The sequence below is a fragment of the Quercus robur genome, chromosome 7 (genome assembly GCF_932294415.1).
Source record: "Quercus robur chromosome 7, dhQueRobu3.1, whole genome shotgun sequence".
In the NCBI taxonomy this organism is placed as follows: Eukaryota; Viridiplantae; Streptophyta; class Magnoliopsida; order Fagales; family Fagaceae; genus Quercus; species Quercus robur.
In genome coordinates, this window is record NC_065540.1 from 3,390,528 (window position 1) to 3,451,475 (window position 60,948).

The window sequence follows — 60,948 nt, forward strand, 5'->3', positions numbered from 1 at the left end:
TATAAGAACAAAATAATTGGAGCTCTACAACTTTCGTTAATTCACAAAACCAGCCATATCTGTTTCTCAAATTTTGCACTTTTTCTTTAAACAAATTTATTTAAAAAAGTGAAAATAATCACAAGAAGCTTGAAAATAAGAAAGACTTTCTGGGCTTTTCTAACTTGTTCAAATTTTTTTTTATTGTTTATTTTTGTGTATGAAGCGCTTAGATCTAATCACAATCTGGGTCTAAAAATCACTGATCTGAAGCACATAATGACGTGAACAACAAAAACAGAGGAAACAGAAACAGAGGCATGAGCTTAGCAAACAAACCAAAAATCACTCTTTTGAAATACCAAAATTACATAAAACTAAAAGTTTCAAACTTTCTTCGAAACCCATCAAAAACCAAAGCTCACAACATTCAAGACTTTCATCCCAACCACAAACATACATTATCATCCATAGCAGAAGTTCCACACAAAAAGAAAAACAGTTTTTTTTCTCCAAAATCACTCAGAAGGTTAAAGAAAAAGAAAACTCAGCTTCTAAACATAAAACCTTAAACACAAAAACTACTAACTTCGAAAATGAGAAGCAAAAACTAAACAAGTCTTTTTTTTTTCTTAATAAGGGACATTGTTGAACAACAAAACAGAGAAGAGAAATGGCGTTTGGTCTTACCAGAAGGTCTTTGAGTTTCTGAACTGTGAACCCTGAGAAGGAGGTAACTGAGCTATGTTTTTTTTTTGGTATAGTGGGGTAAACAGTAAAACAAGGACTGAGACTGTGAGAGTGAGTTTTAAAAGCCCTAAAAAAGAAGGAAGAGAAGGAGTTTGTTTTGTTTTGATTTGGGTTCGTTTGTGTCGTTTACTTGTATTGTATTGTATGGCGTGGTGTGGGATTGGTATATAGGACTATAGGGTGGTAATTACAATGGGCTATATAAGCTTTGTGTTTCAGCTCAGCTGTTTGTGTTTGTGAGAAGAGAGAGAGGGTAGCTCAGTTCCCGAGTCTCTTTCGCTATCTACCTCTCGTGTATTTGTCAGCGTTGCTGCGACAGGCAACTACTAAAGCAAGTGAAAGCTACTGTGCATTTCTGTATACAGAGCATAGGTTTATTTTCTTACTAACTCTACGCTCTTTCTCTGACTTGGGTTTTCAAAAAAAAATACTCTACGCTCTTTCTACACGCGCGTTTTCACTTTCCTCTCCTCAGACCTCGGTCAATCATATGGCTGAGAGATGCTGGGTTGAGTAAGACTATTCACATAAATGATTCTAAAAAATTTAGCATTTAACTTCTCAAAAAGTTATTTTATTTATTATATTATCCCACTTTAAAATATATTTAACATCAAAATTCTTTTTTTCATTTTGTTTAAAATAATATAAATTATTCATTAAAATAATAAAAAACAACAGCACAAATCACCTCTTCCATCACAAGTATTAAAATGATAATATTTTTTTTTAGATTGAGCTACAGTGAGCTTTCCAAGAATGACATGTCTGTTGTAGCTTGCTTTTTGGCGCTTTAGAGGCTAAAATAGGACTATAGCATTTATACACACTTTGATACAAATGCTCTAATAGGGATGGAGTACTACACTATTATGATCTACTCATCTACATCTACTGCTTTGGGAAAAGGCAAAACCCATTTGAGTTTGGGCATCCAATGTACTGTTTCCCTATATTCCCGCTTATTATTCTCATTTCTTATTATTTTTGTTGTGGAAAGTATTATTATTTAGTTTTTAGTATTTTAAAAATACGCGTTTAAATATTATAAAAATACATGTCAGAAATATTATTGTTATTTAAATATTGAAAACTGCTTAAACAACAATTGCAAACACCATGGATAAAAATTCTCTAGTTTTAACTATGGTAAGTGAAATAGTAGTCAGGTTGGTCAATGGCATTTCCTTGCTTTGGTAGAGGAATGTACCAGCCTATGACTTCTTCAAGAAGAGCAGATGCAAACTCAAGCTACCTTGAGGTTGAATTGTAATTCAGCAGTTGGAACTAAATTCTCAAGCACAGTATTGGTAGTTAGAATTGGAGAGGGAAATTAGTATTTGCTCGTTTGATATTGAATACCATCAACCTTATTCAATCCAAGACCAAGGTAATTTTATGGGCACTTACTAATCTTGTAACTTGTTATGATGCTTCGCATGTGGTTATAAAAAGTGATTATAAATATGTATAAATTTCATCTTAGCTACTTGGGATGGTATTTCTTGGAGGCTGGGGCCTGTTTGGTACATGTATTTAAAAACTGAAAATTGTTGTTTAAAAATTTTTGTGGAAATACGTGTGGGTGAAAAAGTGTGTGAAAATGTGTGAAATGTTGTTTAAAAACTGAAAATTGTTGTTTGGAAACACTCACCAAACACCCCCTAAATCATTTTGTACGAGTTGTCCAATTGGCATGTTTTTCCCTAGTTTCAGTTTCTTTTAGTTGGGTTTATCGTAAGGCTAATATAACTGCTCATGAATTAGCTACCTGATTTAGGAATTAAGGTTGGTTTGGTTCTTTTCGTCCAAGTTGTTACCCTCCCAATGTGTATAGTTATGTAGAAAGAGAGGTTGTCTCTATTGTTTCCTTGTAATTTGTTTTTTGTTGAATAAAATTTTCAGTTCATCAAAAAAAAATATATATGTAAGATGAAGGGATCCAGGAAAAAAAAAAGTGTAAGATGAAAGGTGAAGTAATTAAGGGGAGAAAAAAAAAAGATGAAAGCTGAAAGCTGAAAGGTGAAGTTGTGTTTCAATACTTAAATAATAATAATTATATAATAGTTAAAAAACCTGTAACTTAATTTATATGTCTTGAAGTTTTTAAGTGAGACGTGGAAGGTTCAAATCCCCCCTTCACCAACTACCACATCATTAGGAAAAAAAAAAAAAAAAAAGGGATTAAATACGTAATAATATAATTTATCAATAAAAATTTGAGATTTTTGAGGCATTTTTATCATTTTGGACGTTTTATTATATTTTTTTATTGAAGAAAGAGAATGGAGGGTTATGTTCACTTAACTAACTTCTTAAGGTTGATTCTCAAAAAAAAAAAAAAAACTTCTTAAGGTTTAAAACGTTTTATGCTCCTTGAGGGCATAAAACATTTTCAACTCAAAAATGGTGTTCTTCATAGTAAAAATAAATAAAATTGATTACAATTTGACCAAAATTTTCCACTGATTCAAATTACTAAAATGAGGGGGAAAAAGGAGTTTAACGCTGAAACTAATGGGGAATCATAAATCCTTATGTTGTTTGGATTCATGTGGAAGAAAAAGCATGTAGTGAATCTTTCTTTTATGAGATGTAAAATCCAATTTTGTCTCATATTGTTGGTTCTATTAGAAGATCCAACCTTTTTCGGAAATCATTATTTAATCTACTGTTTTTAAGTTAAAAGGTAGAGGTTTTCCAAACTATTCTCTATTGTAAACTTAAATATAGGGCTGGGAAAATTATTAACATTGTCTTGATTGAGTTTTCAAAAGGCCATATTTTAGGCCTTTGGGTGTGTGGCACGTTGGTAGGAGTCTTATATTTGGTCACACCTACGAGTTCAGGAGTTACCGAGTTTGAGTCGTGCGCTTTGCAAAAATGTTGTACCACGATGTGGATAGTCCTAACGTGCTCAGGGGTGCCTTACGCTACAATAGTGGATTTAAGTAGGTAGAGTCAAAGATCACATGCGTGAGACTATTTTTTGTTCATAAAAAAATGTCATATTTTAGGAATGACAATTTCACCCTAACCCATTTTGCCTTGCCCTGATATGCTTACCCAAAAGAAGTAAAGAGGCAAGGACAAGGTAAAATCCTTGCCCCAACCATTCGGGAGGGTTGGTAAGAATTTTCGTTGTCATGCTCTATTTATATTTACTATAATGCCATTATTTTTCTATGATTACAACATTTTCATTATAACCATTAGAAATTTCTTTTTTAAGGGAAAAAAAGGGAGCTCGCAAGTGTGATTATTACCCCCACCCCACTTAAATATGATTTATGCATGGCATGAGTCTGCTCACACAATAGTGGGGCTAACCATTACTCGAATCCACAACTTCAAACTTGTGGATGTAATGGGTCATAAGGGATGGGGTGGGGACAGAATGGGGTAATGCCATTACAAGGTAGGGGTGAAGCACTAATGATCTAACTTCATCTTGCCCAATTGTCATTTGTACTCAACATGGAATAGAGTACCAACAATTTGTCGATATCAAGTTGTTCAAATGTTAAAGATCAATTTAAGACTTGATCGAAACTTGATCAATCGAGATGCAGGATTCAACAATTGCTCGATTGACATTCAATCACTCAAGATATGGATTTCGATAGTTACTCAATCGATTGAGAATTGTAGGCATAATGACATGTTTTAATTTTGAAGTCGATGGATTTGTTTCTAAACCCTACTTAAGTATACGCATAAAAGGATTTGTATTCTTGACTTCTATGCGGCAGTGGGAGAGGTATAGACTGAGAGCAAATCAAAGAGAGCATTATAGGATCTCATAGTATGGATTATAGATATTCTTTAGGTGTATATCCATACTTGTGATCAAAGAGCTTTGAAACAACATCCTAACGAAGCTAAATGAGATATCAAATCTTTGAGGAGATGCCAATTCAATAGAACTTGGACAAGTCATTTATGATGGGGTCCATGTACAAGAAGTTTGAAAGTTTTGAAGCAATTATGGGTCACAATAGCAAGTTCATTTACTGGAATTGTAAAGTTTAGATAATAAAGATTTTGTTTTTTTTGTTTTTATTTATTTATTTATTTTTTTAGAGAGTTTCAGTCTATAACGTCCACTTCTGATGATAGTTTTTTATTATCAAACCAAGACACCAATTAGTTTTTGGTGTAAGCGGGGAAAGATTTTGTTCTTGATTGTATACTCATTCTTTTCAAAGTACATTACCTTATTTAACGTGTGTCACCTAGTTTCCATCGATTTTTCTTGTCACTGTATCGTTTTTGTTCGTTTATTGGTTTTACTGCTTACTTAATGGATTTGATGGCTTTAGTTTCATTGGTTACTTAAATCACTAAATTTGGTCACATAATAGGTTTAATAGGAAATAAGTTATTCATAGATCCTCTGCACAATGAATATTGGGGGTCAAATCGGTGTTCTCAAATAAGATTAAAGATATTGGAGAGCTAAAGCCAATACTAAATCATTGGTTAGGTACAATGATGCAGAGAGTGCTTACAGGATCTATTGGTGGAAGTTAGCGTTACAGCGTTAATTAGCATATGGAAACTCTTGCCTATAACGTTGCTCAATATGATGTTTTCCTGAAATTAAAAAAGAAAAAAAGAAAAAAAAAAGACGCTTTCCTTGTTATACTTACTGGGTCGTGTTAACAGGTATTTTTAAGACAATTGTTAATAAACTAAATTAAGAAAATTTTAACATTATTTTCATGAAAAATATAAAAAACTATCATAAAAATTAATTGCTTTTTTAATTTCCAATAAAATGTTTCTAAATGATTAACATTAGAAAATAATTGAAAACAGAAACACAATGAAACCCAAAAATCATAACTTGAGGTTTCCTTGTTCAAATTTGGTATAATAAATGGATGAATCAAGCATCTTTTGGGTTTAGCCACACATTAGCTGTTAAGGCACAAGTTTACATGCACAAAGGGGCAATCTTAATGGTTTTCCTTCTGGTTTCTTTAGGATTTTTGACTAATTTCAAGACTCTTAAATACCATCACAAATGTGTAGATCCCAATTTTGTAGGACCCCAAGTTTTATTTTATTTGGAAAATCTCTCCATTTGTAAATCTCAATTTTGTAGGACCCCAAGTTTTATTTGCAAGTAGTATATAGTCCTAGTGGGACATGGAGAATTGGAGATATAAGTATGATCATCTTCCAAGTCGATTGGGCATGTGCTAAGCCCTCCTATTTGGGGCATTGCCCCGTTAACAAATCATGCCTGACAGCGATGAGCTGAGTCATTGTTTGATAGGGTCACCGAAATTGAACAAATTGGACCATTTGAAAATAACACATTGTCTAAATGTTGCTCTCATACCAATAGTGATAGAAACCATTATATTAAATAGAGGACTTTAAAGCCACACATTCCCATTAGAGCAGGGAAAAAAGGTTGTTATACTTGTATTAATGATCTTTTGAAAATGACTAGGGAGTTGGGGGGTTTAAGAATGGAAAATGAAAATTATTATTGTTGGGACCCAATGTTGAGAAGTACCTTTGCCTAATAATGAAACCAATTTTACTACCTTTAGAGGATAATATACAAAAAACCAAATCAATAAAAGTGTATGAGAAAGAAAGCACTATGTTTTCATAGACATATATGTTTCAAGGCCTTTGCTTTGTTTACAATGAAAGCAAAGAGCAAGCAATTATTTTATACCTTGTGATTTTGATCATTTCCCTTGTACAACAAACCAACTATAGAACAACTATACAAAGCTAAGATGAGGAGCCTCTTTTAAGTTGGACAAAAGTTACTCATAAGAAAATTTTAACGAAGAAAAATGGATTTTTAAGTTTCAACTTTCAAAAACTGTTTGGCCCACAGATTTTAAGTATAGGGTACGTAGCCAATGAGACGTAGGAGTGCAATAATTTTCATCACTGGATGACCTTATTCTCAAATGGCCAATAAGCTTCAATATGCTTCATCATATAATATGACTATGTCCATTCTTTGATCTCCATGGGAATTGTTCGTTGTTTAAACAACTCAGATACCCATATAATATTATAGTATATTGTATTTTCTTCTCAATGTCACATTCACTAGATTATCCTGAAGATTCTATATTTAAAAGAAGATTATCCTTTCATTTTTATTTATTTATTTTAGGTTGCTTAGAGATGGAGCTAGTGATGTAAATAACTAAATATAAAGTATAAAGTATGACATAAAAAACTGCATGGATATATTTCCATAATATATTGCAGAAGAAACTTCCTTAAAGGTTGGAAATCATAATCATCTATATCAACTGATTAATTATCAAGTAAACTTTGTAGTTTGTACAGGTAAAACAAATTAATTAATAGTTAAGCTTTTGCATCATTAACAGGAAGCAAAAGCTTCAGCTTTTCTTTTTTCCGAAAAAGAATATTTAGGTTCTCAAATCAAATGGGAATTCTAAGTTATCCCAAGATATATCTTAGGATATTTCATAATCATGAACAAAATATTTCCCTTTTCTTGCACTAGTTGATGCCCCTTTGCCTTTGTATAAATTTTTTTTTTCATACATACTTCTACTTATAAAAAAAATGTACATAATATATAGCGGATGATTATCACTTATATATACTAAGGGTTGTGTTAACCGGCACCGTAAGGTGTCCATTAACAACTTTTTTGCAAATTTTTGTCCTTTTTGACAATTTTTTAGTAGTTTTTTTTTTTTAACAATCCCTTTAATAATTTTTTATCATTTTTATTAAGTAGGACCCATATAGGGAAATCTTAACAAGCAGCGCATAGTGCTTGTTAACATTTCCCATATACTAATTATGAAACATATATATGCAAGGAAAAAATCAAATGAATAGTGGAACTAAAAAGAGGTGCTAGAGAACATTGTTTATTAACAACTAACAGCATTAAATCACAGAAGGGAATCATTTCCATTATTTTATCAAATTGAAGAAAGATACCAATCCATATATACACAACCAATATATATAGGACTTAATTTGGTGTTTTTTGTTGTTGTTTTTTTGTTTGTTTTTGTTTGCTTGTTTTTTTTTTGTTGTTGTTGTTTTTCATTGGGTCAAACCTCTCGCTAAACGCATAAACTGCATGCAATTACAAAATAAGGAAGCATCTCAATGTAATTAATTGAGAAATCAAGAAGTATTCGTTGTAAAATACTGTAATAAACAAAAGATGGCCTACGACTAAGAGGAAGGTGCCGTTTAACGAAAGAAACGACTTCTTGTTTACAAGAACAATAAGGACATCTAAAAATAAATTTGAAATTTGATTTAACGAAAAAGAACGACCTCTAAAGCTCTGCCGTTTAATTAAAGAAAACAAAAAACGACCAGTAAATGGATGTCTTTTGGATGAAGAAAATGAGTTCTTAGTACGAAAACGACAATCACAGCTATAATGTTACGTTTTTTTTTTTTTTTTTTTTGAGAAATAATTACAACATGCTGCTAACCCCGCAGTTCGAACTCTTTCCCCTCTAGATCCCAAGCACTTTGTGCATGGAGAGGTGTCAATTCAGCTACAATGTTACGTTATAATTTCATAATTTGGGTTTTTAATTGACAAAATAAAAAACTAGTTTGTAATTCCATGCATTTGCATGAATATATTTAAAATATATACATTAAAATGTATAGTATAATTTTTACCTATATAATTTAAATATTATTGATAGTCATTCTTATATTTTTTTAATTCTTCAAAAAGTCTTGTAAGAATATTATTAGGTAGAAAATGTAAATTGTCCATATTTTTAATTTTTTTTTATGTTCATTTATTCTAAACTTTTTAGTTTTTGTATGGTACTTTACTTTTAAGAAATCAAGTACTGGGTAATTTTTTTTTTAACTTTTTTTTTCTTTTTTAAATTTTATATGATTAAGTGGATTATAAATATTTAAGATAATAATTAGTATTTAGATTGTGGATTGTGAAGTGATCCATCTTTATCTTTTTTTTTTTTTTTTCTTTTTATATGGTACTTTACTTTCAAGAAATCAAGTACTGGGTAATTTTTTTTTTCTTTTGTAAATTTTATATTATTAAGTAAATTATAAATATTTAAAATAGTAATTAGTATTTAGAGTGTGAACTATGGAGTGATTTATCTTTATCTTTATTTTTTCTTTTTCTTTTTGTACAGTACTTTACTTTCAAGAAATCAAGTACTGGTAAAATTTTCTTTTATTCATTTCTAGCAACTATATTTTTCAAATTCTCAACCACTATATATTTTAAATCTCCCAAAGTTATCATTTTTGGCAAAATTTTAATTTGAAATTTATCAAATCTATATAATTAGGAATGAAAACCATCATGAAATTATTCATTACTTTTCCCTACAAAATTCATTAATTTTTTTTGCCTAGTTTTATTTTTTAGGTTATGATTATTATTTATTAACCTATCATTATCCCTTTCTAATTTTTCTTTTAAAAAACCTATCAAATTTTAATTTAAGGGATTATTATTATTTTGATTCTTTTTTTTTTTCTTTCGTAAATTTTATATTATTAAGTAAATTATAAATATTTACAATAGTAATTAGTATTTAGAGTGTGAACTATGGAGTGATTTATCTTTTTTTTTTTTTTTTTTTTTTTTTTTGTACAGTACTTTATTTTCAAGAAATCAAGTACTGAGTAAAATTTTCTTTTATTCATTTCTAGCAACTATATTTTTCAAATTCTCAACCACTATATATTTTAAATCTCCCAAAGTTATCATTTTTGGCAGAATTTTAATTTGAAATTTATCAAATCTATATAATTAGGAATGAAAACCATCATGAAATTATTCATTACTTTTCCCTACAAAATTTATTAATTTTTTTGCCTAGTTTTATTTTTTAGGTTATGATTATTATTTATTAACCTATCATTATCCCTTTCTAATTTTTCTTTTAAAAAACCTATCAAATTTTAATTTAAGGGATTATTATTATTTTGATTGTTAAGTTTGGATTAAATAAAAATAATTTTGTTTTAAAAAAATGATAATGATGAGTTTGAGTTTATTAGACTTGTTAGAGAGATAGAGTTTCACTCCTTATTAATTTGGACTAAACAAAAATAATTTTATTTAAATATTGTGTTGACGTGAAAAATTGTAAGATTTTCAGAGGCTTCGGTTATATATATATATATATATATATATATATATATATATATATATAGACTATATATAAAATATAAATTCTAAACTTTTTATGTAATTTTCATCTCTTATTTTTCAAATGAATAAGTTGTATATTCAAACTAGGTATTTGTATCATATAAATAGTATTAGTAGTGTGTATAGATTGGGTTAAGTCAAATTTGAGATATTTTTCAACTCAACCTAACCTCATTGGGTTAAGAAATCCTCACCTAACTCATAGTAACTCTTTTTCTGGAAAAAAAAAAAAAAAAAATCCTCATAGTAACTCTATAAACTAAGGGCACGTTTGATACATTGTAATGATTATTACATGAGAATAAGAATAAATATTACAAGGAATACATTAAGTTGGAATGTAATAAGTATTACTATTCATTAGTTTGGTGACCATTTAGGAATAGAATTCTGAATATGCATCTATAATTTTGTAGAGTATAAAAAGAAGGTGTAATTAAATCATTTTTAAGTCAAATTTCCTAAAATACACTTGTAAGGACTCAATTTGTAACGACCCCAAACTGGTATTGGGTTCGCACGTATAAGGCCCAAACAATAAAATTTGTAGAGCGTGGGCTGAAAGGCTAGACCTTGGTCACCGGACAGTGGTTGGCCATGGTGTTCATGGTAATCGCACAAAGGTGAACTTAGCGTATCTAATAAGGCTTTTCCCTTGGCACGGCCTGAGCGGCTCCGATCCTTAGACCTCGTCCGAGGAGTTTCATGGTCTCATTATTCTCTCTTTTTTAGGATTCAATGGCTTGGGAGACGATGTGTCCCCCCCCCCCCCCCCGAATTGCTTCTCTTTCCTTTTTATACTAGCCTTTACCCTTTCTCGAACGTCCACATGTAGGTTCAGCTTTCCAAGGCTGATACTTGTCCCATTAGCCCATACCCAAAGTGATTGGGGGTGGTTGTAAAAGCTGAAAAGTATTGCTCCGTCAGGCGCAGAGTATTTAATTGCAGTAATGGCAGTATTTCCTTTGTCTTTTATCGCCATATTGTCCAGGGGTCTTTTCTCCATTAATGTGGAGGTGTTCAGCTCTTCATTAAACTGTTCCTATATCGTACTTGCCATTTCTTTCAGGAGCGCTTTGGGGTGCCAAGGACAGAATCATTCTCGGCTATATCTCTAAGCCATTTGGACTTTCACTGTATGTCCTCGGCAATGTCCCTCCTCGGCCCGGGTCTTGGGCCCTAACGCAAAGTGGGCCGGGGTCACGAGTTTTCTAGCCCCACAACACTTATTTTAGGGTGTTCAAAATAGAGTTAATAATTAACAAGAAGGAAAAATTATTTTCTTTTCTTTTGAAAATATGGCAACTAATGGCTTTTTAGGAAATTTTTTTTTAAAGTTATTACATAAGGTTTTTTTTATTATTATTTTTTTTTATACTAAGTTATTATATAAGGTGAAGGAATAAATATTCAGTACTTTTGATAAGAAATAACTATTCATTATAATAAAAACATAACCAAACAACCAAATAGTTATACCATAGGAATATCTATTACATTACAGTGTCTATTACAGTTTACCAAATGTGTCCTAACCTGTAGGTTTGAATTGGGTTATATTGGGTCATCGGGTTTGGGCAATTTTGTACCTAATAAAAAATTGACTTTCATTCATTATTTAGACCTATAATTCAATTAATAATTACAATTTACACAATTAAGTCCAGTTAACCAATGCAAATCAAAGTAACAAATTTAAACTAAGACTTAAAAAATTAACTAATAATTTTGTTATTGATAAACTACAAAAAACATAATATATTTTTAATCCACAACCTCACCTTCCAACCTATTATATTATAAAAATGAACTGTAGTTTGCTATGTAGTGAATTTAAAATCCATATAAATTTAACTATTGATATAATATGAATTGGGTTGAATTACTACTTAGCTTGAAGCCCGACCAAAACTTAAAAAAAGAAAAAGAAAAGAAGCCCAATGAAAAATTCCAAGACGGCTCATTAGGTAGATTAAGGTGGCGTTTGGATTCAGCGTTTATGAGCTGTATTTGCATTTTTTGCGTTTTTTTTTTTTTTTTTTAACCATGATTGTTGACTTTTTTGGAGTCAGATTCATTGGGGTTGGTGGGTTGAAATGCATGCATCACCCTAAATGGTACAAATAATAAGGTATAAGGATGATATTGATATCCATCAATGTTGATAATACACTTGAACAATATATAGAATTGTTGTAGCTAAACTTTTTTTTTTTTTTTTAATTTTTAATTTCCTTCTCTCTTTTTGCTCCTAGTTAAAAGGCTCCCGGTGGCAATAAAATAATAATAATAATAATGATGTCAATCTCTACCGTCTATAAATAAAATTAAATAGTTTTGGATTTAATTATAAATAATCCCACCAATGTAATCCAATATAAATGAAAAATGGAAGAGACATTATACTATGCCATGCCATAAAAGTAACAAAAGAATTTAAAAAACAAAAAACAAAGGGTTAAAAACTCCAATGGTAAGAAAGAAAGAAAGAAAGAGCATCGCATGAACAGATTAAGTTGTAGGCTGATCTGATTCAAAAGGGACATGATCATCGAACTATCACGTAAACTGCATATATAATTCCTGGTATGTAACCCAACAGCGTGAGCACTAAATCGATCCAAAACTCCACCTGCATTTTTAAACTCAATATCATAGTTTTAAAAAACGAACCGGTCACATACAAAACACAAATTGGCAGGCGATAAAGAATTACATACCCCACAGCCATAGCGAAGAAAAACACCCACTGGTGGAAGAAGAATGGCCAGCAACACTTCTATGAAGGTCTGTGAGCCCATGTTTTTTGTCTGCTTAATTAACTTCACAGCAAAAGAGAAAAAAAAATAAATGCTAGTGTTAATTTGTGGTAGAGGGGTGTTTTAACTTTTAATATTCTTGTGTGTGTGAGATGAGAAAATGAAGCGATTAGTTACACAGCGAATTGCTTAGTCTTAAGCAGCCAAGAAGGCCACGTAGTAGAGAGAGCAATACACGTGACATGCAACAATTATACGTATCCTTTAATTATGCAGTCTTCCACTTTTGCATTTTGCGAAAATTGTGTGCATAAAGTTTTGCTATTATATTTGCTTTTGATAATTGTCTTTTTATCATTACATCAAAATACTAATTAATTTTTTGGTGTAGGTGGAGAATGAATCTCATATCTCTTATTTGATTATAAGAAACTTTACAAGTTGAGCCAATTAGAATCCACGTGTAGAAAATTTTAACATCATTTTGAATTAGTTTTTTTCTAAAATATTTATTATATATTAATTAAAAGAGGTCCCTTCCCATGAGAAAAGAAAAAAGAAAAAAAAAAGAGGGATCCTTATTCTAACCTTTAAATAACCTATGATCTCTATCAAATGGTTATGTGAAGTGTAAGCCATCGATTATAACAACCCCTTCATATAGTATTTGCACTAAGATTTTCTCTTTAAAAAAGCACTTGAACAACGATATATTTATTTTCTCCTCCTTACCAAAAAGAACACGGTTTAAAATTTTTTTAAAGTGAAATAATAATAATAATAATTTTTACAATAAGTTAACCCGCCCACCCCCCCCCCCCCCCCCAAAAAAAAACAGTGTCCATCTCTAGCTAGCCCAGATAAAGCCCATTTGACTAAAATCAAATTTATGACTACATTAATTAAATCCCAACATTTACTCTACAAGATTTGGCAGTTGGCACCCAGACAAATATGTAAATTTCCCCATAATTTAAGCTCTTTCAAATATGTAAATTTTCAAATTTAGATGCCCTGCATTAAAGATTAGGTAAATATGGGACCAAAACCTCGGAAACTTTATTTTTTTTAATGGAGTTCTGTAAGAAAAATCACTCTCACAAAACCACCCATGGTAGAAAGATGCCTAATAGCAGCTTCTTTGGCAGCTCTAGTATGCCATCCCAGCGCAACCATAAGGTGTTTCAAGCCTAAGCCATGCACAACCTCCCCACAGAAAGAAAAACCAAAGCCAAATGTTTCCCATCCACGCTTTGAGAAAGTGCATTCAAAATCAAAGAAAAAACTAGACCCCCATGAAAATTCAAATTCTTCATCATCTTCAACTCAGTCTAACACGAACACACCATCACCTCCAGCCTCTCCTCTTTCTCGTTCCACATCAAGAGCTGGCAAACTTGTCAAAGGAGTCACACAACTCATAGAAGGAGATTCCTCAATAGGTATTGTGGAAACCATATTCCGATCGGGATGGCCTAAGGAGATAGGCCTCACAGTCCAGAAGGTGTTGAAGGTTAATCACAGTGAAAGTGTTCTAAACAAGTTTGAAGAGTTTAGAAACAAAGTGAAACTCAATGCTGCAAATTCATGTGATAGTCAGCTAATGGAGAGACTGATTGTTGATGGGAATGAACTCCTAAGGTTCCAAGGTGCCCTTATAACTTGTTCTCTAGGAACTAATGGAGATTCAAGCATTTGTGACAAGAAATGTTGTGGGGTTTGCAGAATGATCCGTTTCAGCTTTACGGTTGAAGATGCACCAGAATTAGTCCATGAGAACAGTTGGAAGGCACATGAAAAGGTGACAAATGATTATGTTGCCAAGAGGATATGTGCAAGGAGGGCTATCATTTTATGCAGAGTAATTGCAGGGCGTGTTGGTGGTTACCATAGACATGAGCTCATGGATATTGGGGAAGATGGTCGGTTTGATTCTGTGGTGGCATCAAATGTAGATGACTCAAATGGCTCGGAGAAGCTTATGGTTTTAAATCCAAGGGCTGTGCTTCCATGCTTTGTGGTCATATATGAAGTCAATTGTCTTCCATGATTGTTTAACAGTTGACAAATGACTCTTTTTTTTTTTCTTTTGTTGGGAAAGGGAAGTCGTAGGAAATCTTGTTTTCTTTGCAGCAAAATGTCAGAGATGGCAACAATCTATTTCAATTTACTCTTATACCATTCTCAGATCTGAGTTTTACTGAAGAATAGTGCATGTTTTCTTTTTTTTGGGATAAATGTGCAATTTATATTGAGAACCAAGACTGAACAGTGACATGCAGCACAATGGCAGCATAAAAACAAGATTTAAGCCTGCAAAACATCTTCCAAATCATGGACATCCTAATCCACAACATCATCCCAGCTGAAGAACTAACTAATATTTTCAGTGGCACAAATTTGAACACTTAACCACACTCTAATAGTTAAGGGAAATTCAAAGAAAATGTGGTTATTGCATTCAAGCTAAACCAAGTCACAAATGCATGCCTAGAAGTAACATCAGAAAAACCAAATTAGTTGCCACCTTTCCACTTTCTGCCATTCAACTCGAATTGCATCTTCCCGGGCTGATTTACAGTTGAATTGATTTGATGATGGAATCTAATATACTGCATCCTTATAAATAATATTAACCTGAAACTGACTTGTTTGACTTGTGACAATATCTTCAGACCTTGTTAGACCCCGAAACTAATGCTTCTTGAAAAATGCTTGATACCTTGGCATTGCCATTACAAACAGAGTAATGGTATCGTAAACCTCTTTATGAGAAAGTCTAGAGGCACAAATAGTTTGACACATATTGATGTGGTAGACTGTTAGTGATAGGTAATAAGTGATGTCAGTGGTGGACCCATATGAGAACCAGAAAAAACTTAGCAACTCAATTGGAGTAAAAAATTGATGTCAATTTTTGTTTGGGTGTATGTAGCATTACTCCCACTTTATAGTCAAACCTCTCGTACAAAATTCCCGTGGAGGCTGTATTGGTAGAATTTACTAGCAGCATCATAAATCTTTATTGCATCGTCAACTTGCATTACTGGCACTAAATAAAAGAAAACCTGTAGGTATGCTCAAAGCATCTCCAACACACTTAGATTCTTTTTCTCCAAAATTTAGTGGGTGAAACTGCTAGATCTCTCTCCAACAGCCTCTCTACTTGGGTGCTTTTTGGAAAATTAAAAAGAAGGGGGGAGGGGGGGAGAGATCTATAGTGACTCTACACACCTGGAGAGCACGGTAGCTCTCTAACCCATTATTTTATTAATCCAAATCAAATAATTTCTCTCTAATTGGGTGTTTGTGTCCATTGGGAAAGAATGCAGAAATGATGATGAATTAATATTTCAATGGAATAGAGAAAGATGGTCTGTTGGAGTTTATCTGAAAAGAGGCAAGTATAATTTTTTTTTTTTTTAATAAAGACTTTTTTTCCCTCCAAATTTAAGTGGAAAATGAAAGAGAGAAAAAAAAGATGCTTAAGTGCAAAACACAACAATTAGTAAAAGTCTCTGTACCCTTTTGTCTATTGGCATTTGACAATTGGAAAAAAGTTTGGCTCTAGCTAACGTGGTAATTGAAAAGATCATTTATGTATATTTTTAGTTACATGACTTTTCTAATGAGTTATGTGACTTTTTAAAATAATACACATGGATAGTCTTACAAATTACTACATAAAATATTGGAAAATATAGCTCCAATTTGGTTTGGAGCCAAACTTTGTCCTTGACAATCAATTTTTCAATGCACTATTGGTCACTCACTAACTATGCAACAGAAAATCTATTATAACCATGACTGGGGCCTTTGCCACCACCCTCCATGAGGGACCAGACTTGGGGTTTCTAGCATCTGCATAGCAGAGCTTGTTGGCATTTGACAATCATTTTTTCAGTGCACTATATGCCACTCACTAACTATGCAACAGAAAATCTAACAAAACCATGACTGGGGCCTTTGCCACCACCCAACCCACCTTGAGGGACCAGCACAAAGTGATGGCCTTTTTCTACTGTGGGGGCCCTATAGCATCTGCAGCTCTCAATAACAACATCCAGATATGCATCCTAGTATAAATCCAGGACTAGGGAGCTATGCATTACCATAGACTTCTTCAGATGTAAAAAGCAGCATTCTATAAATCAAAAACTAGAGGAAGAGAGTTGCTATTTTTAACCGAAACTAAGGATTAATACTTGATCAGAAACACATCCTTTAAAATCACTTAAATATAAAGAGAAATAAATATTACAAGTTACGTAAGTTTTTCCAGACCGATCATAAACAGCATTTCTCATGCCTATTTTGTACTGTCAAGCACAACAAAGAAATGAAAGAACAGGATAGACCACCTGGCAGTGCAATCACCTTGAAGATAGGTTTGTCCTTCCTGTCATAGTTTTCTGTCTAAAAAGTAAAACCAAAACTGTCTCAGCTGCCTGCCAACCAAAAATTGTCACATCAATCATCCATGTTAAGACCCATCTCCGCATAGAATAGGATTAATATATTTATATAATAGTGGATGTGAACAATACTAAAAGCTAATCATTTTTCCAAATCTTTAAAAAGTTTTACTTTTGTACCCCAAAAAAGAATTTTATTTACAAAAAAAAACTTTTTGTGGAGGCCAGTTAATCAGGAAGTATTATTAAAAGCGGTACTAATTGGGCCTATGGCCCTATCCGAGGACTTTAGATCATCCAAGGAGACCCAAATAAGGCTACGAGTAGAATAAAGTTAAGAGAGGAGTAGAGGCAATGTGAGATGGGTCCAATAAGTGTCCGTGGACAAAAGTATTCTCGGCAACATGTGTCCGAGGTGAATCTAAATGCCTTATCATCATGGACTTACTACGGGGTTACGTCACAGCTGAGGGTAGGACATTGGACCAGGGATAAGAGTAAAAAGGCAGACAAATATCTTCAAATGCTGTGATCTCCGCATTAATTGCCTCTTAACCAACTCTCTGACCGCATTAATGTGGAAGTAATGCCTAAACAGTAATCATACAGCCTTATAACTACTAGTTGATGGTTCCAGGAAGTGTTAAATGGGATAGGAAGGAGTCCCCTTAATCTAACATATACGTGTATGGTAAGGATGACATAAAGATTGCAGTATATAACCTGGAAGAATGCACTGAAAAAAGGATTGGAACTCTGATACAATTTACTTCTTGAAGAAAACCATATGAACCAAAATAACATAGTTGGTTCCGAGAATAAATTCGATAATCTTGTTTATGTCATATCATCTTGAATCGTTGAGTTTAATCGTTTTTCTTTTGAGATAAATCTAGTTCTTCTACCCACGCTCTACAAATTTATTGTTTGAGCCTTTAACGTTTGAGCCCAATCCGGTTTTGGGATCAATACAATTTCAGTCCCTACACTTTTGTACTCTTCATGAAAGATCCCCCGTTAGTTATTCTCACAATTTATTCAAACTACCCCAAAAAAAAAATCATACTATCCATATTACATTACAAGTCAACCATCCTAAAATCCATCAAGATTTTTCCAAAAATGCATAACATTTATAGTTTAGCCTCAGAAATGGGAGCTTTGGGAGCTTCCTAGTTAGAAACTTGGTACTCTTCCTAGTATTTGCGGATTTCTTTGCACCACATATTACAATCAATTAGCATGAAACATTAAATTGTTTCACACTATAATTTGAAAGAAGACGCATGAGTAGAAACTTGAAAGTTTAAATTACACTTATAGTACTCAACCTTGCTCCATATTTCAGAATGGTATGTTACTTTTACAAATGTTTCATTTTAGTCCTTAACATTTATTCATGGCCCAAAAGGTCCCTGCAGTCTTAAGTGGCAAAGGAAAACATTAAACTAATGCACTAATACTGACATCGAGCGACCACACCCCTAACCAAACGGTCAAGTACACTTTGCATGAGTCACATTAAAATATGGCACAACCAAGACCTTCATCCTCTAGTGACTAAAGAACTTTAATCTGAACAAATAATTATTGACTTGGCCGAGTGGGGTGGCATCTAACTCACATAAGATTTAGACCAAAAACATGTAACTTCAAGAGGCGGTAATGAACAATAGTTCATTAGAAGATAAACAGGCAATGAGACAGCCCATACACACAAAAACACACCCATTCCAGTCCTCTTCAAACTTTTAGGCATCCTTTTATTCGGGTATGTCAAGTGGTGAGGTTATTTCTGGCAGCAGAAACAAGCCACTGGAAATAGATGCATGGTACAATTCTTAAATAGTCCATGAGATGAATGAATTCATCCTCAAAAACTAGTTTCACAATAGGTCTTAAAGAGAAAGAAATTTTTACTCAAAAGAGAAGCAAGGTAGGGACAACTGAGTGTAACTTGCTTGAATGCATTTCTTGCAAGTTAAAGAAAATAAGGAAAGCTGTTATAACAAAGAATGCCTGCACTATGAAGAAACCTAAACTAATCTCTATAACTTGCCAAAAGTAATTCAAGTGAGATGCATTAACATCAGCCGCCCTTGATGTTGACAATCCATACAAGAAAGCCTCGCACTTCTTGTTCTTCGTCCTCATTACCCCCAGCAAGTCTAAACCAAAAATAAAAACCAAAGATCAGGTATTGAAATTGTCAAGCATTATTTTACCAGTATAGTAGTTCAGTAACATTGCATTGATAATAAATGTTTAACATTGTTGCCTTGGAACATTAGGCTGTTTATGTGATACATCTAAACATATCGTCCAGGTTTAAAATAACTGACATGTATTTTCTGCCGGTTGCCATGTGAGAAGCAGTCTATTTCATACTAGATGGAGCATGCATATCATTAGTGCATCTCAACAATTTAAGTGCAAGTTAATGACGTTGTAATTGCCCAATTTCCACCGACTGTCTAGTACCCCCCTGCCCATTACATGTTTAGGGAACCATCATCTAAATCAATTTAAAAGTTAACATCCTTCTTCTCATTTCTCTATGGCTTTCTCTACTTAATTCCAACATTTTCACGCTTAAAACCCTAATCTGCAGAAGAAAAAGAAGGCCAGAAGAGTTGCTTCACTGTTTTTGGCCATATGAATACGGAAAACAAAATTTTCTTCGAATAGGAAGAGAAGATGATCACTACCAATCAAGACTCACTTACATCCCTGTCTGTCCTCTGTTGCCATAAACATCATTATCCATTGCACCTCAGTAATGAAAATTCCATTCTTGATTAGACAGGTATTCCAAGACAATTCTTTGGCTATAATGCCAGCACAGAAGGAAGAAGCAGCGTCTAGTTCAATTTCTGTGTTGATAAAAGAATTAGCAGAATCAAAACCCGGCTGGCCATTACTTCGTCGTTCTATTCTGCCAGATAAAAAAGAATCTGAGAGGTCTTTGGTGCGGCAGATCTCTGTGGTTCAATGGGGATTGCGGTTGCCTAGTAGAAAGTATTTGTATATTACTAATTCAGATCACAAACAAAATAGTGGTGACCAGTGTGAAGATCAGTCCTCAACTTTAGATACTGAGAGTGGCATTGGTTCTATGTTTGGCAAATTAGATGAACAAGGCATTCTCAATGGGCTCGGCAAATTCCAGTATCTCACGACATGGTTAAAAGTGGCATTGCTTCCTAAACGGATAAGTATGGTCATGAAAAAAAATGATTCAGTGTGTGAAATTCTGCATTTTATTGAGAAATTATTGTCATTTGTTTTGGTTTGCTTCCTTTTCTGAATGGTAAATGGGCAAACACTTGAATTTAAATTACATAGTAGGACCCTATATTTTGAGTTAATTAATAGAGTCGCTCTCCCTAACTTTTTTTTTGGTCTCAATTCTTCTTGGAATCCTCAAAATATTAAATTCATGTAAGCAAAATAAAAAATTTAAAAAAAATGTTTAAAAAAAAAATAAATAAATAAAAGAAACCCTCAAAATTTAATATTTTGTTGATTTTTTCTGAAACCAAACATTTCTTTTCTTATTTTAATTATTATGAATTAAGGATGGTTTTTTTTAGTATAATAACAAAAAAGGAGAAAAAATATTAAAAGTCTGGAAACCGTACTACTACACACTATCCATAATCTCTAAGAACTCTTTCATTCAAACGTTAATATCTTAGCAGCACAGTGCTCCAAACAACATATCAAGCATAAGTTAACACCTACATTTTTTACGAAACCAATTCAATCACATTTCACATACCAACCTACAAAAACTCAGAAATTCACAGAAATGGCAAGACTACATTACATTACAACATTACCTCATTCCATTGAAACTTTAGCGCCAACCTCCTTCATCTTAGCAATAATCGACTCAGCCTCCTCCTTAGTCACGCCTTTCTTCAAAAGCGTAGGCGACTTCTCCACCAAATCCTTAGCTTCCTTCAACCCCAAATCAGTAGAAGTCCTCACTTCCTTGATCACCTTGATCTTGGCCGCGGCATCGAACCCTTCGAGCCTCACATCGAGTACAGTCTTCTCCGCCTTCTCCTCCACCTTCTTCGCCGCACCACCGCCCTTCCCCTTCAGTCCTCCAGGGACCATCCCTGGCATCATCACCATCATCGTCGGCGGCATCTCAGTGATCCCCAATCTATCGTGAAGAACTTCGACGAGGTCCGAGACCTCGAGGAGAGTGAGACCCGAGAGATCATCGACGATCGCCGAGACTTGCTCTGATGGAGCTGGTGGCTGAGCAGAAGAGGATTTGAAAGATGGGAGCTTGGATTGGATTGGGGCTAAGAGGTTAGGATTAGGGTTTTGAGTTGTGTGGAAGAAATTGGGGCTAGGGTTTTGGGGGAGAGATTTGTGAATGTGTGAAATGAATCGTAAATACCTCATTTTGTGGAGTCGATGAGGTTGATAGTGATAAAGCTTTCATGGCTTTTGAAGTTGAAGCTGAGAACTGAGAAGAAATGACTGACGCTGATCTAATGCTTTAATCCTAGCCATTCAATTGATCTAATGCTCAAGAATTGGACAGCTCAATTAGACACGTCAGCGATTTAGTGCTCAATTAGACACGTCAACTGACACGGTTCCTTGTGTTATGTCATGAGTTTCAAGGGGGAAAAAATTAGTGTTTACTGTGCAATCTTGTTCATAGCCAGGGATTTAGTTGTTACAGATCAATTCTCAAACATCAGTTGAACCTTGGTGTCTCTGAATTTTATGACACTGTTACTTTTGTATATAACAAATTGTGAAAATTCAGAAATAAAAAAAGCATCAGGTTGCTGGATTTACAAAAGAAAAAAGGGTGATGGCATTTACAGACATTTTGTATGCATGCTATTCTTGTAAAACTCCCATTGAAGTAGAAAATATTTGAAATATATACATCATCTGAATTCAAATTAATATATTGGGGCCAGCTGACAATAGTGCCAATTGTAGTAGGGATGTCCATATGGTTCTCATTTCTCAGTAGATTGATAATGTTATAAATAAAAAATGATCGTAATGATATCTATGCTTGGTTATTTTTCAACTACAGGATTAAACTTTTGCTATAAAATCTTGAATGAACTATATCTAAGTGTGTTAATACCCATTGAGATCTCTATCTGCATGGTTTCTTTGTCTGGAAATTTATGAGCTAAAACATGAAATCCCTCTTGAGCTTCCTTTTTATTGAATGTAAACATCAATGTCTGTTGTGGCACACACCAATGCTAGCATTTGTATATGCATATAACAAATTTCTATTTTGTTACTTGTGTGTGTGTGTGTTCTATTTTACCTGAAAAAAATGATGAGAAAATTTATATTTGTGTATCAGCTTTGATCTTAAGCATGTATAATATTGTAAATTTCAACTGCTGCAGGGCATGCCAAAGAACATTGTTATTGGCTCTCACGTTTGGGTTGGAGATCCAGAATTAGTTTGGATTGATGGATAAATAATAAATGTAAATGGAGAGGAAGCTGAGATTCAAACTAGTAACGGGAAGACGGTAAGTTGAGTTCATAAGATGTTAAATAATCTTCCCAATCTAACAGGCATTCAATCTTATGATCATCTAGTTCAGTTTTCTATGATTACAATGTTCTTCCAATCTGTTATTCGCCGCGTTCAAGAATTTTTGAGATTTGAACTCCCTTTGCATTTTTAATTTTAGAGTGGTCATTTTCTGTTTTCAAATATTTCCTAAAAAAAAGGGAATATAGAGTAAAGGAGGAATTAAAAATATTAGAAAAGCCTTGTCACACTCCCAGTGAATAGGCTGTTCGGGAAACATTTTCTTGCAAATATGTTCCTGCAATATGTTTATTTAATATGTCAAGAGGATAGGCTATAGTATATGAGAAGGACCAGGCATGTCCTTATCTTCCTGGAATTGTGTGCTTTAAATTGTTTGCAAATATCATGAACTTATGTGAAGGATCTTTCCTTGAAATGGCTTTTAAGTTTTTATTACCTTTTACAATTCCTTGGTGTCACTATTGGTGTTATTACTTGTTAGTTTACTTAAATTGTTGGCTTGGATATCTTAATTTTTTCTTAACCTTTTTTTTTTTCATGTAGATATTGTTCATTGGATCACATTCCGTACTTGGGAGGGCAGTTGTTGTGAATACTAATCCTGATATGATTTGGAAGCATGAAAGGCCATTGTTTTAAAGCTACGTGTATCTCTATTGGATCTAGCCGACTTCTGTTTTTTGCTTGGAGAGGTGTGCGTGCAAAAGAAGACTCAAAAAAATTTGGAAACCAACTTTGGCATATTAACTATTGTTGAAATGAAGATACAAGTCCAGAGTACAAAACGCAAAAGAAGACTAAGTGATACTGAAGAATAAACGAGGTCATTTTGTGTAAATGAGGACCTGATGACACTTAGTGACACAACTATGTTTTGCAATCTCTTTAGTAATTGTTTTAGTGAAACGCTTAGACAAATTAGTTCTAATTTCTGTTATGAATTAAGTCCACATGTTAGCTTGTAATTAGTGGTTAGATTAAAATAGTTTTCCTGCTTAATCAAGGAAGTTAGTTAGTTTTGCTTATTTCTTTTCCAGATTTTGTATATAAGGGATTAGATTTTTTTCTATCAATTCTTAGTTGCTTGTAATCACTTTTACTCATCAATAAGAAAACTAAGTTCTATTTAGTTTTCTTCATCTTTAAAAGCTTTGAGTTTTTACAACTCTGAATAAGCAGTGTTATAGCAAATTCACTTTGTAAAAGAGGCTCTACCTCTAAATGTGGAATATTTAGAGGAGGCTAAACCCTAGACTAATCATACATTTCACCATGGTTACAAGACTTGCTTTACAAGTATAATACTTTGCTTGCACATCAAGTAGAAGTAGGATTGGGGCCTTGACTTGGATTGGGCTTGTTATCTTTAACAACATAAATTTTATGTAAAAAAAAAAGGTTTTTAACCCCTTTTTGTTTGTTTAGGAATCCATATGTCACTGGTACATCTATAGTTGCTATCAAATACAAGGATGGAATTCTTATGGCTGCTGACATGGGAGGTTAGATACTAAATCAGTTCATAATTAATTGCAATTTCATATATTCATTTTTTTTTCTTCTATTTATGACTTGATTGATATCGTTCCTGGACCCCTTTGGCTGCTGAGAAATTTAAGAAAAAGAAGAAGAAAAAAAAGAACAAGAATATAATTTTGGTTTTAGTTTTATATTCACAAAGGCAAATTTGCTATTTATCTTCTATTTTTGACATGGTTAATGCATATTCTACTAGTGTTTTTCTCTATGATATACTTTAATTTCAAATGCTTGGACACATTCAGTCCATGGCACTTGCAAAATGCGTGAAACATGTCAAATCAAAGAATGAATGCTAGCCAAAGATGGTTACATTTTGCTAAGTGGCTGATTTCTCACTTTCCTTCACTGGGACTTTTTTATTTTTATTTTATTTTATTAAAGATTTCCATTAATTGCTTCTCTTGGAAGATAAGTTTTCTGCTAATTTTTAAGCATCCCTCTTGTATAATCATGGTGTACTTTGGAGACGTGCCCCTTTTGGTCTTTTTCTAATGAAGTTATGTTTCTTGAATTTATTAAGTCTTTGATTTCCCTGTTCGACTATGGTTTTTTTTTTTTTTTTTTTTTTTTTTTTTTACCATGTGGCTGACCATTCCATATTGGTGGATTTTATTTTTATTATTTAGTGCTTTCTTTCCAGTTTTGTAAATACTATCATCTATGGTATGCGTAGTGTGCAACAGATAACTTCAAAGGAGTGGCAATGTAGCACACACTCCAAAGTTTCAATAATTCATTTTGGAGTCAGGGTTAGGGTGGTTGTACATTGTGTTTGCTGATTTGAGGGCAATTGATTCTTCTGCCTTAGATCCCAGATATGCACATGGCAATTTATTTTCTGTCTGAATCATATGGCAATTTGTTTACTTGTTAGAGTAGTGACTAGATGTGTTCTATCACCCATTGTTACCATCATCTACCATCAACTCTTTTCTTCCTGTTTTGGTTTTTCTATACTGCCTGAGGTGCATCTTTATTTGTGAGATATATTGTATTTCTCCTGACCTGGAATTGCTATTAACTTGTTCCAGAACTTCTGATTTTGGATGTCATGACTCATTAGAAACATTTGAGGATATGCACTTTTTCGTGCTCATCTATAACAGCGAGATACTTTTCTATTGGTTTTTCATTATCATGTATGGATTAATTGGCAGGTTCTTATGGATATACCCTGCGATACAAGAGTGTTGAGCGATTGAAGCCAGTTGGAAAACATTCTCTTCTTGGTGCAAGTGGAGAAATTAGTGATTTTCAGGAGATTCTCCGTTATCTTGATGAGCTAATGTAAGCAGGTTGTTTTAAGAGGAAAAAAGTACTTGGAAAGTAGCAAAAGCTGGAACATCACAATTTTTGTCCCTTCCTTGTTATCTTTTCTGGGTATTTGTGTTTGCTTGTATTGTTTTTAACTTCTTGCTAAGTGATTGTCGGTATCAGGATTATTTTTGCAGTCTATATGACAACATGTGGGATGACAGGAACTCTTTAGGTCCTAAAGAGGTGCACAACTATTTAACCTGAGTGATGTATAATAGGCGTAACAAGTTCAATCCACTATGGAATTCATTTATACTTGGTGGAGTGAAAAATGGACAGAAATACCTTGGCATGGTAAACCTCAACTATACCTTTTATTTGTTGCAGAACTGTAAGCAATTTGCATTTAAGGATATTAATCAATCTGTAATTTGTGATTCTTATCCAGGTCAGCATGATAGGCGTAAATTTTGAGGACAACCATGTGGCCACTGGATTTGGGAATCACCTTGTAAGGCCAATTCTTCGTGATGAGTGGCATGATAACTTGAGCTTTGAGGATGGTGTTAAGTTGCTGGAGAAATGCATGCTTTTACTCCTATATCATGATACTACTGCTGTCAACAAGCTCCAGGTTTGGTTCCTCATTATTGTTCACTTAATGGTTTCTGTTACATACCAAAACTCTTAGTATATAAGTAATGGGCCATGCAACGATATAGCATGTAACATAATCTTTTTCTAGTTTGACCTGTCAGCGAAGCGAAGATTGTAGTTTCACTGGTTTCCACAACTTCTCTGCATGCTTTGTTGTTTCCTTCTTGCATGTAGGCAATCATGAGAATTCCGCCAACCCGAAAAAAGAGGTGCAGGGGTGGGGGGAGGGGAGGTGTTTACTGAATGTTCCACAGTGACCCCAATATGGTTCAAAACGTCCAAATTGGATTTTCAAATAGATGGTCAATAATGAGGGTAGACATTGGAATCCTCAATTCCTTCAGCCTTTCCAGAATTTGAGATTCTTTATCTTAACCTGCCTTCCTTTTCTGGTTCTGATAGAGCAGTGTAGATGCCAGTAAAGAAATGGAGTATTTAAGGTTTGATTGCACTATGATGCCTTTAGGAATTATACAGGAATTTGCACCCTTCCTTGGAAGAGCATTTGAAGGGCCAAGGTCCATGGAAGGTGGTGTTCTTCGGGTGGACTACACAGCTCTTGGAAAAATCCCAACTGTTGACAACCTTCTAAGAGGTATAAATTGATAGTTGATTGGTGTTGTATGTGCAAGCATAGTGGGGAATTTATTGATCACCTGCTTCTTCATTGCTGTGTGGCATCGGACATTTGATCTTGTGTCCTCCCTCTGTTTGAGCTAAGTCAGGTGATGCCCAAATCTGTAGTTGAGAGCTGCTGCAATTTTGGCAAGGTTAGTTTCAGCGGAATCAGCACTATAGAGCAGCTAAGGTGCAGCAAGCTTTGCCCTTATGCATCATGTGGAATCCATGGCTTGAGAGGAACAAGTGGGTCTTTGATGGAGGAGCGTCCTTATGTACTCAGAGCATATTTTGCACACTTGTTTGATTGGATGCTTGCCTTAGGCGGTGTCCTTTCCATGTCTTTTGTTGATTTTTTTTACTCCCTTTATTTTTTATTTGTATTCTTTGAAGTTGTACACGTCATTTTATGTATCTTCCCACTTCCTTTTCTAATAAAACTTTTACTTATCAAAAAACGAGATGGTCAGTAATAATTTCATTGTCCTATTATCATCCAAGGCTGGTTATTTGAAGTAGGCATTCCTAATTGATTTATTATTTCATTGTTTGCCTGGATGCGTGACTTAGGCAGCTTCCTTTCCATGCCTTTTGTTGATGTTTGTTACTCCCTTTATGTGTGATTTGTATTCTTTGAAGAGGGTTTGTACACATTGTTTTATGTGTCATTCCCTTTTCCTTTTCTAATCAAACTTGTAATTATGAAAGATGGTTAATAATAATTAATTGTCTTATCATTATCCAAGGCTGGCGACTTGAAGTAGGCATGTCCCTATTAGCTTTATAATTTCTCATTATTCTACAAAAAGGTTTTTCATTGCTAAGACACAAAATAACAATTGTTGAAAGGGAACAATATCATGAGTGCAAGTTTTATCAATTGTTGAAAGGGAACAATATCATTAGTGCAAGTTTTAAGCGGCTGAGAAGTTAAGAATGGAAAAGAAAAAACAGTAAACTTCTAGGAATCACACGTCAGTTTATAAACCTCTTGCAGTAAAAAAGTTGTAATACCCCCAATATATCTTGTTTTATTTGCTGAATGTTTTCAAGTATTTCCATGTGTTACCATTCTATTTGAATTTGACATGATTATAAGATTGTAGTTTCACTGGTTTCCACAACTTCTCTGCATGCTTTGATGATCGGCGGTTCTTTTGGATCTGTAGTTACTAGTCCAAATGTCCAATGGGCTCATCTATTGGGTTTTCACTCAAATTTTTAGCTGGACTAACTGGCTAGTCCAATTCTAATGCTTGTTTGTGAAGATGTCTTGGACTTGGTTCAATAACTTATTTATAAGTACTAGTTTGCTAATTTTATCAAAATTATTTTTATATTCACTTATTTAAATATATGTTCAAATTAGATAATTTGAAAAAAAAAATGTAATTAAAGATCTGTTTGGATTCACTCTACGAGAACCGAGAGTTTGCATTTAACCTACCAACCCAATTGAATGCCTTATGTTGGCTTTTCATAATTTAACGGGCGGGTTAGACTAGGTTTATTTATTTATTTTTTCCTCTTTTCTTTTATATCTTGGATTGAATTGAAAAAGATTTCAACCCAAGTAATGTGATGCAACCCAAGGGGAGTTGTTTAGACCAAGGGGACCATGAACCCCTGAAACATTATTTTTAAAAAATATTAATATTACTAGTATATGTAAAAATTGTTTTAAGTTTGGATTTAAAAAATTTTATATTTAACCCTTCTAAAACTTAAAACCATGACAAACTAATGTTTATCTAAAATAATCTAAAAAATACTATTTGTCATTATAATTTGAGTGTTTTATATTTGAAATTCATAGTTAAAAGTGTGATACTTCGAGTTTTGAGTGATGTCATGTGTCTACCTACACTTAAAGGATTGCTTGGATGCTTTATTATTATTATTATTATTATTATTATTATTATTATGTCTTACTTCTTCTGTATTTTTGTACTAATTGGTTTTTTAAGTAAAAAAAATATAGGACATATAATATTAAAGCATAAGACTTTCAATTTTTTTTAGTTTATGTTATTTCCTTTATAGAATAGTTGTGGGGTCCCAAAAGTTTTAAAAAAATCTTAAGGTGGGTGAGGTGAAGAGTGACAATAATTGTACTTCTACCTACTTTTTCAATTCCTACTACATGGTACACCCTCACATGTGCAATAACTTTCCATTTGGTAGAAGATGTTGCTTCACAAGACATAAAATTTGTTTATTTAGAAATGTATTAGTTGAAGGGCAGGGGTGGTGGCACTTGAAGGCCAGGGTGGTCATAGGACCACCTTGACCTGAAATTTTTTATTTATTATATATAATAATTTAAATTTTTATATTTGTCTACCCTTTAAAAAAAATTTGGGAATACCTTTAGTTTTTTTTATGCCAATAAAATTAAATTTGCTCCATAATTTGTTCTACTGAACAATATATTGGGGCTTTCAAGCAAAAAGAAGCCCCAAAAAAATTATACCATAGCAAGCCCAAATGCAAAATAGACCCTAGGAACAAAAAACCCAAGATCAATCTCTTTTATTAGATTGTGTAATTTATACTTCTTAAGGAATACTTGAGAAAAATTTCTGGAGCCACCACTGTTGAAGGGTGTGACTCTTAGAATTGATATACATATTCACAACAAACATGTATTTTACCAAGGGGTGCATACTTGTATAAATACCCTAAGACAATTATTTGGACAAATTACACAATTTATACAACTTCTCTCTCAACAAACTCAAGTCCCTACATCTATAAAGTAAGATCATCCACCAAATGGGAAGTTATTGCACATGTGAGGGTGTGTCATGTTCATTACAATTGTATACAATATTATTAAAATGAAATTTTTAAAGAAAACAAACGATAATTTTTTTAAAGGATTCTTCGATTAATTTTGTATATTATGAAAATGCAAGTATCTGTATGATTGGAAGATTCACATCCACATTTGCAGCTAATGCACTGTGATTAGTTTGAGCCGAATAAAAATCTCTAATTTTTGCTAAAAAATATTGAAATTTGAATGCTTTTCTTTGGTAAAGAAAAGAAAAGAAGGTTGAAAAAGGGGTGTAGATAACGTTGCAATTTTGTAAATGTCTTTTTTATGATATGGAAAGAGTGATAGTGAAGAGAGGGCAGTTGCCGACGGAGCCAACCAATTTGTCTATCTCTCTCTCTCTCTCCCACCAGTCACCAGCAACTCTTTCACCGCATCATCATTCCTACTTTTCCTTTCACTGTTTTAGCAAAGTGCAAATCATCTTCTCTTCTCACTCGCAATCACCTTTTTCCATAAAATAACAACCGTACGATTACACTACAAATCCGGATCCAACTCTCAACCTTGTCAATAACAACGTTCAAGATCCAAGAACATCCACTCCTTACAGCACTTGCCATGACACCGTATTGGTAGTTGTATAATAAAAAAAAAATATTACATTTAATTAATCAAATTTAAAATTTATTTATATTTTAAATTATGTAAAATTATTATATTAATCATGTAAATTATGCATTTTAAATTAGTTGAATATAGTTAAAGCTGTACCGTAGATAAGCTTGTATGTTTTGGATTCTTTTGAAAAGTGTAAAATAAAGTTAATAAACAAAACCACGTCAAATCCCATTTAAAAAACCCAAAATAGATTCTTCTCAAAAAAAAAAAAAGAAATAAAAGAACATTCGCAAGTCACATGCGCCGCACCGCATATCACTGACAAAGATCCTCGTCAGCAACAATGTATTGCACGGCTGAGAAGTAGTAGATCCACGTGGCTCCCATCCAAACCGTTCAAACATGACCTCATCCACGGCTACCACTCATCGTCAAGTCTCTCTCGTACCAACCCAAACCCAAAAAAAAAACATATAAACTCCCAGCTCACTACTGAGTTGGTAAAGTCCAATAATGGCGAAGAGGATTAGTCAAATTCCTATATAAGTTTGTACAAAGCATAAACATCATAAAATGCTAATTGCTCAGTGTTTTGTACTCTCAGACCCAACGGTTTCAGTGTCTTAAAGTGAAAGAAAAAATGATAATATAACAAGTGCTGCTTTTTCCTTTTGTCTACTTTGTATTTGTAAGTGTTTTTTTATTTTTTAGTACTATAAACTTTCTTTTTCGACAGTTTCTGTTTGGTTTTGAACGGTGGTCGGTTAGGGTTTTTTTTTTAATCTCTTTTTGGATTTAACAAATCAAGCTTGAATTTCACGCTTAGAAAGTTGAACTTCGTGCTCTGTTTTCTTCTACCTCAGTCATTATTACTCAGACTCTCTTTCTCTCTCTCTCTCTCTCTGATATATATGGGTGTGAACTCTGAAGTGTGAGAGTGAGAGAGAGAGAGAGTGTGTGTGTGTGTATTTTTTTTTTTTCAGCGAAAATGTCAGAAATGAGAGGATCGAACACGTGGCATGAAGAGCTGGCGAGCTTGGTGGACGACACGGGGATACGGTACGCCGGAGATCCGATCGGGGTTTCATCGGCGTACGTCGTGTCCGGCGAGCCTCGGAGCCGCGCTGTCGAGCCGGAGAGCTTGAAGGATCAGGTGAAGGGGTTCGCTATGGCTTGGGGGGAAATAGTGGTGGAATTGGGAAGAGGGTGTAAGGACATTGTTCAGCAGAGCCTTCTGAGTGAGGATTCCTACGTTGGTCGGAAGCTTCAGAAGCCGTGCGCTAAGGTCTCCAACAGGTTGAAGTACTTGAATGAGTTTTTGCCCGAGGATCGCGACCCGGTTCACTCGTGGTCGGTCATATTCTTCGTTTTTGTTCTTGCACTTGCAGGTGACATGAATTTCAATGCAATGTGATTTGTTAATCAAATTTAGGTGTTTCTTGAGTTTAGTGTAGTGCTAATTATTAAGATCTGTATGTAATTTGGTCGTTTATTGTTGTTTATGTTGGTCAAATTTGTGAAAAATCACTTGCCTTATTTGTCAGTATGAGGATTCATGATTTCGATCAATTATGTTCTTGAAAGATAGAGAGAGTGATAAATAAACTTCTTGGTATTATTGATTGTGTGTTAATTACACAACTAAAACTAACTAAACAAGAGTACAAGACTAACCAACTGGTTAACAAACTAACTAATTATAGGAGGCACATGGAAAATGTGTAGAGATAAATCTGATTTGGAATACAATCCCTGATCAAAAATTACAATTTCTACTATATGTTCAATAACCAATATTAAAATTGGATTTTGTTTTTCGGGCATATTAGCGGGAAGACTCCATTCTATTTGTCAATAAGGTTTTAGTACTTAATTCATATGTGCTCCATGAAAGTGTGATGGTTGTGATTATGTTTCTCAATTAGTCGCTCTGTCACTGTTTATCTTGAAATCTAAGTACTACATTCTGGTGCCATAGTAGCAACTGTAGATAAGATAACTTTATGTGTAATCATAATGACATCCTTGGATCTATGCATATGTGAAGAAATGTGGCAGTGATGGCATCCATAAAGTTGGTTCATCACTGAATTCATTTGGATCATATGTGCTTTATGTGGCTAACTATGTGTTGGAGTTACGTATGTGGTGGAATTTAGCCTAAGTTGATGGCTCTGCATCCTATGTTTTATTCCTCGTCTGTAATGCTCTATTCATTTCTCTGTTTTCTATTCTCAATGGTCCTACAAAGTTTTTCCAGAATTACTAATTAGTGTTCTTACAAAGTATAAAACTTTTGAGAAATGAGAACTTGAATGCCCCAATTGTGCATTCAATCTTATTTCTGTTCTTTTTTCTTTTGTGGTATATGATAGGTAAAGTTTATTAATTGACATTGTTAAAACCATGTGCAGCTATAGGTTTAAATACCAACAATGACAGCTTGGTCACACCAGTAAAGATGGTGCTAATACATCCTCCTAGTGCTAACCGCATACTACTTCCAGATGGTAGACACATGGCTTATTGTGAGCAAGGTGTCCCAGCTGACAGAGCTAGATTTTCCCTAATTGCTCCACATTCTTTTCTTTCCTCACGACTTGCAGGTAAAAGACTAATAAATCTTTTATCTGCCGAGGTGGGTTCCAAACTAATGGAAACTTGACATTTATTTTCTAAATAATTTATGTATGAAAGGTATACCGGGAGTTAAAATGTCATTGCTTGAAGAGTTTGGTGTTCGCTTGGTCTCATATGATCTTCCTGGTTTTGGGGAGAGTGATCCTCATCCCAACAGAAATCTGAACTCGTCAGCATTCGATATGTTGCACCTAGCTACTGCAGTTGGTATTAGTGGCAAGTTCTGGGTGCTGGGTCACTCAAGTGGATCCATGCATGCTTGGGCTGCTCTCAGATACATTCCAGATAGAATTGCAGGTATATCAACCCTTTCTTGATTACATTTATCATTATGTTTTAATTCTGTTTGGTTTTGTGATATTGGTGAATTCAATTTTATTATTGATTCTTACAATTTGAAGTTTATGTCCTTACCCTTCATATGCTGATGATTATGGTAAAACTTTTCCCTTAGGATTGTTTGTTCATGTTTGACATATATCAAGAAATGAATGTCTAGTTAAACTTGTGTATCCAGTAAGGACACGTGCATAAAGCTGATGTGGTCTGCGCTATATGACAATCATGATGAAGCCTAGTGTTTTTTTTTATAGTTACAAAAAAATTTCTGAACAGCATGGACACATTGGTTGAAGTATGCACAGAGGCCTTTTCCAACCCTTGCCCCAAAATTACATGAATGGCAGATTTAGTCCTCAGGGATCATTGGTTTATAGTCCAACTCTTATGGCAAGGTTTCTGGGCTTATGACATACTGAATTTATATATTTGAATTATCTGTGTCTGTGATTTGGTTATAGTAATATTATTCTGCCAATAAACTTATAGTTCACTTTTGTCCATGCATATGAATTGATTGTTTGATGGAGGTTATGCATTGAAGTGTAGAGTATTAACGGTTCTACCAATCGATATGTTTTAACAAATAATTGGCATTCAACTTGATAATATTTGTTGTCTACCCTCTTATATTAGCACTTGTCCATTCTTTTTAATGGAAACACAATAAGTAGGTAAAATCAAATATAATTTGACTTGTGATTCGTCATCACTGAATATGCAGGTGCGGCCATGTTGGCCCCAATGATTAACCCATATGCGCCAGGCATGACAAAAGAAGAGATAAAAAGAATTTGGGAAAAGTGGGTGCCAAGAAGAAGATTATTGTATTTCTTAGCTCATAGATTTCCGAAGTTTCTCTCCTATTTCTATCGCCGAAGCTTTCTTTCTGGAAAGCATGATCGAATTGATAATAGATTGTTTCTGTCACTAGGAAAGAAGGTGAGTCATCATCTTTGATTAAATCTGTAGAACTTCACATGTCCACAAATATGAACTTAAAAATATATACGTAAGGAATTGGGGTGGGATCCATGCTTGTTGCTGGTACACACAAATTTTGCCTTCATTTTAGCATGCTCCATGAATTTATTATCAGTGTCTCCCAAAACTGAACTTTTTGTAAAATTATAAAATGAATGACTTAGTCCTGTTTCAATTAAAAATTTTAGAGACAACTCAAAACAATATTTCTATATTTGACAATCTCAAGTGGCAGCCTTCATAAGCTATAGTTCCTATTGTAAAGCAGGGTTTGATATTTTTTTTGATGGTTTGTGTGTCAAAATCTTGATGTGAACAGGATGAAATTTTGATTGAAGAGCCAAAATTTGAAGAATTTTGGCATAGGGATGTGGAGGAGTCAATCCGCCAGGGAACTACAAAACCATTCATAGAGGAAGCTGTGCTACAGGTATCAGATTGGGGTTTTAGATTAGCAGATCTTCAGGTGCACAAGAAGTGTAAGAGAAAAGGTGTTCTTTCTTGGCTCAAGTCCTTGTACAGTGAGGCAGAGTGTGAATTGGCAGGGTTCCTAGGCCCAATACACATATGGCAGGTTTACCTCTTGCTTTTTAGTTGCTTTGTTTCTGCTTCAATTTTGGTTAATTTTTTTTAAACAAAAAATACTTTGATGCTTTTAGTATAACTCTTTGGTTTTGAAAATCAATTATAAGCTAATTTTGGTTGACCTTCTTCATAAGGACACTGAGAATAAGTACTACACAAATAATAGACATGTATGTATTATGTCTTGGCTGTCCCAACAGTCTATGGATCTATTCAGAAGGTTAACAAAAATTTTAAACACATCATTGCACAGCCATTTGGAACAAAGCAATTCAATTCAATAATGCCAAACACTTTGTAACGTTTCTTTTAAGGGATCTGATGATAATGAATCAGGAACTGTGCCCTTTTCTTTAAAGAGATACCTAAACAGCCAAAGTCGTGTTCTGGAAATTCCACGAAAGAATAATATAAAACATTCAATTCCTCTCTCCAAGTGGTTTTACTGACTGGTTTTCCACCATTGATTTATTGTAAAAGTAGCCAGGATAAGACATTTGCTAAAGTTTAATTTATATCAAAAGAATACTTACATAACTTGTTTGTTTTTGTTTTTGTTTTTGTTTTTTTTGTTTTTTTTTAAGAATACTTGCTTAGCTATTTAAATTCTTATACTTCTTGCTTTAAGATTTTGATTGATTTTGTTTTGTTTATGAATGCTGAGTAGGGAATGGATGATCAGGCAGTCCCACCGTCAATGACGGACTATATAGGCCGGATTTTACCAGGGGCCATTATGCATAAGCTCCCAAACGAAGGCCATTTTTCCTATTTCTTTTTCTGTGATGAATGTCATAGACGGATATTTTCCACTCTTTTTGGAGTCTCTAAAGGTCCAATTGACAGGAAGGTCGAAATGGATCAAACTCCATTTAATGGAGATACAGAAGTGGTGTCAACCGTAGCTGGTTCTACAACAGAATGATTAGTGATGATACCTTATCACAAAATAACTAATATATTACATTTTACAATAAATTCTGGTGTATATACCACAGCTTGCTCCTCTGCTCAGGGAGAGCATGAAAGAAAGAGATTTTAGATCTCATCCCATTTGACGATAAACACTTACACGATATGAGGTTTAGAAAAGCACAGAGGCAGCCATTTTACTGAAATCCTTTTGCTTTCTGCTGTAGTGGTATGGTTATTAATGATACCTTATTAGCAATATATATATATATATATATTTTCCTGAAGTTCTGTTGTAAATACCATACCTAGCTGCACTGCTCATGGATCATGAAAGAAGAGATTTTAGTTACTTTCCCAATTTGTAATTTGACCATAAGCACTTGTGATGAGAGATGTCGAAACGCATGATGGCAGCAATTTTACTAAAATCCTATTGTTTTCTGCTGTAAAAGTGGCATTGTCATTTTAATTAGTTGTAACAATTTCTCAGTTAAATTATCTTTAACCTTGAACTGAGTAGCAAACAATCAACCAAAATTGGCCCCCACCATCTGATTGTTGTCCTTTGGGGTTGGTCCTATAATCAGTTTAAACTAATACTCAATCCATCTGAAGTGGGTACATGCTTTAGGCTGGTCCAGAGAACAGTGGCTACATTACTATGTCCAGAGGCAGAAGTGAGCTTCTGAGATAATTGATCTTAACGTATCATGTGGGGTGTGGGCCATTAACAATTGTACCTGGAATGACCGAAAGGAATGGGTTTTTTAGGTAAAATGAACAAAGCACTAGAGGGCCCAAAATTGTGTGTTGAAGGAGTACGTTTGTTCTTCTGGTTTCGTACTCTGTCGACAGCCAAATAGGAAACTCTGTTCCATATTCAAATGTGGGGTTGGAAGGAATCATTTTGCCGTATACACGAGCAACTTAGATATACTACTGTTCCATATGATTGCACCCCAAATAATGCGTTAGAAAACAGTTAACTTTTATTTGATTCACACCCAAAAATCATGAACAAAATTCTCATTCAATAGACCCCAAATGATTAGGTGAGAGAAGAAGAAAGAAAACTTACTTTTACATCAAATGAGTTTCACATGGAGAATGGACCCAAATCAGAAATTATGTTAAAATTTAAGAGTAATTGGTTTGTGAAGAGAAAAAGCAAAGAGAGAAAAGTTGTCATTGAGAGTATTTTGTGGTGTGGAATTTATTTAAAGGTGATTTCGTAGAGAAAATTTCCTTAAATGTTGTCCAAACTCAATTTACAATTTCTAAAACCCCATCTCGATAAATTTTGTTTTCATTAGAAGCCTGCATCATTCTGCAAAGGTATGAAGTCCATACTTTTGCCAACACGTTCCAGAAGGTTTCTTGCCGCCAAGCAAATATCGATATTGTGTTCTGTAGAGCGGGAATAGAAAAGAGTGTGTTGGTGGTAGTGAAAATTCTGCATGTCAGATCCCTGAACACACAGTTTTGCAGCCATGGCAGAACTGAATGTCAAAGTGAAGAAAGCTACCGAGTCAATTACTAGGTGGTTTGGTGCTACCGGAAGTGTAAGCCAGCCATTTCCATTGTAGATGTCGTATGTAAATGTGTCAATTCCAGACCTACAAGGCTACTCAACTACAGGACTGCCAATTGTCATACATTTCTTCATCGTGATCGCAACACCCATTAGCATAACTAGCTATTTCTTTTTGCAGTAAAAACATATCACGGGAGAGGAGAGAATCCTAAGAGAACGGTTGCCTCAACATCTGGTGGGCAAATTTTCTGATCATAACAAAAGGTGAGCCATGTTCCATAATTAGGTGTTAACGGCATAATTATTGCCATCTGTATAAATATACCATGGACACCCAAGCTGAATTGCAAATAGCATTTCCCTTGTAATCGCCGGATTCATATAACAAAATGTATTACAATTTTTTCAAATTGTGCGCAACTAGAGGGCTATCAAGAATCAACTAAGAAAAGATCCTCAATATTCTGATTTTTGTACTCTATATGTCTTGCATGAATACCATAGAACCAAGAGGGTCATCTGCAAAAACATGTAACACTGTCTAATTGGAGCATGTACGACTCTTAAAACTCACCAGAACTTTTTAAGAATTGCCTTGTATATATGGAAAGGGGTTGTGCCATCAAAATGCCGAGCCACCACTCTTGATTTTTCCAAGCATCATATCTTTTGCTTCATTAATTTTAGACGCAAGATAATGGCTACCACCAGCATCTGGGTGATTTGCTACCATTACCCTCCTATGTGCTTCCTTAACCTTGTCTAGTGGAGTACCTTCCCTGTGAAACAAATAGGTAGAGAGGATCAACAATAACAAATACAAAAGAACTGATAATGCCTTCATGTTAAACGTATAGGGGAGAAAGAACCACATGTTTACATCACTAATTACGTTATGGTCTAGAAATTTGTGAAAACCAGTAGTTGACTTTCCATTCCTCAACATGCTCAGTGCTCACACCTCGTGTTTTGGACAAAGTGGTGTGTATATTAATATTCTTTAGTGAATCAAATCCATACAACCTTCCAACTTCCAAGGAATGAACTTCCTGAATAATTAGTGACCAGCGAGACAAGAGGCAAGGCCAAAGTGATGTTAGAGTTATTAAGGGGAAAAAGCCAAGGGTGGGGATTTTTGTGTGTATGCGCACGAGTGGAATATAGGGGAGGGGAGTAATCCACCTCATAACATGAAAACTAGAATCAGATTACCTAAAAATAGTAAAAGTAGCTCCCCTAGTGCGCTTCAAGAGGTCAGTGAAATGATACTCAAGTTCTGTTTATCAGTAGCTAATTTCACCCTTTTTCAAAATACTTTTCTAAGTGTTCATTCTTCTTAAAAATCACTCTCATGAATGATTTCAGTAAATGAGGTAATGGTAAGCTCAAAGACTACTGTAGATGAGAAAGTGACATAAGATTATTGTGTGCTTTGATTTGTAGAAGTAATCAGGCAGAGAGAACACATGAGTCAAGACAGCCTAGCAATTTCAACTCAAGCATCACTTGAGCTTGAGCTGAGCTGGAAAACCATCAGACATAACTGAAGTCCACACTAGACAACTGAATGCTTGGTAAACTTGCTTGTATGCAGCTCTACTTGAGACTGCAATGAACAACCACCACAATTTAGCCCCAACCATTGCTATTTACCATCCTAAAATGAGGTTCAATGAGTTTCTCACCCCAAGGAAGGACCATTATTATACACTCTATTAGAGAAAGACAATATAAAAGATAACACAAAAGCTAAAAGAAAGGTATAACATCATATGTGCTTTAAAGCTCATCAAGAAACATGGACTTTCAGTTTATACTCTATTTCAATAAATATGTCAACTCATCAAACATGACACAGAACATAGATTGGAGAAAAATAAATAACATATACCTGACTCCAAGAATTAGAGCTGCTTCCCTCCTAGTCATAGTAGACTGAAAACCACCATCATAAAATTTGCGAAATTTAGGTCTTGGTGGCCTTGCCTTGAATGCCTGCCAAGCTACAATTCCATACCTACCAGCATAAGCAGCAGCTGCAACTGCAAGTCCAGCTACAAATGGAACAGCCTATGCAGATTTTATATTTAGGCTTTTTAGTCGAGAGTTTATAGTGCCAAATGTAAGTCATGAAGGCTAGGCAACATGTGTGATGGATAATATTAGCATAAAACAGGAAACTCTTCATAGAAAAAGCATAATAAATCAATCATATCTTGTCTAAGTGGGAATCTTTGTTTTTCCAGAATTTCCAAACACATCACACAGCAACAATAACAAAGGTGGGAGGATTGGAGTCTAGAGGGAAGGCAGAGCACTTGAGAACTCTTAACAAATCTTAAAGCTACTTGGGTTGTTTAACAAATGAGGCACATATATGTGGGTCAAATGTAAGGGTGTGGCCTCTAGATTTTCTTCGAAACAAGGATAGATTAGTGGTCTCCAAGATGTTGCAAAGTGGCATAATAATAGAGAGGCTCAGATTTTGCATAGGAATGTGGGGGAACAGCTAAGTAATTAATGGAAGCTAAGGTAATTACACCAATCAAAATCATAAGAGCGGGTCGAGAATGTTGGAAAGGTGCAGACTGAGCAGTTTTGGCCACAAAATAAATTTTTTTTTCTATGAAGCTATAAATATTGCCTTGGAAGCAAGCAACAGAGACAGTGCAACATTGGGGAACTTCACAGGATTGAAGTATCATTGTCAAAACGAACAAGAAACATAACTCTTACTCTCTTTTCGTTTGCTTTAATAGCCCACATCCCTCAATGTAACAGAATGCGAAGTCTGAGGACATTTTAAGCATCAATGAAAAATGGTCATATTCAATCAAAATCACTCTTAAACTTTATGATCCCTTAAATGAACCCAAAATATCAGTATACTCGTATATTACAAACTTATAAAGAGTTCCAAAAACAGGAAATCCTTAAAATGCGAGTCTAGATCCTACGTTTTTGAACACTTGGGCTTCATTAGTTTTCAACTTTTCATATAATTTTGATAGTCAGACCTGATGATCACCTCAATTTCTTAATCCAATAAACAAACAAACAAACAAAGCAAAAAAAAAATTGAATAAATTTAATGAATAAATAAAAGAGCTTTCACATCAGGCATAGTTTAGACGACCATTCTGTTACCTGAGTCCAAACTAAATCGTTTCTCGGAACCCAAACGGAGGGTTAAGCTAAAACCCTAAACCCTAAACCCTAAGGCAAGAGAAAAAAAACAAAAACCCTGATCTCGGAATCGTACCCAAAAACTTAAAAATCGGAATCCTTATCGTTTGCCCTAAGAAATTAGTATAATGGTAATTTCCATTTGCCCAAAAAAAACCAATAATAAAAAATTAAAATTAAAATTAATTACGCAAAATATGTAAATAAATAAAGCAGATAAAAGGAGATGAGAGAGAGAGAGGACTCACCATTTTTGGTGTGATGTGAAAAAGAGTGAGAAGCAGAAATGAAGAATCGCAGGGTGATTTGATTGTTATTATTATGTTAAAATGTGAGCACTTGCTTTATAGGGTTTTTGGTTTTGTGACTTCTCAGAGATTCCAGAAACTAAAGTAAAGCACCGCCCACAAAATTGGCCAATTCTTCGTACTATATACTTTTATAGATACATTTAGTATTTACGGTTCTTTGAGTTATACATACTTGGATCTCAAAAATAAAGAGTTATACATATGCTCTATAGTTTTATTTTATCTATATTATTATTTAAGGGACTTTTAGTGGTTCCCCACATTTTAACTCATTTTGCATTAAGTATTTCAAACTTTGTAACGTGAATGGAGGATGTTTTACCATCTTTATTTCTTGTTGTTCTAGCTAATATTGCTGGTTTCTTTTTTATAAAGTTCATTACATTCCCTCAAAAAAATAAAAATTCTCCTATTTGGACTGGGTATTTTTTTTCTTCCAAAATACCCCTATATCCTTAGATTTAAGTAGAAACAAAACTAAAAAACAACCCATTAAAAATATATTTTTAACTCCTACTAAAACATTGTCTACAAAACAAGACCACTCTCCTGTCTACAATACATCTGCCATTATTGCAACCAAAAAAAAAAATTCCTTACACCCACATTTTCACCGCACACATAACTCCAAACTTTTACCCAACAATTTTAAATAGAAGAGTCTTTGAGCATGAGCATAAACATAAGTGTGTGCTTAAAGGCTAATAGGAATAAAAGTCTTATTATCTCTCACTTTTTTATGAATTACTACTCCCACTCCTTTTTCCTTTTTTCTTTTTTTCTTTTTTTTTTTTAATTTTTTTTTTATTACGGTTCTTTAAGTTATACATTCTCTATAGTTTTGTTTTATTGAAATAAAAGTCTTATTATCTCTGTAAGGACACGGTTTGATCCATAGTCCAAAAGATTTGGACAATGGCCCAATGAGGCCACAACAATAGATTTGTTAGAGATTAGGTTTGTTTTGAACGTTCAATGAGTCAAAATGTAAATCACAATAGGTTAGTTGGTGCTAGAATGACTAAGACAAATAAGTTGAAAAGAAAAACACTCCTCGGTCAAGTCCGAGGATGGTATGTTCTTATATATATATATATATATATATATATATCTCAAACTTATACAAATGTTCAAGTTCTTGGTTACAAAATAGTTTTCTTTCTTGTTTCTGATGCCCCCTTTTGTATAGAATCCTTCTCCTTTTATACTCCCCTGTTTTCATCTTAGTCTTTCACATGTAGATCAGATTACTAATCTCCTTAATACTTGTCCTATCAGCACCTTCCTGAAGTCTTTGTAGGTAATTGTAAGGTTAGAAATCATTGTTCAGGTATCATCTCCACATTAATACGGCCAGTTGGTTAGGTGGAGAGCATTTAATGCGATTGTAGTAGCTTTCTTCCTAGATATTTCTCAATTCTCTGTTGACTCTCCTCTCTCCAAAGCGTATCCTTCTTCCAAGCATGGTTGTCCACTTCCTAGTACTTGTTGGGTAGTCGGGCTTCAGGTTTCCACCTTGCTTCCCAAGGAGGTTTGTCTCCTCGGACAATATCACCTACTTGTCGTGACCAGCTCTCATCCTCAACCTAATAACCTACTTTCCTTCGCTAATACTAGTTTGTCCTCGGGCTTTTCGATGTCCTTGGGCATGGCCCATGGACCAATACCCTTATTTGAGCCATTTATCCCCACCATCTCCCTCACTTTTTTATGAATTACTAACCTCACTCCTTTTTTTTTTTTTTTTTTTTTTCCTTCAGAAGATTGAGATGGATTGGATCATTTCTTTGTTTTCTATCTATATAATTATCTTTATTCATACAAAATAATAATAATAATAATAACATATGAGACCCACGCATATTGTGAGAGAAATGTCTCATAAAACCGTCTCATAAAATAATTTTTTTATATATTAAAAAACTGTACTTTGGTCTATGCACCAAGTCGAGTGAAATACTTGTTAGATTTTACTTTTTTATTTTTGTATTGGTTAAATATACTACATAAATATTCCAACCTTCCCCAAGCTCAATCCGAGGCTTGTGCGTTCACCTTTGCACTTGAGCATGGGGAGGTAATTGTCAGTGTTTAGGGTTTATGATTTTATATACTTATTTTTTATTCTAATCTATAATTAAATTAATAATAGATATTTCAGTAAATATATATATGAAGCAATCTACTTATTTTCCAGCCAAAAAAGAAAATTTATTCTTCTTCCCAGACTTTGTGAGAACAGGGTGTATTGAAGTTCTCATATTCAAACTTCGGCATTATATATAAATTTACGCTTTTTTTTTTTTTTGAGAGAATAAATTTACGCACTTATGCATATAAAAAATGAGATGGTGTGTCAGCGTAATTGATAGATGCCACAAATTAATTTTTCCTACAGCCACATAATTCTTAGTGAAGGGGAAGATAATATGGGCATGAAGAAATATGTTCTTGTAATAGGCTAATAGCCCTAATTCCCTTATTTTAGTTATAAATCTTCACAAATCTCACATTTACATTGAGTTGAATCTCATTCTTTCTTCCTTCAAAAGAAAAAAGAAAAAAAAAAAAAAAAAGAGTACAAAGAGATTATCCACATCATGTACATTCATAATATGCACAAATAAGTGGGTTTCATTTAATTCAATTGATAAAGTATCTGATAGTTGTATAAAAGATCTGGTATTCATACCCGCCTATACCAAAAACTGATTGGCGTCTTAATCCGATGATATCATCAGGAGTATGTACTATATGATAAAACTCTCTTAAAAAAAATTGCCACAAATAAATTGTGCTTTTAAAATGTTATGGTGGTAACTAGGAGATAAATCTAGAGAAATTAGTCATCAATGGTAACTTCTGGTTTATTTAGCTCTAAATTTACAACAAAGAAATAAATCAATAAAGACAGCAGCTCTAAGCACCAACAATTGAGCAAATAAGAAATTGAATATCCATTACATCAATTCGTGGAATCAATAAATTTAACAGACCATCAACCGTTTTTCATGAAGATAATATTCAAGAGGCAGAGTTGGGTTCAGATAGGTTTTGTTATCATCACTACATAGAGAATCCAATAAAATAAATCTAAAAAAATAAAAAATTTAGGAATGAATAAAATGCATGACTGCCAATGGAGATGAATATCAACCCCATTGGAGCACCTACAAAGCAATAATGAATTAAAGCTTTTAAGAACATAGTGAATTCACAAATCAAATAGACCCTTTATTTTTCCTTTCCTCCAGAAACTGTCCAAATCCATTTTGATTTCTTTCCCTTGATTCCTCATGGACTAGAAATGATCAACCAGCCACCCCATTGCTTGTGTTGTTTTCTGATTTAAGACTGATGTCCACCTTTGGTGGACCTGAATGCCGCCTTGGCTTGGCTGGTGAGGGTGGGAATGATAGCCGTTTCTTTGTAGGCCCTGAAGACCCCTTTTCTGGCGTCCCGTTCTTCTCCACCCCCAATGGACTTTGCCCCCTGGACTTAGCTCTTGCAGACTTAGTGGGCACCATATAACTTGGAACTGATGGAGAGCTTGCCAGGCTCTCATCATCTCTCACTGATGACCCAGCAATACTATGCCTTCGGAACTGCTGCTCTGACTGCAAACTGACTATGCTTTTCGAGTCATCTTCCGGGGCCCAGCCACCCATTGGGCTAGCTGCCTTCACTTTTTTAGCTACTTTTGAAGAAGCTGACTTAGAAGGAGTTGAAGGGGACTGGAAGCTAGGATGGCCTGGGTTTTGTCTGGCTGTTGGGGAATTATTCTCAGCATTGAGCTGGTAGCGAGCATAAGACTTACTGATTTCTCCACCAATAAGGCTGTGGCTTGCGCTCTTTACAGATGAGTGGTCATTGTTCAATTCCTTCTCCATCAAACCACGATTTTCCCATGGGCGGGCTGCCATCCATCGTTCCAACCAGCTCCAACCCCAGGAGGGATTGCTTGGATCCATAAACATTGGGTTTACAGATTTTGAAGAATTCTTCAAGGTTTGCTGTTGAGTGATTCATTGCAGGGGTCAAGACTCAGATATTGGTTCATTCAACATTCAGAAAACTTAAGTTGGAGCTCGAAAGACTATTGGACTAGAAAATAGTAAGCACAGATCACATGTGAAGGTATAGTACATAATAGGTGATATGCATCATAGTGTTTTCAAATAAGGTTAATAATCTGCAAATATATTACTGACAACTAATTCCAGCTCAATTTTACTAACCAGGCCGGAAAAACATGCAAAAGGTCACCAACTAGTGTTTTTCTGCCTAGATCAGCTATCATTTTGACTTTATAGACATCAAGTTAGAACATTCAACCTCAATTACAAGTCACCAAGTTATCCAATTGAACATGCACTAAATCAGAAAAGTTTGTGAACTAACCAAACTTGCATCTCTATCCATCCACAAACACAAAGAGGAAGGATAAAAAGAAAATATATGGTAAAGACCTTCATGCATTCTGAGTACTGACAGTGTTCTATAAAAATATTTATGCAATATAATGCCATCAGTGTTTGCTTTATTCACTCTATGAACAGGAACCTCTCACAAAAAACTGTAGCCAGGTGTCTTCTAAGGCTTCATAATACAAGAGGCCTCAAGAATCTATTACAATATGAAATAAAAAGCAATATTGGTCACTAAGACGTAATATAGATATTATTGGTAAGTCATATATGCGCTTAATGGGTTTTGAACCCACAGCCTCACTCTCCACCCATGCTTGTGAGAGAAGGAAGTGTCATTTGAGCCATGTCTCATTAGCCACTTTGAAAACATTACTTGCAAATCAAATGCATAAGTTAATTCCCTCTCATTCTTCTTCTTGCCTTACACCATGCATTTTATGATCATTGTCCTTTCATTTTATATTTATATCATCTTTCAAGGGAGCTGAAGTATGTAATGTAATAAGAGACATAGATCACCTGATGAGAGAAAGCATAAGCCAGTGCTCTTTCTCTCCTTATAGTTGCCTCATGCTTGCTAAGTAGACCTGCTTCAATTTGTTCCTTTGACTGTATGCTGTCATCCCATTCCTCTCCAATCTGTTATAATATCTAAAGAAGTTAAAGGCAGCTAAATGAGGTATTTCTACAACAAAAATGAATTCACATAACCATAAAAAGAAGGATTCATTGAGGAAACAGAACTATAATACATAAGAGGTAAAGCCCCATTAGTACAGTCTATGTCAGCACCGGAATGAAATTCCACATGCTTTTGATGTTCTTCTTGCGGATAATTTTGAACCTACCCTCAATTGTTAATATATAGAACAAGTTTTCAGGGATATGGGCCCAAAGTAAACCTATCTTCCAGATTTCTAATCTCAATAAGAACCCCTGAGATTTTTATGTCCATACAAATATAATTACTGAATTCAGAGGCAATAAATTAGATGACGAAATATGCTATAAGTGATTAGTAAAATTTCTAGAGTTCAACAAAATTAAAGAGAAGCAATAGAGACCCGCAAGCACTCTAGCTCTTTTGCTTGTTTCTGTAGGAGTTGTCTCTGGAGAGCCTGATTCTCCTCTGACATCTTGACCCTCCTGGAACGGATCTGACATTGCACACGAGCTAGAGTTTGCATACATCTGAGGGTTTTTGCAGCTTGGCGTTTCACAACAGGTCCTTCCATCAATGATTTTAGCCTGACTAGCCCCCTTAATGCCCGCAATGCCCTTCTTGCCTGAAAATAATCAATCAAAATTGCAAGCACATCTTGAGAAAACCACTAGGTTTGCCACTGGTGGACATTGCATGAAAAATCCACTTATATTGGAGCCCTTTTAAAGATTTAGCTTGTATTGAACCAAACAGCTGCAATAATAAAAGAAAGAGAGAGAGAGAAAAAAGAAAGACAACAAAGGGAAAAGACAAAAAATCAGGGTAACACATACCAGGTATCCTCGAAATGCTGTTTGAATCTTGATTGCTGCCACTTCCTCCTTCGATTTGCCAGCAAACCGAGTAACTGTAGGGAGTTGAACAACCTCGGCAGCTGCATGAGCAGCAGCAACAGGAGCAGCAGCAACAGCGGCCCCAGCAGCCTCAGCAGCCACAGCAGTGGCTACCGCAACAGAGTAAGCATGTTCGCTCTGTTCATTCTCCACATTGTTTAAGTTCACCTCTTCTTGCTGAGGAAGAGGGGGGACTGTGACAGTTTCTGAAGAGGTAGATTCTAAACCCAAGTGTTTTTGCTTTCCAAACCATTTCTTCTTTGATTTATTTGATTTCTGCAAAACAGTCATTGACACTATGAGAAACCCAATTAATTTTACAAAATTTCCAGAAAATCAAATTGACTATAATGGGATTTCTCCAAACCTGGCCTGTCTTCTCCTTGGACTCTGGGCTGAGAGCTTTCTTTACAGAAGAAAACCAATTTCCCTTCCTTCCCATCTTCTTATCATTCCTTAATTCAATCCTTCATGTAAACCATTCAAAAGTTTGAAAATTTTAAAGGCAATTAAATTCCCTTTTGGATAAGTAATTTAACAAATTCCAAAGCACGATGAATGTCATTTTTTGGATATGTAAAAATCTAAGAGAGTAAGGAAAGAGTGGCCTAAGACACAATCCTTCCAAATAAGCAACACTTGAATTCAAATTAATGAATAGAAATCTAGACGAAACAAAAAGAAAAAAAACTCTAAATCTTAGAAGAAAAGGACAACAACTACATGAATCTTATGTTCTAAATTGAGTCGATTCACCATAACATTAAATTTCCACTCCACTAAGGTAAAAAAGTTAATTTAGCACAGTAAGACAAAGGTTTGACCGTTTAAGGCGTTTTTCTGTTCTAGAAATGACACTAATCTACCACACATTCCCTTTCTATATTTTCTCTTCTTACATTTTTCTCAACAAGCAAAAGGAAAAGAATCCAAATTCAACATGTCTAACAGCTTCCAATCAAAATACTGTATCACTCAAACGTTGAAGTTGCAATATTTTTTAAACAAAATTAGCAAAACCCATTATCCAAAACAGAAAAATCTACACACAAAATCTCAAAAAAAGCATAATAAAAGGAAAAGGAAAAAAATGCATTGCAAGACAGAATGAAGTAAATTGCCACTATTGCTCAATTGGGGTCCATGGAAAAGAGAAAGCAAAAGTACCTGAGTGAACAAAATGGCAGATCTCAAAGAGCTTCTCTTTATTCAACAGGAGGCCCTCTATCTATATCTCTCACTTTCTTTCTTTCTTTGCTTCCTTCATCCACAAAACAAACAAAAAGAACGGATTCTCCTAACCCCTCCTTGTTTACAAGAAAGAAGGGAAAAAAATGAGATCTTGGGAAGAAAAAAATGAGTGATGAGGGAATATGAGGGAGAGTAGACCAGACCAGCTGGTTTTGCTTAAAGGGTGACCCCACTTCATTAACAAACACTCGCTGTTTTTCTTTGGTGAAAGGGATCAGATACTACTAGTCCTACTCTTCTTCCGGACACTCACTTCTCTCTAATCTTTTTGGTAATTCCCTTGTCTTTTCCTTTACTGCGGGTAAAAGTTTTACTACAAATAATTCTAGTATCATTTAATATTATACTCCTAATCCTAGTTTTCCCAACACTCACTTAATTGTCACTTCTCTCTAATCTTGTTGGTAATACTCTCATTTTTTCTTTTACTGCAAGTAAAAGTTTTACAGAGAATAAGGGCATGTTTGGTACCACAAACTTAAACGACAGTTTTCAGTTTTTAAACAATATTACATGTATTTTCACACACTTTTTCATCCACACGTATTTAAAAAAAACTAAAAACTATTGTTTAAGTGCATGTATCAAATACCCCTAATTCTAAGAGCATTAGTATCAGGAAATGCTACTTTATTCTATTTTACCATCCCAAAAAGTTACTTTATCAATTATATCATCCCATTTTACAATATTTCCAGCATCTCAAACTTTTATTTTCCTATTCTACTCATTAAAATAATATATCTACACAATAAAATAATATTTTCCCCAATCACCATCATTTATTCTTTCTTTCTCCCAATCACCATCACAATAAAATATTAGTTTTTTTTTTTTTTTAGAATTGTGCTACAGTGCAATTCTAAAAATAGAATTGCACTGTAGCACTATTGCAAAAAAAATTGCAATATTTAGTAATAGCCTTTTCTGATACAATATATTTTGGGGCTTGAAATGCCAAATATCCCTTACATTTGACAATAGCATTCCCCAATACTAATGCTATAATACCACACTTTACTACTACCTTGCAATAATATGCTGCTACTCTAGTCTTCCCTACACTCACTTATCTTTAATCTTTTTGGTGATACTCTCTCTTTTCCTTTGCTGGCTGTAAAAGTTTTACAGCTCCTTAAGCTCTTTACTCCTCAATGACACAAAGAATTTTCACAAAGTCTTTGTGTACTGCATTTTCACATACATGGGAATGATGGCCTCACCTAATCTCAAACATAGTTTGTTTCACTTAAATGAGATGAGGTTCAATTTGTTACTTTTAAAATTATAAATTTTAATTTGCTACTTTTTAAAACACCGTAATTTAATTAAATTTTAAGCATAATTTTGTCCACTTAAATGATTTGATGTTTAATATGTTTTTGTTATTAAAATATTAGGTTTAATTTAATATTTTAGCAATTATACTTTTTAATTAGTTATTTTTTGAAATCTCATAGTTTAATTAAACGATTTAAGGTTTAGTTTATTACCCTTTAAAAATTCAGGATTTAATTTATTACTTTTGGTAACTATAATGTTTAATTTGTTACCATTTGAAAATTTAGAGTTTAATTAAATCTCAGACATAATTTTAGTGATTAAGGATAGAGAAGTATGATCTTATAGAAAATAGAACATATCATCACCATTTAATTGATTACTTACAAGGTATTACAATGGGGAATGATGGGATTTGAATCCAGCACCAAGAAGTGTTGACTAGTTGAGCTATAAAACTCTTGGCAACTAAAGTGTTACATTTAATTTGTTACACTCAAACTATAAATTGAAACTGTAATTTTCTCAAATAAAAATAAGGAAGAAATAACCATGTCTATAACAACAATTAGGTATAGAAGATGACATTCGGTCTATTCTGTCTTCCATGTATGTTTGTTAAATTTCCCTTGTCTTAATGGAACTCAATTCTCTTACCCACTCTTTGTCTACTTTGTAATTTTGTGGGATCCATTCTCATCTCTATAATCCATTTGTGTGTTTGTGGTGATAGGACAGGTGGAGAAGGATTTTGGTTCTTGCTTATTGAATTTTACTTATTAAAAAATAAAAATAAAAGGGTCATACTAACGAGTGCCTTTAGGACAATGGTTAACAATCTATTTTAGGAAAGTTTTGACACCACTAAAATATATTTTTTTCTTTTTCCATAAAAACTTTATTTAAATGAATTGTTAACAATTGCCCTAAAGACATCTATTAACATTTCCCAAAATAAAAATACTTGTTGACCACTGTAATTTTCCTTCTGAGTATTACTTATTGCAACTTGTGCAAATCCATTATTTTTTTGTCCAACACTGCCCACCTTTTTTTTTATAGAAAATTTTTTTAGCAGTTAAACTAATTGGAACTCACCAATTTATACTCAACATTGCCCACTTAATTGGTCATCAAGCTAACATAATCTTCTATTTTTATAATAATCAAAATTAGTCAATCCAATCACTCTACCAGGCTTCATTTCATTGTTGCTGTTTTTTTTTTCTTTTTTTTTTCTTTTTTTTCCTCTCTAGATATTGGTATGAAAATCATATTATTAGCTGATTAATTAACAAATAGAGTGGTGGGGTTGGGTACTGATAATATATCCAAGCTTCTAAGGCAGAGCCGTTTGGTAACGTTATTTTAATAACATTGTTTATATTTTTTGGAAATACATGTGAGTGAAAAAGTGTGTAAAAATACATGTAATGTTGTTTAAAAACTGTTACTCAAAATCCCATACCAAACTGTTTGAATCTAACAACTGATCAATTATTGGAGCAGGTTTGAAAGTGAGGGCGTAGATGCTTGTTCCTAATTATAAAGTAGTTCGGCTTGTCTTGAATAAGACATGGTTTTGTGGCAACCCAATAACAAGAAGGTCAACAAAATATATTATTGAACTTTTTTCTGGTTCCCCCAAATTTGATTCCGTGAGTAATTTACTATTTTCATAACATTTTTATTCAGTTTTTTATTATAAAAAAATAAATTGGATTCTAGTTAGCTTAACTAATAAAAAAAAGTTTTTTATCGTTGAATAAGAAATTTGGGTTCTATCCTTACATACAACAAAAATCAATTAATGTTTTAGTCTGAGGATAAAAAACAATTATCAGAAATAGATGTCATAGGTTAAAATTCTATCTCTAAAAAAAATAAAAAAATAAAAACAAGTTTAAGGTTTTTTTTTTTTTTTTTGGGAATAGGTTGGCTAATCTAATCCTAGATAAAAAGGAGAAAGGTGCTACTGGACTTCAAGCTATATGTATTTTTAGTAACTTTAGTGGTACCACAAATGTAAATTCGTAAGATCTCTCGTGCCACCATTATTACTTGCACCTATCAAACTACAAAATAAGTAGTAGTAGGTAAAATGGGATATTTCATATTTATGATGACCACCGACATGATTGTTCTTTTGTTTTCAAGGAAAAACAAGGACAAACCGACCCTGAAGAGAAGACAGAAGAGTTTGCTATCTGGTGGCATTCAATCAAATTCCTCTGATGGGCACACGAAGCTCAATATGGTTCATTTTTCTAACTAATGATCTTATGCATAAAAAAAAAAAAAAAAAAAAAAAAAATCATAACTCTGTAAACCTAACTTTTTTATTTTTAAAAAATAAATAAAACTATGTAAAAGTAAAACATAACTAACTTTGGCTATGCTTGCAAAGAGTTTTATTGTAATTTTTTATATTTCTAACGAAGTCGTACATGATTCAAATCTATCATTCCAATTATCGAATTAATGTGTGTATATATATACTTTTATTTTTATTTTATTTTTTTGCAGAAGTTCAACTTTAACCGTGTTCACTCTTTCTTCTTTTTTTTTTTTTTTTTTTTTTGGGTTTCTCACAATATTTCCTCAAAACTTTCAACCAGATACTAATCACTGTTCATGACGAGTGGACCCATAGCGAGGTAAATCGCTGGCCCAGGGAGTTTTTTTTAAAGTGTTGGTGCTCGGACTTGAACTAGGGAATTCCTAATCAAACTCAAGACAATCACTTTGAGATTAAGTACCCAACTACTCGGCCAACCCCATTGGATTTACCGTGTTCACTCTTTGCCCTCCATACTACATACCTTTAATTTCTCTATAAAAAGTACATTGGCTTAGGTCATTTATAAAAATAAAATATAACAAATAGAGATAACAGGCTCGAAAGGCATTGGGCCACACTTTGTGTGGGCTTGTAGGGTCTTTAGCAAAAACGTTCTCCAACACCTATAAATACAAATTTTCACCCCAAAAATAGGTTATTATGAGTGGTGAAATTTCAAGGAAAAGATGGAATCGCAATGAGGACATAGACAATAACCAAACAGTGATAAGTCACTGCAACTTGATAGACACTCTACCAAGAAAAAGGAACCATATTTAACGAGTGAATATGGTACATATAGGCACATGAAGTGAGCTAATAGGTGCTGTTTTTGAAGATGACTAAGGGCTTGTTTGGATGTTTTTTTTTCATCACTCAATTTCTGTCACTCATTACTTATCACCCATCACTTTAAAATACCCTACTCGTTTGGCGCTATCACTTACTTGCCATCACTCAATATTTTTCATACTATTTGTGGGCCTCATGCCTGTCACTCGGTACAGTTTTTTTTTTTTTTTTTCCTTTCTAATACCCAAACTCATCGAACCCAGTATAAATAAATAAATAAAACCAAACTCATCGAACCCAATGAAAGAAGAAGAAGAAAAAAGAAAGAAAGAAAGAACTGAAGACCGAAAATTAGCGGTGATGAAGAACCAAAAAAAAACCAGCCAACGGAGACCAGTGAAAGAAGAAGAAAAAAGAAAGAAAGAAAGAAAGAACCCAGCCAATGGAGACAGTGGAGAAGAAAGAAAAAAAAATGGTCAAAAGTTGCGGCTGACCTTAACAGTGGGTCCCTCCATGTGTGTTTAATTACAAAAATGCCATTGAAAATAGAGTTATGAAAACTGAAAATAGCTAAAATGTGTTTTCAGTTTCCATAACTCATAACTCAAAAATCAAAAAATTGAGTAATGGAAACAAAAAACTGGAAATAGAGTTATGTGGTACCAAACGAACTTCTCAGCTATGGGTCCCACCATTTTTGAGTTATGAGTTATGAAAATCACTCATCCAAACAACCTCTAAAATGTCTGACTAGCTGGGAGCAAGGATTTGAAAATTGATGACTAGGTCAACCGAAATGCCTGCATAGATCAGTCTTCAATCCAAGGCTTACACCGACCTCACGCTAATCAAATCCAATTAAGAATTGAAAGTAATTTCTAATAGACCTTTAAAGAGATTGTTGAAGATGCTATTAAACATGGAATTGCTCACTATTTTTGCCTTTGTGGTTCTCCCATGAGTGATGTTCGACTTAACATTTGGAAGTTGCTCATCAAAATAGACAGTAATTTTGTTGTTAGCATCATTACATCGCATTGTTCTTTAACTGAAATTACTCACACTTATAGTGCTCAGGTTTTTTATTGCACTACTCTAGTCTTTTGACGAGGCTCATTTGCATAATATCCCCCATGAAATGAATCATTGCGCAGATCTTTTGGCAAAAGAAGGAAGCTCTATTAGAGATATTTTTGTGTTTTATTCATCTTCTCCTTCACGTGCTTTAATTTGTACTAGCTTATAATTAACGCTTGAGATGTTTGTACCCTAGACTTTGTATGATTTACTATTTTGTTTCTTTAATGCATTTCCCTTTTCACTGAATGGGAGAAAAATTCTAACTTATTTCACTGCCGAGCCTCAGATCATGCTTCTTCATAACTAGATTAACTTGCATTGTAAGCAAATTTAGTTTCGTTAACTTGCAATAAAAATAAATAAAAATTCAAAGAACATTTGATTGTAATGATTTATGCTTTAGATTTGAGTTATACTCACATGCAAAGACTACTCTCAAAATATACTGTTACAAAGAATTTATAAATTTGTAACAAATATACATGACAAAAAGGAAAAAAGAAAAAAAACTGACATCTATGTATATAATCGCAACTGCTCCACTGTTTAAAATCTCCTCTTAATCACACCTGTCCTTTTTCTCTTTTTTAACAGTTTCTTGATCCCTCTTACTTCCTGTGAGTACCATCTAATGCAGTGGTTTGAAGATGATTAATTGGTGATGTCTCACTTGGAAAATAAAGATTCCAAAGCATGATTTTGGAGCAATCATCTGGTGGGATTCCTTTCAATTTGGTATCATCTTCAAGAACTACTTGTTTGACGAATCGCATTGAATTCTGTCACACATTGACAAAAAAAAAATCAATATTTTACTCACAAACACACATATTCTTTGTTTTCGTTTGATTAGTAATTAGTAATTGATTATTATCTATAAAAAAAAAAAGTAATTGCTAAATAATGGCATGGAGTTGCATATAATAATAAATCTATTTCTTAATTTTATATTTTCATGAACATATTGAGTAATAATTATTTAATTGAACAATCAAAGGCTCAAAGCTTTAATTATTATCACTTTACCTAACGCCGGAGGTTGGCCAAACCAGAACAAAACTCAAAGCACGACTTATTAGCAGCTGGTACAGTGGGACCCCGTTACACCCATAAAGTTATGATTAGCTTCATAAACACACTACCTTTTTTTTTAATTGTATATTCAATTATTCATTGCTTTTCTTCTTTTTTTTTTTAAATAAAAAAGATTCTGAAAATGAAATTTTAAAAGTACTGAACAAGATTGCATCATGTGTCATTGGAACTTGGAAGGTGCGGTAGAATCTCACGCCTCCTTTGAAAATAGAAATATAAAAAATATAAAATATAAAAAATAGAGTTATGACAAAGTATTTAGATAATATTTTCGTAATAAATTTTAGGTAATAAATTTTTATTAGTTTTTATTTAGATACATATTTACCATTAAAATTTGTCACCTAGGCTTCATTATAAAATTATTGTTTGTTTCAAAAAGAATATTATGAAAATATTAACTTTATAGTTTATTGAGAAGAAAATGATGCTAAAGCATAAATGTATTTGTATAGATAAATTACTTTAAATATAAAAGAACCAATTTTAGGGCCTTGGATTGTGTTAGACAACACTAAAGAGCCAAGCCCCTGCAAAACTCTATAACAAAATTTGTCACCCATACCAACAATTTGGCAAAGAGTTTTTCTCCCTTCAACAATTTGGAGATTCCAAACCTTAACTTTAGCATTAAAGATCTATTAAAAAAAATTAGCATTAAAGAATAAAAATCTCTAGTACATTGTTTTAATAAAAAAATATTAGTTCGATCTTTATTTTTCAAAATGACACCCAATGCCCAATCATTTTGAGAGAGAGAGAGAGAGTAAGTAATAATAAAATAATAATAACAAGTAATAACAGTATCTAACACTAACAGTATGACAATCATATTATTAATATTAATTAAATACTGGCTCCTGATTGAATTAGTTGGATTTAAGCATGACAAAGGTATTTTTATTATGTATCTTTGGTCATTTCTCACATCCCATCTAAATTCTCTTTATGATTTGGTTATTGACTAGAATTTGTCAAATACTACTCAAAAGAATAAACCTTAAAATGTTTTTTAATGGTAGTTTTTTTTTTTTAGTTAAATCATAAAAATTTCGGGACTTAAAATTCTATTTCCTAGAGTCGTGTAACTCAATTGATTGACATTTCTTAGTGTTTACAATAAAAACATTCAGAGTTTAAATCTCCACCTCATTCTGTAACAATACTAAACTGCAGTGTTTGGTTAAGATTGAGATACCTGTGAGTATTTTTGCCCAGCAGAAGGGCGACCCCATCTCTCAGGGTCCCAGAGAATTGAGCTATTGAACCCAAAACTTGAAATATGAATTGGGGGCCTTGTATCTGATTCATTGTTCATTTTCTTTAGATGCCATCCAATAACTTGTGAAGAATCACAAACCGGTCCTTCTATCATCACTTTATTCCTGTTTGCTGAGAGTAAAGCTATTGGCCATGTCCCAAACACACTGCAATTTATCCAACAGTGAATGAGGATTACTATGAGTCTATAAGAATTAAGACAATGACAGATCACAAAATCTCACCCAACTGATCTAAACCAAATCCTGTATTGCAAATATTATTATTATTTTCATTTTTAAGGTAGCATTTGTGGGGCCATGAATGTAGAAAAAATAAATCATAATTCAATAGTTACAAAAATTGGGGATTTGAACATGATGTTAGTATTCCAATCGAAACATAATGCTAATTAAATAAATAATTGCAATTCGAAAACTAGAAAAAAAAAAAGTTTTCTTTTAAGGATGAAGCTTGTGTCCAATGCTTTTTTGCACTAGGCATGATACAATTTGAGTACATGTTTAAAATTGGTCACATATCTGAATCGTATCTGGTTCAATGCAAAAAGACAACAGATACAAACTGTATCCTTCTTTTAAAGGGATGATAGAAAATGTTCCACATGTTAAAAAAGAATTTTAATAATTAACCACTCCACCCACAAAAATAAAAAAATAAATAATCTTTACTAAAAACTAGAAAGTTAGGGTCAAAATCTTCTTAAGTGCCATAGAATATTCCTAAACTGAATCAATATACTACCTGAACTGAAGTATGACACAAAGCTACATATCTTCCCGTTGAAAAATTTAGATCTTAAGAAAAGGCAACTGGGGAGAATTAGATTAACGATCTTAATCATTCAACTAACTTCCTACTAATTTTTCAAGGTAAAATAACTGGTTGGAACAAAAAAATTATTAAAATCAAAAGGTTTTGGAAATTTGTTATCAGATGAATTATTCATTATTTTTTTCCTACCAACTATGTATGTCATCCTATAACATTTGGAAGCATGTAGCTCTAGGAATCAAAGCTATTTGTAAATGAGAAAAGTAGGCATAACCAAATCCTGCCGACACCAGGAAAATTTACTAAACTGTTGATTAGGAAATTAAAAACAATGATACCCTTTGGCCACAGAATGAAAAATTTAATAGAAAGGATAGAATTACCTCCTTTATGTAATACATTAAGCCAATAAACTTCTAATGTAAAGAAAAAAAAAAAAGGTAAATTGTAAATTACACCCCTAAAGTTTTGAGGTGTTTAGATTTTACACCCTGAAATTTTGGAATTTGGATTTTACCCCTTAAAGTTTGGGGTGTTTGCATTTTACATTTTAACATTTCAAAATTTGGATTTTACTCTCTAAAGTTTGGAAATATTTGGATTTTACACCTACAAATTTTGAAACTTTAGGGTGTAAAATTCAAATATTCCCAAACTTTAGGGAGTAAAATCCAAACGTCCCTAAAATTTAGAAGGTAAAATCTAAATTCTAAAACGTTGGGGTGTAAAATCTAAACACCTCCAAACTTCAGGAAATAAAATCTAAATTCTGAAATTTCAGGATATAAAATCCAAATACCCCTAAACTTTAAGAATGTAATTTGCAGATTACCTAAAAAAAAAATTATACATATATAACCAAAAATGCAATTATTATATACATCTTACAAATTGATATATTAATATTATTAAATAAATAAATTTAATATTTATTTATTATGTTGATAGTGGTGGTACTAATCGCCATCATTAGTGAAAGTGAAAGAAACAAATTGATAATAATTATGACAATTTTCGTAACAAATTGGCAAGCTTTGCAACGTCCGACTTACTCAACAATGTAGAAATTTGTCTGAAAACTTTTGTGGAAGTAACTTCGAAACTTTCACCAACAATATTTTTTGTACTTTTATACTGACCCGTTTATGGCATTCTTATTCTATCGGCCTATCAGGAACTTTACGTGTTAAAAAAATAAAATAAAAATAAAAAACCTAGTTTCAATTTTCAAAATGTAGAGCTATGCATTATAGATTATGGGTCACATTTGTAATATCTTTTTAAATTATTATTATTATTATTATTATTATTATTATTATTATTATTATTATTATTATTATTATTGTATTTGAGGTTAATTTATAATGCTCATGCATGGGACCATATAAATCAGTATCAAAACGAACAGATTGATTCACATTACAAATTAATGTGCATTGATCTATCCAATCACCTTACTAACCTCAAATTAGAGTGTTGATCTAAAAAATTTTAGATTTTTATTTAATAATTCAATATTTGGGGGAGGATTTGAACTCTGGATATTTCTTTTCAAAATACTAGAGATACTAGCTAATTGAGTAATAAGATTTGTTTCAATGGAATTTTTTTTTTCTGTGTTTGGTAGTATAAAAAAAAGGTCAAAAGAAAATTATTCCTTAAATTATCTTATTTAGTTTGGCATAAAATAGAGTTACTTTCTGCTAAATTTTTTAGAAAACCATTTTTATTTTACTTGAAACTAAATAAGGAAAGTTAAAAAATAATTATCCAACTCATTTTAAATTTACTACCAAACATAAGAAAATAATATAATTTTTTAAAAATAATTTTTGGAAAATGATTCTTTTTCCATAAAATATTAATATCGAAATAAACCGGTTAAAATTTTGTAGTTTTAAGGAACATTAAATTAAATAACATGATACTTTATAGCGAACTGCAAATTAAACCAATGATAAGAGAAGAGTAAAGCGTTACATACTCAATATCTCTGAGCTGGTCAAAGAAGTCGATATCATAAACATTGGAAAGCCCGGCAAAGTGTACGATCCCACTGAGCCTATGTTGTTCGATGTGTTTAAGCGCAATGTTTCTTTGGTGGTCCATTTCAGCTTCTGGGTCCGTGAAATTCTCCTTGAAAACCAAATGCCTGTACATGATACCTGTTTTCCTAAGGATTTCAGACACTTCCTTTGAATCCCTTTGAGCTTCCACCACAATCCACAGCAATGGTGGAGGAACCAATCTTATGGTATTAGCCAACCTCCTTAGAAGAACACCTTGACGCTCATCTTTTGTGCTTGTTGGCGTGACAATTATTACAAATCTTCTTGGTGTCAGCTTGGGTTGTTTTTCTTCTTCTACTCGTAATTCTTCTGGTGGTGATGTATGTTCCAAGTCTTTATGCCTCTGAGGAATGGTCACCGGAGCTTCAGCTATCAAACTTCTATTAATATTTGTTGCTTGGTGCAACATTTCAATAGGCTGTGGTGAAGATTCTGATCTATTTGATGAGGCAACATGGTTATTGAACATTGAAGTTTTACCCGTTGGAGCAAAGCCTGTGAAGAACCCCATAACAAAGCACAAAGAAAAATGGACTACAGCTTTTTTCCATAGTTGAACTTTTTTCTTTGACCTTTCCAAAGACCCCATTTTTTTTTTCTTTTTCCACACCCTGAAGAAGGACTGGAATCACAAAATTTGGAGTGGAAATAGCAGTCAGAGTCAGTACTGACTTGGGTGGGTGTTCTTGTTATAGAAATGAGAAATGAAGACTATATTGTATACGATGGCCAATAGTTATATTTGAATGTTGATAAGGTCATATTGGTTACAAAAAAGGGTAAGGTCTATGATAGGTACAGGCGAACTCAAATGATTAATTGTTTTTTTATGGAATTGGTGAAGGAGTTGCTTTCATTAGTTATATCTTGAAGTAAAAGGAAGATGAAGAGGAAGACATATGAGAGCTTGAGTTGCTGTCTGCACCAACCGTATAGTTGTTAGGATGGAACCCATCAACTGGCTGGTTTGAAGTTTAATATATATCAAACCATAAGTATGATCTATCATGTCATGTGGAGTAGAAATGTAGAATATAGAATATGAAAAAAGCACCAATACAATAATTTCATGACGGTTTGCTCCAAGAGTTTTATAATCCAACTAGTTGACATTTTCTCGTATTTCTAATAAAGACATTCAGGGTTCAAATTTCTCCCTTCCCAATTGTAACTGATATATCAAAAAATTTACATGATATTCGCCAAAAGTCTTGTAACTCAACTAGCACATTTTGATGTTTCTAACACCATTGTAATTACTGAATTTCAACAAAAATAATAATAATAAATTTATGTGAAGATTCATGAGGCAATTAGGCATGTAGTATGCTCTAATTTTTGTTGAGATTTAAATATGTCATGGTATAGAACTTCAAATTCTACCTAGAAACAAGTCAATAACTCATGCTGTGTGCATTAGATTGGTAGGACTTATAAGTAGGGAAATAAACTTTTAATTTATGCAATATATGAAGTCTATTATTCTTACAAGATGTATTGTCATGGTCTTGTAATTCAATTGGTTGACACATCATGATATTTCTAATGGAGACATATTCAGTGTTCAAATCTCTCATCCCTCAACTAGCAACTATTGAATTATCTCCCCCAACAAAAAGAACATTAGGTAATAAAAAATAAATACCAAGATTTAAAATTTATATTAAAAAAATTAAAAAAAAAAAAAAACATAAACAAACAAACTAATTAATGATTACTCATAAGGTTGTTTCTCAAAAAATAAATTGATTACTCACAAGTCACAAGGTTGATGAGGGCTGGGGACGGACCCATATAACCACGAAGTAAACCTGCTTTTATGAGCCATAAGAATTTTGCACAAGGTGGGTCCAAAATTACACCAACCCTATAGAAAATAAAATTAAATAAATGAAGAGTCTGGAAAATTGGAAATAAACTTAAACATAAAGAATTGCGTGGAGCTAGATGCATACCGTTTATATGGTAATTACTATCGAAGTGCATTTGGTTAAGAATTTTTAGAAACCGAAAGCAACTTAAAAGGTTTACGAGACTTTTGCTAATCTTTCGAAACATTTATATGAATTCCTTTTCTATGCTGACTAATTATGTTCTAATTCAAAGCAAGAATATTACTACTAGAATTTGTTGAGCATAGAATATTGGCAAAAAGTTGAAATTAAGTGATAAATGACTTTTTGTAGTGTTTATTCTCAGCCAATTGGTCTGGCATAATTGCACCCCATTCGGTTGGAATGTCTGACTCATTACAGTTTTCTTCTTTTTTGGTGATACATAATCAGCACCTAATAGATCTGCGTAATAACAACGATTAATAAGATGTGATGGTGCTGAGCTCATGATATGAGTGAGTAGTCA

At 33.5% G+C, this 60,948-nt stretch overlaps 8 protein-coding genes and 1 pseudogene across 16 annotated transcripts in view; 3 read left to right on the forward strand and 6 right to left on the reverse strand.

The window, feature by feature from the left end:
• LOC126691777 (interactor of constitutive active ROPs 2, chloroplastic) overlaps nt 1-1,057 on the reverse strand; it is a 6,312-nt gene extending 5,255 nt beyond the window's left edge. For 5 of the 7 annotated variants that reach the window (XM_050386935.1, XM_050386933.1, XM_050386934.1 and 2 more), the window contains exon 1: nt 670-1,057. The gene's annotated coding sequence lies outside the window, so the exon portion shown is untranslated. The remainder of the gene's footprint in view (nt 1-669) is intronic. The other 2 variants (XM_050386938.1, XM_050386936.1) reach the window with 2 other exon arrangements.
• An 11,372-nt stretch (nt 1,058-12,429) lies between these two features.
• Nucleotides 12,430-12,729, reverse strand: LOC126690786 (low temperature-induced protein lt101.2-like). Its single transcript, XM_050385914.1, has 2 exons — nt 12,649-12,729; nt 12,430-12,560 (listed from the first exon to the last, which is right to left on the reverse strand). Exons 1-2 carry the CDS (start codon nt 12,727-12,729, stop codon nt 12,477-12,479), a joined length of 165 nt encoding a protein of 54 aa, XP_050241871.1. The 3' UTR covers nt 12,430-12,476.
• A 1,080-nt stretch (nt 12,730-13,809) lies between these two features.
• Nucleotides 13,810-14,737, forward strand: LOC126690789 (uncharacterized). The gene is made up of 2 exons (XM_050385917.1): nt 13,810-13,866; nt 14,018-14,737. Exons 1-2 carry the CDS (start codon nt 13,810-13,812, stop codon nt 14,735-14,737), a joined length of 777 nt encoding a protein of 258 aa, XP_050241874.1.
• A 2,155-nt stretch (nt 14,738-16,892) lies between these two features.
• LOC126691778 (uncharacterized) lies at nt 16,893-21,617 on the reverse strand. Of its 3 annotated transcripts, none has more exons than XM_050386940.1 (2): nt 20,945-21,616; nt 16,893-17,135 (listed from the first exon to the last, which is right to left on the reverse strand). In XM_050386940.1, the coding sequence occupies exon 1, from the start codon at nt 21,522-21,524 to the stop codon at nt 20,946-20,948; it is 579 nt and encodes a 192-aa protein (XP_050242897.1). In that variant the 5' UTR covers nt 21,525-21,616; the 3' UTR covers nt 16,893-17,135; nt 20,945. The 3 variants fall into 3 exon arrangements, with proteins under 3 accessions (XP_050242897.1, XP_050242896.1, XP_050242898.1); XM_050386939.1 differs by lacking the exon at nt 16,893-17,135 and adding an exon at nt 18,839-19,270 and having other exon boundaries at nt 20,945-21,608; XM_050386941.1 differs by lacking the exon at nt 16,893-17,135 and adding an exon at nt 19,303-20,305 and having other exon boundaries at nt 20,945-21,617.
• A 2,432-nt stretch (nt 21,618-24,049) lies between these two features.
• LOC126691780 (proteasome subunit beta type-4-like) lies at nt 24,050-26,316 on the forward strand (annotated as a pseudogene).
• Nucleotides 26,317-30,647: 4,331 nt separating this feature from the next.
• On the forward strand, nt 30,648-36,056 carry LOC126691781 (uncharacterized). Its single transcript, XM_050386942.1, has 7 exons — nt 30,648-30,830; nt 31,073-31,530; nt 32,557-32,748; nt 32,840-33,079; nt 33,846-34,063; nt 34,425-34,679; nt 35,358-36,056. Exons 2-7 carry the CDS (start codon nt 31,131-31,133, stop codon nt 35,613-35,615), a joined length of 1,563 nt encoding a protein of 520 aa, XP_050242899.1. The 5' UTR covers nt 30,648-30,830; nt 31,073-31,130; the 3' UTR covers nt 35,616-36,056.
• Nucleotides 36,057-37,479: 1,423 nt separating this feature from the next.
• On the reverse strand, nt 37,480-40,773 carry LOC126691782 (mitochondrial import inner membrane translocase subunit TIM14-1-like). The gene is made up of 3 exons (XM_050386944.1): nt 40,574-40,773; nt 39,031-39,209; nt 37,480-37,918 (listed from the first exon to the last, which is right to left on the reverse strand). The coding sequence occupies exons 1-3, from the start codon at nt 40,574-40,576 to the stop codon at nt 37,762-37,764; spliced, it is 339 nt and encodes a 112-aa protein (XP_050242901.1). The 5' UTR covers nt 40,577-40,773; the 3' UTR covers nt 37,480-37,761.
• Nucleotides 40,774-43,556: 2,783 nt separating this feature from the next.
• Nucleotides 43,557-48,031, reverse strand: LOC126691783 (protein IQ-DOMAIN 2-like). The gene is made up of 6 exons (XM_050386945.1): nt 47,791-48,031; nt 46,991-47,090; nt 46,564-46,899; nt 46,131-46,352; nt 45,586-45,705; nt 43,557-44,649 (listed from the first exon to the last, which is right to left on the reverse strand). Exons 2-6 carry the CDS (start codon nt 47,063-47,065, stop codon nt 43,948-43,950), a joined length of 1,455 nt encoding a protein of 484 aa, XP_050242902.1. The 5' UTR covers nt 47,066-47,090; nt 47,791-48,031; the 3' UTR covers nt 43,557-43,947.
• Nucleotides 48,032-53,734: 5,703 nt separating this feature from the next.
• Nucleotides 53,735-59,318, reverse strand: LOC126691784 (beta-1,4-xylosyltransferase IRX9). The gene is made up of 3 exons (XM_050386946.1): nt 58,503-59,318; nt 55,662-55,890; nt 53,735-54,147 (listed from the first exon to the last, which is right to left on the reverse strand). The coding sequence occupies exons 1-3, from the start codon at nt 59,174-59,176 to the stop codon at nt 53,977-53,979; spliced, it is 1,074 nt and encodes a 357-aa protein (XP_050242903.1). The 5' UTR covers nt 59,177-59,318; the 3' UTR covers nt 53,735-53,976.
• Nucleotides 59,319-60,948: the final 1,630 nt, after the last annotated feature.

Bases quoted from the DNA above. Each gene is read 5' to 3' on its own strand.
- LOC126690786 (XM_050385914.1), bottom strand. From the start codon at position 12,729: ATGGGCTCACAGACCTTCATAGAAGTGTTGCTGGCCATTCTTCTTCCA. The intron at 12,561-12,648 runs GTATGTAATTCT...TTAAAAATGCAG, and splicing joins TTCTTCGCTATGGCTGTGGG to GTGGAGTTTTGGATCGATTT.
- LOC126690789 (XM_050385917.1), top strand. From the start codon at position 13,810: ATGCCTAATAGCAGCTTCTTTGGCAGCTCTAGTATGCCATCCCAGCGC. The intron at 13,867-14,017 runs GTGTTTCAAGCC...TCTTCAACTCAG, and splicing joins CATCCCAGCGCAACCATAAG to TCTAACACGAACACACCATC.
- LOC126691778 (XM_050386940.1), bottom strand. From the start codon at position 21,524: ATGAGGTATTTACGATTCATTTCACACATTCACAAATCTCTCCCCCAA.
- LOC126691781 (XM_050386942.1), top strand. From the start codon at position 31,131: ATGTCAGAAATGAGAGGATCGAACACGTGGCATGAAGAGCTGGCGAGC. The intron at 32,749-32,839 runs GTAAAAGACTAA...TATGTATGAAAG, and splicing joins TCTTTCCTCACGACTTGCAG to GTATACCGGGAGTTAAAATG. The intron at 34,680-35,357 runs GTTTACCTCTTG...AATGCTGAGTAG, and splicing joins GCCCAATACACATATGGCAG to GGAATGGATGATCAGGCAGT.
- LOC126691782 (XM_050386944.1), bottom strand. The intron at 37,919-39,030 runs GTATATGTTATT...TTTGTTTCACAG, and splicing joins GCTCTAATTCTTGGAGTCAG to GGAAGGTACTCCACTAGACA.
- LOC126691783 (XM_050386945.1), bottom strand. From the start codon at position 47,065: ATGGGAAGGAAGGGAAATTGGTTTTCTTCTGTAAAGAAAGCTCTCAGC. The intron at 46,353-46,563 runs GTATGTGTTACC...GATTATTTTCAG, and splicing joins CAGCATTTCGAGGATACCTG to GCAAGAAGGGCATTGCGGGC. The intron at 44,650-45,585 runs GTGATCTATGTC...ATCACTCAACAG, and splicing joins CTTATGCTTTCTCTCATCAG to CAAACCTTGAAGAATTCTTC.
- LOC126691784 (XM_050386946.1), bottom strand. From the start codon at position 59,176: ATGGGGTCTTTGGAAAGGTCAAAGAAAAAAGTTCAACTATGGAAAAAA. The intron at 55,891-58,502 runs GTATGTAACGCT...GATAAATTGCAG, and splicing joins GACCAGCTCAGAGATATTGA to TGTGTTTGGGACATGGCCAA. The intron at 54,148-55,661 runs GTATCTCAATCT...AATGTGTGACAG, and splicing joins CTGGGCAAAAATACTCACAG to AATTCAATGCGATTCGTCAA.